The 64,827-nt window shown below is 42.4% G+C and overlaps 3 protein-coding genes across 3 annotated transcripts in view; 1 reads left to right on the top strand and 2 right to left on the bottom strand.

Moving 5' to 3' along the window:
- Nucleotides 1-4,553: 4,553 nt before the first annotated feature.
- RHOU (ras homolog family member U) lies at nt 4,554-16,852 on the bottom strand. The gene is made up of 3 exons (XM_042474781.1): nt 16,346-16,852; nt 11,845-11,903; nt 4,554-7,527 (listed from the first exon to the last, which is right to left on the bottom strand). The coding sequence occupies exons 1-3, from the start codon at nt 16,647-16,649 to the stop codon at nt 7,072-7,074; spliced, it is 819 nt and encodes a 272-aa protein (XP_042330715.1). The 5' UTR covers nt 16,650-16,852; the 3' UTR covers nt 4,554-7,071.
- A 35,232-nt stretch (nt 16,853-52,084) lies between these two features.
- EXOC8 (exocyst complex component 8) lies at nt 52,085-60,581 on the bottom strand. Its single transcript, XM_042469142.1, has 2 exons — nt 58,933-60,581; nt 52,085-56,379 (listed from the first exon to the last, which is right to left on the bottom strand). Exons 1-2 carry the CDS (start codon nt 60,499-60,501, stop codon nt 55,771-55,773), a joined length of 2,178 nt encoding a protein of 725 aa, XP_042325076.1. The 5' UTR covers nt 60,502-60,581; the 3' UTR covers nt 52,085-55,770.
- Nucleotides 60,582-60,899: 318 nt separating this feature from the next.
- SPRTN (SprT-like N-terminal domain) overlaps nt 60,900-64,827 on the top strand; it is a 6,647-nt gene continuing 2,719 nt past the window's right edge. Inside the window, 4 exon segments of the mRNA XM_042469156.1 lie at nt 60,900-61,321; nt 61,768-61,867; nt 63,691-63,819; nt 64,669-64,827. The exon segment at nt 64,669-64,827 is cut by the window's right edge and continues 100 nt beyond it. Of these exon segments, the coding sequence (XP_042325090.1) occupies nt 61,041-61,321; nt 61,768-61,867; nt 63,691-63,819; nt 64,669-64,827 (669 nt within the window). The 5' untranslated portion in view covers nt 60,900-61,040.

Raw genomic sequence — 64,827 nt, 5'->3', positions numbered from 1 at the left:
CATCTTGAGGGGGAGAGAGGCCTTGCAATTTTTTTGTTTTGTATTGCAATTTTACTGTACACCACTATGATCATCGCGGAATAGCGGTCTATAAATAAAAATTATTATTATTATTATTAATCCCGTAAGGTCAACCATCTAAGTGAAGGAAACTCTAAACAAACCTACGACCCAAGGACCTTGCCACCACCGTCCAAGCTTGCTAGGCCACAGCAGACAAACCTTTGGTTTAAAGGGTGAGGCCAGTTCTGTGCAGACTGTGCTCCACCAGATAAATCCATTGCACAGGCTCGATTTATATTACTATGGTGAGGAACAGAGAGCCAGCATATCATAATGATTTGAGTGTTGGACTACAACTCTGGAGACTAGGGTTCAATTCTTGCTGAACCATGAAACCCACTGGGTGACCTTGGGCAAGTCATACACTCTCAGCCTCAGGAAAAAGCAATTGCAAACCTCCTTTGAACAAATCTTGCCAAGAAACCCCATGATAGGGTTGCCTTAGGATTGCCATAAGTCAGAGACAACTTGAAGGCACACACACATACACATGATGAGGAATTCAAAGGGGTAAAATTGCCTTAGGAATGGTATTTGGACCAAATGTGGCTGCTCATGGAAAACCAGAACCTTATTTAAGAACCTCCTCCTGAGATGACAGAGGTGGTCCGTTGACTCTTAAGGTATCACTTGTGTGCGAAAGGCTTGCCCTCTTGACACAGCTCTCTGTGTGTACGTGCCATCAAGTCACCTGTCAACTTACTTAAGTGGTTAAAGTCACCTATCAACTTATGGTGACCCTTGAATTTCATTAGGGTTTCTTAGATTTCAGAGGTGGTTTTGCCAGTTTCTTCCTCTGAAATATAGCCTACAGCTAAAGGATGGAGCAATTTAAAGCAGGAATGATCTCTGGAGAAGAACCATTTGATGGTGACACAACTTTTTAAAAAGAAACAGAGCAAAGGAGACACTTTCCTTTTAATGGACCAACTGTTCTAAATAAAAAAGGCAGGAAAAAACAGGAAATACACATTTCTAGTTTTATGGATCTCTTTTCAGGTTTACATGTTCAGATCAAAGAGGAAATAGATGTTGCATTGCCAAGGTGATGCATAGATATCACTTTTGTACCTTCTGATGTTTGGCCAGGATATGAGGGAAAGACCATGGCTGAATGGCTGATGATTCACCTTCAGACATTTAATGTCAAAATAAGTTAAGTATGTGAGGGAGGTATTTGCAAACCCCATGCTGTTCCTCACAGTTTTCTGTCATTCTATCCATGGAGAGTAATTTTCTGAATGGGAGAACCTGTATCCATGGAGTTTGTTCATACAGTCTAAAACACTTAGACTTTTACATACAAAAGAAGTATTTCATTTGTACTTCATTATTTTCCAGTTGTTTCACTGGGAGATAATGTATTACAAGTAATGTCATTACCTGGAACCAGTTTTTTTTAGTATGACAAGGATTTAACTGCCAGAATCCTGAATCACCTTTTACTTAATGTGACTTTATGTATACTTAGCTAAGTAGTAGAGGTTCTAAGAAACCCTGTTAGTGAATTGTACAGATGCATATTGAGATAGTGGCAAATGTACCCTATGGACCACTGTGCATCGGTATGCAATGCACATTGGGTATTTTGTCAGCTCTGCTACATAGTAATCTAACAGCAGCCCTCTACTGGATATGGACATCACAAAACTGCCCATTTCTAATTCCTGCATATGTAAATCCTCTTATGTGGATGAAAGACTCCAACAAGATCCTGGCCAGATATGGCCCACCGGATGTTTCTGAATGGCATCTCCCATAATCCCCTAGCAATTGCCTATGCTGGCTAGGGCTGATGGAATTTGCAGGCCAAGAAAAGAAGACCTGTTGTCCACCCTGTTGTAAACAACAGGATTTTGTGCAATAAATACTTTTATCGAGAACGTTGAGGGAAAATTGTAAACATTGTTCATATTCCTGTTTTACAGCTGGGAAACTGGTGCTAAAAAATAGCACTTGCTGAAAAGGCTAACATTTTGAGTTTAAGGCCGAGGTAAATTTGGATTCCCATCCTTCAGAGCTTATACCAAGTGTTAAAATTAAGTGGGCTATACCAGGATTCAGATATCAGAGGACTGTTTTGAAGCAGACAGATTACCAGACTTAGATTTTGAGGGAACTACACCCGTCCCCATTTCAATAAGCACTAGAACCAGCAATGTAATCTGTAGGCCTATTTTAGGATTGTGAGATGAGGAAATAGTGTGCAATTTAAGCACCAACAATGAAACTGACAGCAGCATTCAAAATGCACCCCTCAGGACATGCAAGTAGCCTCATGCTGGCTGAGGGTTATGTAAGTAGAGATCACCAGACAGTGGGGCAGGGGAAGAGCTTTTGGTAAAACAGGTAGACCAAACAGGAAAAAAAAATCAAAATTTATTTGGAGGAAGAAAAATAGTTTGCATCATTCTCACAGAAAGCTTCTATTTTAAAGTATGGGTTATACTTTGAAAACAAAAATTTCATAAGGCACACTGGACTGTAAATTGTAGGGGTTATCTCCTATTTGAACTTGCAAAGCTACTAGTAAAAACTCTAAAAGGAAAATCCCTTCTAAATCTAGAAAAGATACTGTGAAGTGTAGAGTATATGGAAATCCACATTGGTCCCAAACACACGGCAAAAATAATCCAGTTTGCGACCCCCTTAACTGCACTGGTTCAGTGCTAGGGAAATGTAGTTTATAGTGGCACCAGAGCTCCCTGACAAAGAAGGCTAAGTGTCTCAAAACTAATTTCCAGAATACCCTAACAGTGAGCCAGTGCAGTTAAAGCAGTCTCAAACTGGATTATTTCTGCAGTGTGTTTTGGACCATTGTTATCAAATTGCTTCATTTCTGTTTTACGCATTTTCTTTTATTTTTAAAAACAAAACAGTTGCAAGAGACATTTAAAAACAATGTTTTTAAAAATTTTAGGAAACAGGTTACCAGTTTATGTGATCTACCACACCAAGTCTTGATTTTTGTGCTCTCATGAGTCAATCACGATAGGGAAAGATTCCATTCCCATTCTAGCAATCACTGTTCTCGTTTTCAACTTTTGATTTAAAATATTGTCTGCTCTGAATCCAACTGCTAGTCTCAAATACTGAAGACCCTTCGAGCCCAAGTTGCTAAATGGTAAATTGCTTATATAAATCCCACTGATTCAGTGAATGTATTGTAATTAGGATTAGTAATTTGCATGAGTCCTCCATCTTTTATTCTCATTTTACAAAGGAATAAAAAATTATGGGGAGAGAGGTGGAATTAGACCTTATATTCAAATCAATGTCTGTACAAGCCAGAACACTGTATACAGGAATTTGGGGGAGGGGGGATATTAACTTCTAACCATTATGCATTTATAGGGGACCAAATGCAACCAAGTTAGTATATAACATTGGGGTGCAATGGGAAACTGATTTCCCAGGCTGTGGCATTGCAGATGGCAATATATTATGTTCATATGAACCCATTAACATCCCCACTACAATCTGAAGCTTTTAGCAGATATTGTTCCTAAGTTTCATACATTCCAAAATGTAGCTCTATGTCAAGATTTTTTTTAACTAAAAGTCAGAAGACAGACTGTGGCTCATTTTATCAAAGGCTCTGAATAACTATCTTCCCTATGCTGGTACCTCTGCCTAATGTGGTCAGTAGAAAAAGGCTTAATTTGGTCACAAGTCTGGAAAAATATCTTAGTGCTATCTTTCAGAAAACCTTTATTGTCACACTATCATATCTCTCAATAGGTAAAATAGTATGTGCATTCTAGGTTAGGCTCCCAAATAAAAACCATGTTCTCAGATGGCTGTTTTCTGTATTCCATACATCTCTGGTTTCCCCAGCAGACCAATAGCAGAGGAGGCTAGTGTTTCAAAGAAGTGTTATCTTCTACAGCTACTTCCCTGATCCCAGATCTTGGAAAGTTTTTTTTTTGGGGGGGGACTACAGCTCCTAGAATGCCCCCAGACACCCTAACCATTGGATAATCTGGGTGGAGGATTTGACGATGTGTAGGGAAAAAATTACCTGAATTCTCCCTACCTTTAACTGAAAAGTGAAATGATGTGAGCCACTTGTGACTCTGCTGCATCTCATGTATTTTGATCCTCCATACTATATAGAATAGTGTCAGTAAATCAGAAAAGGAGAACATTCCTAATGGCTGAGGCTTCATTAATGATATTACTGCCACTGATGGAAGGAACCATGCATAAGCATGGTAACACAGATGTAACGAGTGCTTTAGGAACAAACAACAATGAAATAAGCAATGTATCAGACTGCAAGGTTTCCTCCTTATCCTTGATTTTCCTCTATAATTAATCTTACCCATATTCTCTTCCCCCCTCTTTTTTCTATATTTTTGTAATCTACAATAGGTAGGTTTTGGAATATCTTGATTAGGGAGTACCTTAATATAATGAGTAAGGTCCTAATCATATGAATCAAAGACACATCTCTCACCATTTCCATTTTAAAGGAATTGTGTGCACTGTGAATTATTATTTCTTTATTATTCATTTTTAAATGATACATTTACTGTATGCATTAAAGGTAAAAATTTAACATTTCTATTTTATTTGGGCAGGACAGGAGTGAGTCAATTCAAAGCTACATTAAAAACAGAAAATACATTTTTAGATCACACCCGCACCCAAAATTGAACCTGGCCCCCTGCTAAAGAAAGAACCATGGGAAGCCTTGAACCCACAACCAACCCCTTCTGCATTTACACACAGCAGGGTGAATAGTGGAAACATCCACTTCCGTTTTTAAACAAACCAGTTCCATGTGATGTCTAAACTTAAACAATTATGATTTGTTTATAGAGTTAACTGTAATTAGAACTAACAAGCTACCATGGTTTAAACTAGAGTTTAAACAAACCACCCTCCTCTGAATTCAGACACCACAGGGAACTATAGTTAGTTCTAAAATGAAACCAGATGCTTCTGTTCTCTTGCTCCTAGCACATAAAAGAGGGGGGAAACCAGGGGAGCATGTGAATTCCAGGCTCTCCATGTCTTGTTCATAATGCCAACAAGAAACAATTGTTTCCTGTAACATCTGAACTAAGATCAAGTTTCAGCATAAAACAATCACTGAACAAATTTGAAGGCCACTTTAAAGTCAAAGATGAGAAAAACAAATAATACAAAAAAGAAAAGAGGAGACGAAAAGTAAAGCTTTTGTATCCACACTGTAGACATCATGATTCTAAAATAGCCCATTTGGTCTACATGTGTCTTGAGGTTTTGTAACTCAGAATTTTACATTACTGTTATTAGAACAGGAATTCACATAGGTAGATATTTGGGCAAATAATATTCTACAATATTTTGGATTCTTTTCCATTCAATCTATTATGAAAAGAAGCCATTCTGCTGTTTTCTTTGAATGGTCTGAAAAGGGATTTAAGTCACCCAAATATCTTCCATGTCAACCACTGTTCATTTTGACCAAAGTGACATGGCAAACCATACAAAACTTGAACAAAGCTTATAGTCTAAGCAGTTACCTCCTCTGGCAGCCTGCAATTTTCATCACTTTTAAAACATTTTAATTACTATGTGAGAATTGGCAGAAAAGGCTTCAAGTACATTATGAATCAGGGCCAACTGACATGACCATGTAATTAGACACTCCAATGCCCTACACATTTGCTTGCAAGAAATTTCCATCACCTTCAGTGAGTGGTATTTTTAGGCTTAAATCCAACTGCTAGTCTCAACTGAATAGATTCCCTGAATCAACTACTGAATGATAAATCAAGGTTTATGTAAACTTCATGGATTCCACATGTTTCTTCTAATTGGGACCTACAATTGGATTTAGGACCTAATACATGGAATGGGGCAAATCTATCACCTTTTCCCACATTGAAATTTTTAAATCTTGATCAAAAATTAATTGAAACAAAATTCTCGTCCATCCCTATTTTAGTATTTAGGGCTGTTAACCATTTCACATTCCATTCTGCCTTATACTGAAATAACTCTGTTTGAGGTGCAGAATTGTGTTGGTACCTGACTTTGGGAATAAAGCTAATGTTATTAGTTGGGATTACCGTATGGAAAAACTAGGATGACATGTACCAGCCTTCTACAACCTGGTGAATGCTAAATGTTTTGGATTACAACTACCATCATCACTGACCACTTACTATAATGGCTGAAGCTGATGGGCACCAGGTTGGGGTAGGCGGGTTTTACTCAGAGATCTGGAGCATTCTTTAAGGGGAGGGGAAAATGAATATCCTTTATATATTCATTAAAAAGTGAACTATTGTAAAACCTCTATAAAATGAAAAGTAGTCCCACTGCTATTCAAAATATTATTTTATTTTCTGCAAAGTCACCAGGCATGCACTTTATGTCATATAAGAGGGATCAGTCAATTGGGGATCCATCAAGATACAGCTCAGTAGACTAAGACATCCCTAAACTGCATATGAAATAGGCACATCACCGTAAGAGTAATATGTTGACTTTGCGTACAGATTCTGCTCATTCATCAATACTATAGATGTTTCTGGAATGCATTGTATCATTTCTGAAGACCACAAGATGCGGGAAAAAGCAAGTTTGCAAACCAAGTCTCATATGAGGCACACATTTTCTAAAATCCACCTGCAGAGCTCCATCCTTCTAGAGTCCTTCACCGCTTCCATGTAGCCTCCTTAACAGAGACCTCTCTTCTGGCTCATCTCTCTTATACAAACAGCCTATGCATTTATACAGCTTTGAGCTTCCCAAGAGAGTGAACTAGTTGTCCTTGACAAGAGGAAACTCGACCTCTGGTAGTGAAAACTCCTTTGTCTGACAAACACCACAGGTCTTGCCCCCAGTCCTCAAAGAAAACTGATGGCTTTAGCAGCAGGTAGGGTTGCAGAATGTCATCTCTGCACTCTGGAATAGAGAGATTTTTTTGCTAATGTAGCTTGAAACCACTCTTGGTATGAGACTGCCATATTTTAAGATATTATTTTCCTTTAGTGGCCTCTGTAAAATGTACTATACAAAACAGCAGTACTTTTTCCACCAAGATTTAGAAAGGTTTTTCATTTTGTCCGGAGTCCTGCTTTTTGATTTCTTTGGCTGTTGTTGACTATCCGAATACTGAATGCCAGTAACAATGGCAGCATCAAAGACTTCTTTGAGGTTTTTCTGAGTCAGAGCTGAGCACTCGATATAAGAGGTGGCTTTTATTTCTTCAGCACAGAGCCTGCCAGCCTCCTCTGCCACAGGCTTCTCTTTGCACTTGTCTAGCTCAATGAGGACTTTGACATCCTCCCGGAGGTCTGACTGTGTCCCCACAAGAATAATCGGTGCTTTGGGGCAGTGGCATCGGATTTCAGGAACCCACTTTTCGCTCACATTCTGGAAAGAGGAAGGGCTTACAACACTGAAGCATAGCAAAAAGATGTCTGTGTTGGTGTAGCAGAGTGGCCGGAGTTTGTCAAATTCATCCTGCACAAAAGGAAAAGAAACATGAATTCAGAGAGACAGTTTCTTCAGTAACAAGAGTGCCATCAAACTACACAACACAGAAAATGGGAGGAAAATTCCAGCTCTTCAGATTTGAAGGAATTATCTTTCTGACTTAGAGACTCTTGCTTTCCACAAAGGAAAGGATTCTAAACCAGTGCTCACAAATACATGAGATACCTTTTTTTAGGTAGCAAGCTGACAACCCCACCTATTCCTACACAACAATCCCAGATGTGAACTTTCCTCCCTGGCAGGAAATTTTAAAGGCAAGAGGGATCCTGAAATGAAACATTATTCAATCATGGGACCTGCCTCCTGAATGATTGGCACAATCCAAGGACAGTCCCTCATGATTCTGCCAGACATACAGCTTGGCCATACAGAAAAGATGATGTAATAAAGGCAGAGTATGGCAAACCTTCTCTGAACAAATCTTGCCAAGAAAACCCCATTAAAACCTCAGCCTTAGGGGTGCCATAAGTAGGAAATGGCTTGATGGTTCACAACAATGACAAACAAACACAGGTCATTAGCTGATAAGCACAAACAGGAAATGGAACTGGTTCAAAGAAAGGACTTTGGCAAAATGTAACTTGCATAGTGGGAATCTTCATAGATTACTATTGGGTTTAAGTTAATTTAGTATTTTCATTAGTGGTTCTGGAAAGGAAGTGCAAGTGTTTTGATGTGATACAAAAACTTAGGAAACAGTGTAAATACCTAAAGGATTGAGAAACCATGTAGTATGAATTGTATAATGTTGTGAACTGAAATACGACAAGATCCTGCATATTGGCCACAATCCAGCGAAGTCAGGATACCAGTGACATAAGCTGGGTGATGAGTCATTTTAATACCTTTCACATTTTGCCCAATATAATATAATTAAAAATATAATTGGAGGAATTCTGTTCTCAGGCAGACTAATTTGTGTGATTTCTTTGAGAGGACCACAGGGAGGGGAAGAGAGCAAGCATTTTTTGGATCTCAAGTCAGATAGCTGGAACAACAACAGAAGAATGGAGAGAAAAGGTATTGTGGTATAGGGGGGCACTCTGTAGGAGATATGGATATGGAAAATTGGCCCCAATGGCCACACAGTTGCCCATCTCAAAGGAAACAAAGTACTAGTGTTGGACTGCACGTCAGAAGGCTGACAAATTTGAAGTGACAGTCTCTTCAGCAACGACCCAGATAGTTCAAAAGTGCTGGTGACTATGGCCCCATACAGACAGGCCAAAATAAAGCAGCTTTGGGTCACTTTGGAGGTGTGCTGTTTAAATGATACTTGCGTCCCAAGAGTCTGGAAGCTGCGCCAAAGTTGCGCTCCAGTCCTTAGGACTAGATCGTGGCTTTGGCATGGCTTCCGGACTCTTAGGATGTATGGATCATTTAAACAGCATACCTCCAAAGTGACCCGAAGCAGCTTTATTTTGGCCTGTCTGTATGGGGCCAATGTTAATCTTTAAAGTATTTCTAGCTGTTTTTGTCTCTGCTAGGTTCTCTACAAGAAAAGGTAGAGCCACTCCCCAAAACTTCAGAATACAACAGGAATAGCACATAATAATATCTCACTGCTCTGCAAATCCATTTCATTTCCATCTACCATGAGGACTGTAGCTAAACTGAGAGATAACAGGTGAGTGGGTGGCAAATGATGACATAATCCTTGATATATTAAAAAGTCCCTGCAAGACCTAGTTCCCCATCACCACTGCTGTCAAGTAAGGAGAAAGCTGGTCTAGACCATCTTTACATCATCTTTAATTTCACTTTGTGGCCTGGAACGCTTGTTTATTCTCTGCTCTTTTGGACATCTGCTGACTGCTTGTTGTTCCTGGAGTCCTGTGACATCATGCTGACCTGTGATGGACTGAACGGATGGCTTGTTTTCAACAGGGGCAGGAATACTGATCTACAGTGCCTTTTGATCTCCTTTGCTCTAGCCAGGGCAGCTGAATACTTGTTATCAATATGGCTTGTTGACATTACGGGTGCAAAAAGGTCATGTGCTTTTGGATTGCTGAGGGATGCAGATAATCGAGACAAGCATCAATGGAAGTTTTATACTAAATCCAGACAAACCCTGAAAAAAAGCAAGTAAAGGGGGAAATCTAGCATAAAGCATTAGTAGCCAATTAACAGTGTTGGAAGAAATCAAGATTAATATAGTCCTTCTGAGGTTTGTAGTTTTAATTTCACATCACATTGAGTGGCATGAATAAAGGACTCTTTATGTTCCCATTGCCCCCTGTGCTGCCTCTTCACCATTCAACTGCCCTATGCTAAAGGTGCACTGATAACCCACCCCCTTGTTTGTGGATTTAACTTACTATTTCAGGAAAGAAGACTATCTAATGACAACAAGGAAATCTGCCACACAGCAACTAAAGATCATGAGAAATTTCCAAGAACTGCAGGTGAGGAAAGAGAATGGAAGCAAAGATTAACACCTTGCATTTATGCTGACAGCAGGATCAAAACACAGCAACTGCAGCCTCAGAAAAAAAAGCAGATTTGTTTCTGCTATTGTGGCATTTTAATTAAAATTCAGCATGTTTCTCAGAGGGTCTTAAATTAACAGGGATAAAGAGCAAACACAATCAGAAATGTCCCTTCTAGTGCCAATGCTTTGTTGCCAAACTAGCATTTGTGTGTCAATTTGTGGTAAGGGGTCTGAGGTTCTGATTTGAAAGCTTCTGGACAGACAGCTCTTCTGCACACACATTTCAAGAAATCACTAGCAGCTCTCTTTCCACTTGAACAAATTTCTTTTCAGGGGCACTTGCAAAGGAAGAAACAGGTTTATAAAAGACAAGAGTCAGAAAAAGCAGGCTTCATTAGTTCAGTTGTTTTACAGCCTTAAGACCCTCAGGAAGCAAGCAAGAGCCAAAGATTACTGGGCAAGAAGGCAGAGCTGGAACTGAAGCATGCTGTGCCACACTGCAGCTGTGTATTTCTACAAGGTCTGGCATTACAAATATTTGCACAATTAAGAGCATGCATTCCCACAGTGCAAAGTAAAGGCTGTTGGTAGAATTGATGATGTCATGCCACTTGAAACTGGAATGATTTTTTGTCAAGGACAAGATACAGAAGTAAGAGGTGCATTAGACTAATGAATGTCTCTATCAAGATCAGGAGTGGTCATCTTTTCAGGGTTGCAGGACTCTACTGGACACTGATACTATATCACTGCTGCACCTTGGTATTGTAACCAAATCTGCCATCACTATAGTCACCACAAAATTCACCAGCAACGGTAGCAGCTCCCTATAGATTTACACACCTCTCTATGCTACATTAGGGAGCCAGAGTGTCCACTTGCATCACAGAGTCCTAAGAGAGCACAGGGCAGAGTGTATTTTCCCTCTCCAAAGGGAAAGCAAGGAAGGAGTGCCCTGAATTTTGGATAATGCTTGCATTACTTTGGTAACAAAAGAGCTTTTGCCACACTGCTCCTTTCCTTGCCTTTCAGTTATCTAACAAACTGCACAGGGTAAGACCATGCAGCAGCAGAAGCAGAAGCCACTGCCTTTCCCATTACAAGTAGGCCCACCATGAAAAAGTGGTTTATAGAAAACATGAGCAGGAGCTATAAGAGGGAGTCCTGCTAAAATGCTCCTGGGTTTCTCATATCACTCTGGGGGATGGCCCAGGAAGGAGAAGTGCGGGCTCAGGTGTAGTTCCAGAAGAAAAAGCCAGGCCCCTTTCTAAAAGTGATCAATTGTCAATGTCCAATACCATGGGAAACTTGCAAGGGGCAAAAAGAAAGAAAATTGATCAGACAAAGCCACAGATCACAGGACACCTCTTTTCAGAGAGCTGAGAAGTCCCAGGGACGCAAGAAAAATAAAATGCTGTTTAAACCTGCAGCCACCTCCAGCTGTGCTGGATTGGAGCCACAGCAAGCACACACCATAACCCTGATCTGGTCTTTCCAAGGTGCAAAAAGGAACCGCAAAAAGCAGCTGTTTTTTGCACCCTGAAAAGGGTGAGATAGCCGTGGCACCGTGGCTTTAAGGTACTCCTTTGGCCCTGTGTCGTGTGCCATGTGGAGCAGTGTGCAGCATCATGCCACCCTGGGGGTGGAGTCAGGGCATGCATCATGTGGACGCCACACCCCGACTCCACCCCCAGGCTGGCCTTTATGGCCAGTGTGCAAAACCCCTAAGTCTTCTTCACAGGACTTCAAACATTACTTTTTATCACAGCTTGTGCCGCCAACACCAGAGAGACCACATTAATTTAAATAGGAGATTGAAATGTTTAAATTAAACAAGTAGTTATACTAACCTGGCCAGCTGTGTCACAGAGCTGGAGCCTCACAGGTCGTCCATCTACTGACACAACAGCTGAAATGGAAGAAGGGGGAGAAACAATGAAACATTTAGCCATTCATGAAGCATAGAAATAGCAAGTACATTTCTACACCACTTATCAGTGCACTTAAGCACTCCCTAAATGGTTTACAATGTGTAAGCTAACTGCCACCAAAAAGCTCGGTACTCATTTTAGTGACCTCAGAAGGATGTAAGCCTGACTCGACCCTGAGCCCCTGGCTGTATTGAACTCACAACCTTGTGATTTGTGAGTGAGTGGCTGCAGTACAGGCATTTAACCACTGTGCCACCAGGGCTCCAGAACTGTTTTTCCTCCATCATTTTTCTAATATATCTTTGAACCAACTTCGATTTCACAGCCTATGGAACTTAAATCAGCCTCCCTCTCTGCCATCCCTTCGGGGTCCCCCCCCCCTTTAATTCATTTCACTCCAAATGATGAGTAGCAAATTGCTGAAAGAGGCACAAAAAACAGTCCCAAACACCCAAGCTTAGTCAAAGATTGATTTTCTTGTCACGTCTGTGTTTTCAAAGCCCTGGCACAAAGGAAACCTTGTAACCTCTTCTTGTTTTAAATCACACAGAAGACAATGCAAATATTTACATGCTTTCCCTGGGGGAGCTCCTCTTTTTCCCCTCACTCCTTTTCAATTCTGACTAGAGAATTTATCATTTCAGGCAAGAAAGAAAGAAAGAAAGAAAGAAAACAGCTGGATGCGTAACCGCATGCAAAAGTACTTGGTGCCAACAAGTCTGTTGTTAAGGTCTCTTCATTATTTAAGGGTACATTTGGGGATTTGGTTCAGTTCAGTGTTTTTTCTTTCTTTCTGTATTTGGTTTAGACTTTTCCCTGGCAAGACTGTGGATGCCTGGTTTCCTGAGCTCTGCTGTACCAATTTGCTATACTGCAGTAAACCTTTGCCCGCCAGCTATTTAAAAACAGCAACATTCAACTGTAAAACCACCCCCCTTGCAGTTTAAGAGGCAGCAATAATCTGCCCTAGGAAAAACAAATAAAGTCTCAAGAACTCTACTACAAAGCCAAGCATTCAGTAATAACCACAACTTCTAGAACACATCCAGGTTCTCCAACCAATGCACACTAAGGAGTAAATTACACAGTGTTCAGTGGAATTTACTTCCACATATTACACAGACAAGATTAGGTTTTACACTATAGAGATGTGAGGTAATTTAAATGAGAGGCAGGTCACCTCAAATCCAGTGTGGTATAGTGGTTTGAGTGTTGGACTAGGACTCTGGAGACCACAGTTCAGATCCACAGCTCAGTCATGGAATCCAATTGGGTGGCCCTGAGCAAGTAACAGTCTCTTGGAGGAACACAGCAACAACAAATACTACTTCAGGTAATGCGAGGATTAAAGACCTTTCTGTCCCTCAAAGACAAATTCTTTATTACTGGGGGCCACATTTGACATTATAACAAATAAGAAGCCCTTGCATCTCTTCAGCTCAACTGGGTATTTTTGGTAATGCCTGTGGGACATTGTATATCTGAAAACACACATATGTACACAAGCACAGCAAAGAATGGAGGCGCCCAGTTCCAGGCAGCATTTAACTGTTCACCAAGTGTTTGGGGGCAAACAAGTACCCTTTAACTGTTGCAGGAAAAAAGACATAACCAATGTTTTCTGCAAAATGTGAAGTGGTGCTGAAATCCCTAGCCCAAAAAGTGAAGACGGGAATGATGATCTAGCAGCTTCCTCCTTAACACTCAGCACCCTTCTTTAAAAAATTGCAGAGACTGACAGGAGTGATTTAATTACAATCATTCAGGAGGCAAACTGCAGAAAGCCATCTATCCACACTGGTTTTCTCTTTAAAAAAAAAAAAAATCAATGGCGAGCTAAACAAATGGAAGATGGCAGAAGGAGGGGGGATAGGACTGGGCAAGGGGCTTAGTTTTCACCCTTCTAAACCCAACTAAAGGGATAAGGATTATAAGAGAGCCAAGAGGATTTTCAAGATGAGAGGAAAGTGTGACAGTTCTGGAGAAAATAAGGCCTTGAGTTATCCAAGGGCACACACAACACACACAAGATCGCTCCTCTCTGATCCTGGGATAAATCCAACCTGCTACAAGCCCTTTGCCATTCAAAAATATACTTTGTAAGTTACACTAGAGATCATAAAACTTCTGCCACTGAAATGGACATGTGCAAGACATAACTCAGTACAGTTCTCAATCTCACCACACAACTAACTAGAATTCTGAAGATCCTAGAGATAGACTTCTTAACAGTGGAATACACTCCCTTGTTGGAGTCTGCTTCTTTGGAGGTTTATAAATAGAGGCTGGATGGCCATCTGTTAGGGGTGCTTTGATTGTGTCTCCTGCATGGCAGAAGGTTGGACTGGATGGCCCTTGGGGTCCCTTCCAACTCTTTCTAACCAACTCATCCTTAGAAGCAGCTGGGAAAATATTGTGACAATAAGAGGGCGGAGGAGTGGATGTTCCAAAAAATTGTGAGGGAAGCAAAATGGACAGAAAGGTGACCATGCTACCGCACCCTTTACCAGAGTGTAACTCTCACATTTGAACCCTTGTGGGATTTCCCCATAAAAGTGCAGCGAAATGCCCTGCACCTTTGTTTCAAAATGCCATTTAAGAGCTGGTGAAGGCTTTTAACCTTGTGTAAAATAAATGTGGCCAGTATGGCTTAGTGGTTTGAAGATTGGACCAGGACAGTGGGAAACCAAAGTTCGAATCTTGGCTTGGCCATGGAAACCCACTGCGATGACTTTGGGCAATTCACACTCTCTCAGGCTCAGAGGAAGGCAATGGAAAACCCCTTCTGAAGGAACTTGCCAAGAAAACCCTATGATAGGATCACCATGAGTTGGCAATGACTTAAAGGCACACGGCAGCAACAACAAAATAAGCAGATCCCAATATCACCAATGCTTTGTGCCTGTAATGTACTACTGGTGACCCAAAGTAGGTGTGTCACAGGAAGACCTCCACTTTTAGCCTTCCTTCCTAACCTTCAAGTGCCTCATGAGGAGACATGGAAGAGCCAGACTGTGTGGATTTCACAGTCGTTCCCACTCTCCATTCAGAAGAATAAAACACAGCCAAAAGCCTGGAGCTGTTGCTGTCTAATCTCTGGTCCAAAACACACTGCAAAAATAATCCATTTTGAGACTGCTTTAACAGCCCTGGCTGAGTGCTAGGGAATCCTAGCAGCTGCAGTTTTGTGAGACATTAAGCCTTCTCTCTGAGAGCTCTGGGGCCAAGACAAACTGCAGGGCCCAGGATTCCCTAGCACTCAGCCAGGGCAGCTCATGCAGTCTCAAAGTGGATGATCTTTGCAGTGTGTTGACACACACAAACCCAGGCCCAAGAAAGAAATCCAGTCCCCCGTCTTTTCTATGTTTTTTTAAACTAAATAAGAAACAAACTTCATTTTACATCTTTTTTTCTTCATACTCATGTTGTTATCTATACATATTTTCCATTCCTTTGTCTGTAGTAAATCTGTCTCATGCGTATATTTCTAACACTTTTACAGTGAGACAAAACTGTGTCAGAATTATCTGAGGACCTGTACTTTCTGTCTAATAAACTATCTGAATCTTCTTTCTCTGATTCGTTATTGAAAGCTTCACATACGTCATATTACTGTAAACTGATCATATGTTCTGTTTCATCTTTGGTATTATTTGGTGTTTTTTCTCTTCTTTTCTGTTTCTGAGATGGACAAAAGCCCTTGCTGGGATGTGAGAGAAGCCTCCAGTCCTGATCCCAACCTGGTCCAACTTTTCCTTGGCACCACCAGCCTCTTCTCCCTCACTTGGGAATAAATGTATAATTCAAAGATATAGCCGTGTTAGACTATGGAATCAGCATGGAGAGAGATCGATCTTGTAGCACCTCCGAGGCTCACGGAAAGAAAGAAGTTGGCAGCATGAGTTTTCCTAGACGTAAGTCTACTTCCTCAGATGCATTTGGGAATAAAAAGTCTAGGAAAGCTCATGCTGCCAAGGGCCCTTCGAGAGGAAGTGAAGGAGAGACCTTGGTCGCCGGAGCTTTCCTAGACTTGAGCCTACTCCCCTCAGATGCATGCTCCGCTCCGTAGGCTCAAGTCTAGGAAAGCTCCGGCGACCAACGTCTCTCCTTCACTTCCTCTCGAAGGGCTCTCTCTCTAAGGCACCATTACCTTCCAAGGTCCACAACCAACTGCACACTGAGGGGGGGGGGGGAGTCTCCCCTTTTTAAAGAATTGGAACAGTCTAAGAGCCCAGAATTTGAGGGGGGGTCCTCTTTGGGACCCTTTCCCTTTTCCCGCCCATTGAGACACAAAAGGCGGGCGGTGGTCCCTGGGAAAGGACACAAAAAGCCCCCCTTCCTCCCTTCCGCCACGTGGAGAGGGTTCAGGAAAAGCCTTCCCCCCCCCCCCCCCCAAATAAATCAGGTGGTTCCCTCTCACCTGAGAAGTTGTCGAAGGCGGTGGGGACGTACTCGGTGGGGTAGCCATTGGTGGTGTAGCTGACCACCAGGCTGGTCTTGCCCACCGCCCCGTCGCCCACCAGGACGCACTTCAGGCTCCGGCGGGGCTCCGAAGAGCCGGCCCGGCAACGGCTCCCTAAAGCTGCCGCCAAAGTGCTCCGGACCCTCCTGGGAGGCACCGGAGGGACTTCGCTCCCGTGGCTGCCGCCGCCGCCACCCCCTCCTCCTGCGGCCAAGGGCTTGCTAATGTAGCCGCCACTCTCGCCTTCCTGCTGCGGAGGCATTGGGGACCCCACCGGAGGAGGAGGAGGAGGAGGAGGAAGGGGGACCGGGCTGCGAGAGAGCCAGGCGGGGAAGCGGGGGAAAGGAGCACCGGGGCCCCCCTTCTTGGTCTGCTCCAGGTCCCCGCCGCAGAGAAGCGAAGGTGGCTATCCTCCTGGCTGCTGCTGCTGCGGCTGCTGCGGCTGCAGCTGCTTCTGCAGCCCCTGCTGCTCTTGCTGCAAATGAGGAGCAGCCTCTCTGCCGCTGGATGACATAAGAGCGCAGGCGGCGGCGGCGGCGGAGGAGGAGGGAGGGAGGGAGGGAGGGAGGGGGAGGGGGGGGGGGGGGGGGAGGGGGCGGGGGGGGCCAGGGGGGGGGCGCTCCTCCCTCGGCCACCGAGAGAGAGAGAGAGAGGCCACTGGCCAGACACACCCACAGAGTGACCACCCCCGAAGTGGCCAGCCATGGCCTCCTCCTCCTTTCCCAGGACCTTCCGTCTGCCATTTGCACCTGCTCTCCACAAGGTTAACTTCCAAAGGTCCTCTTCCAGTTTGGAGCCCAAGAAGCATGGGTTTGTATTTCTACATGAGTAGAATTCAAAGGTCTAGCCGCCTTCCTCTGTGAAATCAGGACGCAGAGAGAGAGAGAGAGAGATGGCTAATGGAGCAGCTTTGGAACTCACTGGAAGAAAGACATTGGCAGCCTGAGAGTTTCTAGACTTCAGTCTACTTCCTCAGGTGCATTTGGTGGAGTGGAAAGCCAGGGACACACAGATATATGTGCCATTGGTATATAGATATATGTGCTTGTGTGTGTGTTCCTGTTTTCCACTCTACCAAATGCATCTGAGGAAGTATTATTCTCATTGTTATGCTTTATTTCTATAGTGCTGTAGAGTAGCGCTAAGTAGACCAAAGTCTAGGAAAGCTCATGCTGCCAATGTCTTTCTTTCAGTGAGTCTCAAAAGTGCTGCAAGATATTTCTATGGGCCTTTTTTTAGTTTTTATTATAATTTTTTTATTTAAAATAAAAATTTTACATGTTTTTCTTGGAGGTCCTACTTTTTGTGGTGCCTTGTCCTCCCTCGCATTCAGGACATTGGTCACCTTGGGCTGAGGCTGAGGCTGCACAGCATTAGGTCACAGCCTCACTCAAGTCCTCTTCTCTTTCGCTACTGCTGCTTTGAATCCCACTTTGGGAGAAAGGAGGGATATAAATCCCATAAATAAATGGATTATTATTAATATTATATACTTATAAAATGCTGTAAATTTACACAGCATTGTACATACGCTCAATTAAAATAGATAAAAATAAATCTGCCAATGGCATACATTCCAGGAAAATAATTAAACATTATACATATTAATACATCTTAGCATTCAAACAATAAAAATAATAGCAGACGACAAATTAAAATAGCATTGGATAACAACCAAGTAATGTCTGAGAACGCTTCCCTGAACAATATTGTCTTTAGCTTCAATAACTGAGATCCAAAACACACTGCAGAAAGAATCCAGTGTGAGACCGCTTTTTCACTGCCCTGGCTCTGTGCTAGGGGATCCTGGGAACTGTAGTTTGTTGTGGCACCAAAGCTCTCTGAGAGAGAAAGCTCAAAGTCTCACAAAACTACAGTTCCCAAAAAACCCTAGCATTGAGCCAGGGCAGTTACAGTGGTTTCAAACTGGATTATTTCTGCAGTATGTTTTGGACCTGAGTTATCTAACTGATGACAAGTTGTTTCAGACTTATGGCAACCCCAAGGCAACCTTCTCTTAAGGTTTCTTGGCAAGTTTCTTCGGAGGGGGGTTTGCCATGGCCATCCTCTGAGGCTGAGAGAGTGTGACTTGCTCAAGGTCAGCCAGTGGGTCTCCAGGGCTAAACTGGGATTCAAACCCTGATTCCAGAGTCATATGCTCAAACCACTACACCATGCTGGTTCTCCTTCATAGCCTAAGCAGTCTCCTATTTATTGGCTTGTTGTTGTTGTGTGCCTTCAAGTCATTTCTGACTTATGGTGACCTTATGGCGAACCTCTCTTAGGGGTTTCTTGGCATGTTTCTTCAGAGGGGGGGTTGCCATGACCATCCTTTGAGGCTGAGAGAGTGTGACTTCAGCCAAGCTCTTTCAGCGAGTTTCATGGCTGAGCAGAGAATCCAATCCTGGTCTCCAGAGTCCTAGTCCATCACTCAAACCACTATGCTGATACTAGAGCTAACTTATACTAGAGCTTACGAAATGTCTTGATGCACCTTAATAACAAACCAACCCGTTTTATGCGGCATAAATTTGCCTTGATAACAACTGCACTTGGAAGAAGCTATTAACTAATAAACTAGTTATCTGTAATAATTTCCCCCTTTTGCTATTATTATTGGGAAAAGGGAGATAATTACACTTAACGTATTTGTATCCCACTTTTCTCACAAAAGGGGGACTCAAAGTAATTTACAATGTAAAAGAACAATTCTGTACAATTAGAAACATGGGAAAGTGAACATTAAAATTAAATTAAATTATTCACAGTATTAGAACAATTTCAACCTCCAATTAAAAGAATAAAATTCAATTCTGAAAGATAAGAAGCTATTTAAAACAGTCCAATTTAAAGCAACACAGCACCCCCTAGCCTGTGTTTTAAGAACTTCCTGTTTTAAAAGCCTGTAGTGGTTAGAGTGCTGGACTACGACTCTTGAGATCAGGGTTTGATTTCCTTATCGAGCATAAAAACTCAGTCATCCTCTCTCAGCCTCAGAGGATGGCAATGGCAAACACATTCTGAAGAAATTTGCCAAGAAACCCCCATGATAGGATAACCTTAGGGTCACCATAAGTCAAATGACTTGGAGACACGCAACAACAACAGGAATAAAAAAAAGTTTTGCTTGTCCAGGGAAGGAAAACAAGGAGGATGCCATTCTGGCCCTCCTGGGAAAGTAATTCCAGAGTCACAGGGGCAGCCACCACAAGAGACCTCTCTTGCATCCCTGACAGCCATGCTTGTGATGGTGATAAGACTGAGAAGAAAATCTTTCCTGATGATCTCAGGGCCAAAGGCTAGTTCACACAGGGAGATACAGGGCTGGTACAGATGGTCCTAAAGGGGTAGCTTGATGCCATCCCTTTGATCAGGGCTGTGATCACAACCACATGCCACAGCCCTGATCCGGCATTTTTCCTGCCCAAAAACAAGCGGCAAAATGCCGCTCCTTTTGGGGACAGAAAAAGGGTGGTTTTCCATTGCAGCACTGGCTTTTTGGCACTTCTGCGACATGTAGTGTATACACACTGCATCACTAGAGCACTGCAACACTGCCCACTGTCTGGTTGAGCAGGCAGCATGACACTGGCTTGAGGAAAGCATCAGGACGTGTCATCTAAATGCCACGCCACCACCAAGCCAGTGTATTGTGCCAGTGTGTTCAGGCTCTCAATCTGCCAGATAGGCAGAACCTATCATCATCAACACTTTGAATTGTGCCCAGAAACAAACTGACAGCCAGTGGAGCTGTTTCAACAGGGGTGTGGTCTCTGTAACCAGCCCCAGTTAACAGCCTGGCTGCAGCTCTTTGAACCAGCTGAAATTTCTAAACATGCTTCAAAGGCAGCCCCACATAGAGCACGCTACAGTAGTCCAGACAGAAATGTAACCAAGGCATGTACCACCTAGGCCAAATCTGACTTCTCCAGGAAAAAGTGGAGTTGGCACACAAGCTTTAAAAGCACTCTTGGCCACTACAGAAATCTGGCCTTCCAGGTTTCAGTCCAGGAGTACTCCCAAACTGTGAACCTGCATCTTCAGGGGGACTGTAACCCCATCCAACACACAGGCTGAATCCCTATTCCTGACTTGCATTTTGACTGACCAGGAGCATCTCTGTTTTCTCTGGATTAAGTTTCGATTTCTTTGCGCTTTGCGCTAGAACCAACATGGCCCCCAATAACTAAAGATACAATGAAATCACAGTACAGTTCTAACTTGGCAGTGGATGCCTGTGCTCCTTTTGAGTGCAACAATAAGTTTTTAGTTATGATTCTGTTTAAAGGTGTGTGGCCTCACTGCGTGCTGGAGGAGGAATATCACCTGATTCAGGTGCTGGCTCTTGCTGTGTCCTGTGTTGAGGTAGCTTAGCAGAATGTAAAAGTTCCACAAGCAGAACTACACCATGCTGAGCCATTTATTCCCCCCCACCCCTCCTAACCTACCATAATATTGCTGAAGTCCCCTGCCAGTTACCATTACTAAGTTTTGTTGTTGTTAATTGCTGTCAAGTCAACTTTGACTTATGGTGGCCCTATGAATGAGAAACTTCCAAGCCACCCTGTCATCAGCCAGCCTACTCGGGTCTTGCAGATTCAGGGCCACAAAACCTGTCTTTTCATGATATGGCCAAAGTATGACAGCCTCACTTCAGTCATCTTGGTTTAATTTGCTCTAGGACTCGTTTATTGGTCTTTTTAGCAGTCCACAGTATCCATAGAACTCTTCTTCATCCAGCACCACATTCCAAATGAATTCATTTGTGTGTTTTTTTCCTATCAACTTTCTTCATTGTCCAATTTTCACAACCATACATAGAAATGGGAAAGACAATTACTGAGTTATAATAGTCTAAGTCCAACCTATGCTATCCTCATTCCTAACCCACTTTTTTGTTGTTGCAGAGCTTGGAATTCTTTCCTGACCACACAAGGTCCCAAATCCTCCCCAACCCCGCTTTTTAAGCAATGCAGCCTCTACAGAGCCATTTCCAAGTTATTTGAGAGTTCGGGAGACTGGATCAGTGCAGATCTCTCAGTCTTGGGGAAAATGTGGTTTTATATTCAAGGAGCCTGAGACTGAACATGCTGCAACTATGGTGCAGTACAGACTGCCAAAATGCGGTGTGCTGGCACCAATTCTAGGGTTAGGGACTGCATGGCAACCACACGACCCCTAACCCTAGAATGTGACCACGCCATCCTCATGGCGGCCTCCCGTCCACACAGGGGCTGCCATGATGCCACCGGCACCACACAGTGACTATATGTCACACACAGGAAGTGGCGCCATAAGGACACCACTTCCTGGTTGCGGCACCACAAAGAAGGAGCTGCTCAAGGCAACTCCTTTTCAGTGTGCGCATCATTCCCACAGCAACCAAATGGCTGTGGGAATGATGCCGAGGAGAAAGGGGCTGGGCAGCCCCTTTCTCTCATGGCTGTGGCTCCCGGGGTGTCCGGAGGCATGAAGCCCCAAGGACACCCCTTTTCCGGACTTTGGGGAAGCGGCAGTTTGCCACTTCTCCATGGTCCAGAAAAACTCTGGATTGGGGTTGCGGGGCTGCCAGTGATGCTGCCCTGCCCCCAATCTGGTGCAGAAAGGGGTGGGTGCAGGCCGCCTCTGAAGGGGCAGTCTACCGCGCCTATGTCATCTGCAGGGAGCTTCCAAAGACACCAGAGATCCCTATACATGCCTTTTATACCATGTAGCTATATGCTGGACAGGTTTCCTAATGTAGGGTCTCAGCTATTGTGTAAGAAGTAGTGTCCACTGTAGTTATTAGCAAGTTATTGGTTACGTTATAGGGAACTGAGATATTCTAAAATAAAGATTAAGGAGTCACTATTGCAGGAAGAGTGAACTGGTTGCTCTCCCTCATCCTGATGTGTCCATGCCTAGTGTGCTTGTGGATTTCTGCGCAAAATGTGCTGCTACATTTCTGTCTCATCTTCTCTTTTCCCCACCCCCACTCCTCAAGAGTTAGATGTAAACCTGTCTAATCTTATCAAAGCTCAGCCTGTTTCACAGAAGGAAAGCCCGTTTCACATACGGAGGAAAGGAAGATCACTGTGGTTTTATGTTCATTCCTGTGTTTTTGCCTCTCCATTTCAGGAAACCATTGGAGACTTGGAATTGCTATTAGCTGAACCTGAACTGTGTCACCTAAAGTATACAATTACACATTCAGAATGTGGAGATATTTATTACAAGTGGCTTCTGAGCAGAAGGGGAACAGCCATTACAGTTTCATATCTGCTCTCTGAAAGCTTGGGACAACACAGACATCTCACTACCAAATACAAATACAGTATTTGTTTATTGTTAACAGAAAGGCATGTTACCCTGCACACACATTCTAGTCTGTACAGCAAGGATGGGGAACCTCTTTCAACCCAAAAAGCCAAATTCAGTTTCAAAACTATTCTTAAGGCAATGTATTTCGGTGTTGCTTAGGACTAAAGGCAAAAAGGGTATATATATCAACATATTTTAGTTTAACACTGTTTTTGCCAATAAGCTAAGGTTCCTTTCACAGTAAACAGTTATAGCACTGTGATTCTACTTTAACTGCCATGGCTGCATTGTATGGAATCCTGGGATTTGTAGTTTGGTGATGCACTGGAGAGCCTGGCTGACAATTCTAAATGATCCGTCCTAAATTGCAAACCCCAAAGTTCAATATGATGGAAATATGACAGCTAAAGTGGATTCTTATTCTAATTCTTACTCTTTTCCCAGATTTCGATTACCTGTATAGACATCTTTTCAAAGATAAAGGTAGTCTCTTGACACAAATGTCTAGTTGTAATCAACTGTAGGGGGCAGTGATCATCTCCGTTACTAAGCCAAAGAGCCAGAGCTGTCTGAAGACAACTCGGTTGGTCATTTGGCCAGCATGGCTGCACCAAATGCTGTTAGTTTCCCACTGAGAAGTCCCTAATTATCTACTTGCATTTGCATGCTTTTGAACTGCTAGGTTGGCAGAAACTGGGACTAGTGATGGGAGCTCACCCCATATTGTAGCATTTGGGCCTCAAACTGCCAACCTTCCAATCTTCCAATCATCAGAATTGGCATTTTAACCACTAAGCCACAGCATCCCTTACTACAATCTTACAACAGATTAAAAAACACAGTTAAAATTCACAAAATACAAAAGTTAAAAGATGATTTTAAAAATATCAAAAAAAATTAAAGCCAGTTTAAGGGCCTATACAGACCGGCACTTTGTGTTGACCTCTGAGCAGAGCCACGGCACAGCGTCCGCATGCTGGACTTTCTAGCCCTGCCACAGGATGCCATTTTGGTGTGCACTGGTCTACACAATGTGTGCATCATGGCACAACTCCAGCGCTTCATCTAGACGATGCAGTGCCAAAGGGGCATCATAAAGCCATGCCGCTGCAGCTATGGCACTGCTTGGAGAGCACAAAAAGGAGATTGATTTCAGTGGCTTTGCTCTAAGTACTGTATGTTTATGTTTAGATCTATCCCATTGCTTTCAATGGGCTTGCTTAATCATACATGGCATTGTCCACATTGTTTATGATGCCTCCAGCACAATACCAAATATCCTGAGTTCAGTGAAGCACCCTGTTTGATTAATGTGCCTAGGATTTTAAACTGAGGCTGCAATTCTAAATATTCTTGTTTGGGAGTAAGATCCACTGAACACAATGGGCCTAACATAGGATTCCATTGTGAGTTAATGTGTTAGTTAAAGGAGGCAAAGGAACTGACCAAATATGTAGATAATTAAACCTTGAAAAAATCAGTATGTTGCAGAAACACTAGACAAAGAAGAATTTATTAAAACCCTTATAAAGAATTATGGAATCAAGGAGAGGAAACAATAGAAGCTAAATTTAAGGAGTGGGAGAAGGAAGTGAGAAGAGCAAGGATAGGCCAGAAGTTCAATGTTTGATTTAATTTGAGACAGGGAAAAGACACTCAAGATTAAATATCAACTAGATGGTGTCATTAACTGAAGAAAACGTGAGGGGGAATATAGCTGAAGGTTGTCAAGATAAAAATGGTAACACATTAAATTAAGTGATAGGCTAGCATTCTGTTGGAGCATTACACTGGTGTGTAAGGAGGTCTCCAATACCGCCGACCAAAGCAATCTTCCATTTTCCTGCAGTGCAATATAACAGGCCCAAAGGCTGGCTAGTGCACAGGAACAGCTCTGTCTCCTTTCTGTGGAGGTGTCTGCATGGCATAAATAAAATGGTCTCCCCCTGTCCTCTCAGCGGGGAGCCCGGATGATGCAGGCCCCAATCCCTGAGTGTGATGTGAACAGTCTGGATGTCATCTTGTCCATTCAGCACCAAACCTGGGGACTAGAAAATGAACTAAAAAAGTAACCAGTAACTTTCTGGAATATCCGGAGACTTCTATTCCGAGGTTTGGCGGCTGTTTAAAACACATCCCGCTGTGCTGCCCAGTGCAGTTGTTGCGTATCACTCCCTTTGAGTTCAGAATGAGGCACCAGGCCATGATACCAACTCTGGGTGCCACATTCTGACCTTAGACCAAGCAATGTGCAACAGTGGCCACCATGCTGGCTGGCACAGCAGAACGCAAGTGTGAAAAGCCACCCAGCTTCAGAACGGAAGGCCACAGATAACAGGGAAGGTTAGAGCAGCTCCAGGGCCAGGATAATCCAGGCTGCTTCTGGAGTATCCTCATCCATCTTCATCACCTAAAATAGAAACTTAGATGTTGCCACTGCCCCTCAGCCATGATAATTGTATGAGGAAAGAGCACAGGTCAAAATCCAATTATACATTCCTTCTAGAGTAGACCTATTGAATCAAAGGGAGTTTGGTAAGTCACCACTTGACTTTTTTTTTTTTTAGAGGCATTTAGTAATGTAAGGATAGGCTGTGTTGAACACCTAAGAGAAGAAGCCAGATTGAAAGAAATTAATGTGAAAATTTTAAAAAGTTCTTAATTGGATGACAACGACTGCATTGATGATTGAAAAATTGATATGTTAGATCGGAGCATATGTGAAGCAGTGAAGGATTATATCAAATTTGAATGAGATGAAATAATACCTGCAAGCAATTTTTCAAAAATAAAGCCTAACTACTGAGCTAATAAATAACAAAAAAGGACAAAAACGTAACTATTAACTCCATAGATTAAGGATCTAATATAATCAAAGGTGTACAGTATTGTATTTTGTTGTTGTGTGCCTTCAAGTTGTTTCCAATTTATGGTGGCCTGTATACAAACATTAATTTTCATAATATTTTAACCTTTTTGTGAAGTCCTTCATTTCTTTTTGATTCCTTATATATTTGTTGATAAATAAAAAATGCTTTTTATCCCACAGCTTCTATCCCTGTGCTGCCCACTCCCACGGTTACAATCCAGGAAGAAAGGAATAAAATTAACCAAACAATTAAAATCTTTAATAAGCAATTAATCACTAGCAGCAATAAAAAAAAACCCAGCCCAAGCAGCAGGCAGATTAACAAAGAAGAAGGGCAGCCTGAGTTGGCATGTGTTTCCATGAAACACACACCTAAACTTCAACAACAACAAAAGTACTGGCCTACTGCCAGAGGTTGGTAAATCATTTGTAAACTGAGTCTCCCAGGGCAGTGAACAGGAATTACAGAAGGAAAGAAGGGAGACACAAAGGACTTGGGAATTTGAGATAAAAAAGGAAGAAAGGAATAAACTGTCTAGGCAGAAAAGGTGGAGTATAAGCTGATATAAATTAAATAAATAAATAAATGCTAAGAAATTTATTTGAGCGCAACAGTAAACTGAAAGAAGCAGGGTAGAAAATGATTAAAACATGAAATGACAGAGACCAGGGTAAAGTTGAGGGCACTCTAGGGAAGAAGGAGGCATAAGAACAAAAAAGACAAAGGACCTTTTCACAAAGCAGAATTATAACACTATGATTTCACTGCCATGGCTGCATCATGTGGAAATTTGGGATTTGTAGTTTGGTGAGACACTAGAGGCTGAGGATTCTAAATAGTATTCCCTAACCTGCAGATCCCAGATTTACTTCGAATGGAACCATAATAGTTAAAGCAGAATAATAGCAATATAATTGGGTAGTGTGGAAAGATCCATAGTGATGAGGAGCAGAGAGGAAACAGAAGAAGAAGAAATAAAATCAGCTGAAACAAGCAAAAATAGGCACCAGCACAGGAATAAAATAAGAAATAAAATCCAGTGATGAAACATCAGAAAAGGAAATATAATCAAAAGGGAAATTTGAAGGAGTGTGATTAAAACAGAATAAAATTTGAGGATGTGGTGATATCACATCAAAGAGGAGGAGAAACAGAACAATGTCTAAGAGATCAAAAAGAATGATAAGGAGTTCTGAAATGAAACCTGTGCATTAAGCAGGATGGGAGAGAACACATCCCACAGAGATGAACAGAGAAAGGCCAGCTTCACCCATAATGATGGTTGCATCCACACTGTGGAAATAATCTGGTTTGACACAACTTTAAAAGCCATGGCTCAGTGCTATGGGATTCTGGGGACTGTAATTTGTTGTAGCACCAAAGCGAAGCCACAATAAAGTACAGTCCCCAGAATTCTATAGCAGTGAGCCATGGCAGTTAAAATGGCATCAAGCCAGATTCTTCCCACCGTGCAGATGCAGCCTTTGATACAAAAAGAGGAAACAGAGTAGCTTAGTAGGACTCTCATTCAGACAGGTGGGAAGAAATATTGTGAGGCAGCTGATACCTGGCTGCGAGATTTGTAAATAGGAGAAAGAGGAACAACAAGAAAAGGAGTTGATAAGTGGTGAGATTACAAAGATCAAGATCCTTGCCAAGAGTTTAGGAAGCATGGGGAGGGGGAGGCCTGGTGGGAAACCCACTGGTTGAACAGAATGGGGGCGTCCCCACTTGCAATTTAAAACGAATTCAAATACAGCGGTTCATTTTAAAGTGATTCAAAATAAAGCGAGTGTTATCCCGCTTTTCAAATCGCTTTATTTGTATCGTTCCCATTTACGTAACGTTTTATTTTAATTCACTGTAATTGACCCTGTTTCGTTCCCATTCAAGGATGAATCGGTGTATATTTAAACCAGTTTGGTTACTTTTTCGTTCACATTCACTTGTTTTGGCTGTCAATCAAAGCGACGTCATCATGATGTCACATTAATTCGGAGTAACATACACCGATGTAGCCTGTACCTGCGTTCGCACTACCTGGCCATTTTTAATTCGTTATAAATTTTGCGTTTTTTTAAAAAGAGCCAATCAGGAGGCGCTTATTCATCCTCTTCTGTGTCTCCCCATATTAACTGCCATAACTCAGTGCTAGGGAATCCTGGGAATGGTAGTTTATTATGGCACCAGCACTCTCTGGCAGAGGAGGATAAATGTCTCACAAACACAACCATCCCATAGTTCCTCTGGAAAGAGCCTCGGTAGCCCCAAATTCGCTTTCGCCGCCGCATGGGGAGAGAATCTTTGGGGAAGATTGCTCCCTGGGCTGTCTTGGGAGCCATCCCATAGTTCCTCTGGAAAGAGCCTCGGTTCCCCAAATTCGCTTTGCCTGCCCCATTGATCTCTGGGCTGTCTTCCAAAGCCCATCTGGTGCTCAGCCAGAGGTGAAAAAGAAAAAAAGAATAGTTAAAAATGGTGTTCAATGGCTCTCCTCACACATCAGTCTACGAAAGAGGAGCAGAGAGGAGGTTGCAATCCACCGGAAGAAAGGCTATTATGCGAATGGAAGAAAATGGCGCCGGCAATGCAGAAAGAAACCAAAGAGGGTGACACCCCCAGGCCAGCCCCTTGAGCGCTGATCCTCTCATCCTGTGGAACCCGAATCAGACGACGAAACATTCCCATTTAAATACAGCGTTTCCTATCTCGGATCAAGGGATAGTACTAGGGTAGACCCTAGTATTTTTTTACGCTGGTTTATAGGCTTCTAATCCGGGTTAAATGTTACGATTCGAATCAGATTCTAATCGCAGTGGGAATGATTGCGGGTTAATCTAGAACTGTTCTAGAGTTAATTCGAGATTGAGTGGGAACGATACACCTTGGATTCTATTTGTAAACTGGTGTATAAGCGAGTGGGAACAACCCCAACGAAGACAATCCATTTTTAAAAAGCCAGCTAGGCAGTGAGGGAGAAAAAAAGCAAGGTCTTCATAAAGAATGGTAGTTTGGATAGCCAAACCAAAGAAGTTTGATGACTGCTCTCCCAAAAAAGAACACAGCATAGAAGAGACTTACTGAAAAGAAAAAGAAAAGACAACAGATCATAAAAGAAGAGTGAGCAATAACATAAAGAATGGTTGGCAAAAGGAGAAAGAAATAAAACTGGCCCGAAGTACAAGGAGGAGAGGAATGAAAAGAGGAAATGCAAGGAAGAGCAACTATATTGTATTAGCATGTCAAGAGAAAATCAGAGTTAAACTTAGGAATTCATTAGCTAGGCCAGGGTTCCTACCAAAAAATTACAGGTTGCGGCAAGAGCATTGCAATCCTTAAAGCTGGATGGTGTAGCTTGATAAAATTATTGTTTGGAATACTACTCCCAGAATCCCTCAGCCAGAATGGCCATTGGCCATGCTGGCTTGTCGATTCTGGGAACTGTTGTCCAAAAATATCAGTTGATTCTGGGGATTCAGGTATTGGAGTCTACCTTTCTTGATCTGACAAAGCAGTGGTGTCCCTCAGCCCAGTTGAAACTGCCTCTTCATCTGTTTTCTTGGTTTTATAGGAGCCTTTCCACATCTGGAGGACCAATGCACTCCTGCTGAAGCTGTATCATCACTGTAATCCTGATTCTTACTGTACTGAAGGCATCAGATCCCATCTGATCTTGGAACGTAAGCACGGTTAACCCGGGTTAGTACCGGGATGGGAGACTGCCAATGAATATCAGATGCTGTAGGTTATATTTCAGAGGGGAAAAACTGGCAAAACCACCTCTGAGTATTTCTTGCCTATGAAATTCATGGGCTCACCATAAGTCAACATCACACTGTATTGATATTGATTTCCTGTAAGGCCTCTGGCTGCTGTGGAAGCTTATCTTTATAACAATCACTGATTATTTTTCTGTTGTGAACACAGATTCTGGGATTTTGATGCCAGTGCTAGGAAATTGTACTAATGGCACACTGTATATATTGCACTGTGTTCAGTGGTTAAGTGACCCACATCAATCCCTCATTAATGCTGTTATGACACATTATCATCGAGGGGGGAATAAACTCACCAAAATAGACAATACAATTAATAGAGAAAAGAAGGTTTGACCCTGGGGATAGATAGATTATGACAACAATGCTTTTGGGTGGAATAAAAACAAAAGCAAAAGTAAAATAATGAAATTGTAGCAGATTCTCTGCCTTATGTAATTTTTTAAAAAACTCTGTACTTTTGTGTAAGAAGTATAAATATTTGAAAGATTCTTATGACTTCAGGGCTGGATTATAAAAACTCATCCCTTCATGGTTGTGTTGAATGGCTGTGTTTAATTGTTTTGGTTGTGTATGGGACTGAACACACTAGTTTTTTGTTGATCAAAATGATCAAGCTGGTTGTTGTGCAAAGTTCCTCCCCCTACCCAGTTAGTATAACAGTTTGTACTGTGAGGGAAAATCAAAGAGAATTTGTTGGTGACAAAACATTCCACTATTGCTAAAGGCCAGTTTATGTGTAAGATCTATAGAACTGGCTTGAGAAGCTTCTTGAATACAATGGACCCTTCCTGTTAGTGGGGGTTCAGTTCTACGAGCCCTACAGATGGTGAAAACTGTGGAGAGTCACACCCTATATTATTCAGTGGTGGCTACATGCATATGTCTGTTGTCAGGGTGTCTGCATGTATGCCCTGCCATCAAATAATATGGGATGTGGCAATGCGCAGGCATTCAAATCCACATTTTGCCAATCCACTGGTATGAACTCTTCATTAAACTATTTGAATGAAAAATTTGTTGTTGTCATTTATTGTTAACTGCCCTCAAGTCGATCTCGACCCATGGCAACCCTGTGGATGAGACATCTGCGTGGCAGGAGGTTGGACTGGATGGCCCTTGTGGTCTCTTCCAACTCTACGATTCTATGATTCTATTATTCCTGTCTTCCACTGTTCTGCTTAGTTCCTGCAAAGTCATACCCATGACCTCCGTAATAGAATCCATCCATCTAGCATATGGCCTCGCTCTCTTTCTACTACCCTCCACCTTTCCTAGCATTATTGTTTTTTCCAATGAATTGTGCCATCTCATGGTGTGTCCAAAGTACAATAGCCTCAGTTTTGTCATCTTGGCTTCCAGTGAGATTTCTGGCTTGATCTGCTCTAGGAACCATTTGTTTGTCTTTTTGGCAGTCCACAGAATCATCAGCTCTCATATCTCAAGTGAATTGATTTTCTTCAATCCTATCCTTCTTTCTTAACTGTCCAGCTCTCACATCCATACACGGTACAGAGAATACAATGGCTTGTATTAGTCTTAACTTTTGTGCCCAGTTCTATATCTTTGCATTTTAGGATATTTTCTAGTTCTTTTATAGCTGCTGTTGGCTGTGTTTCTCTTCTTGAGCAGTAATTTCCAAGTTGTCTAATAGTTAACCATGCACTGCACAAAAAAGTCATCTGAGAGTGATAACCTGAAAAACATCTCTAAGGGCCTTTCCACAGCACACAATTATAGGACTTTGATCCCACTTTAACTGCCATGGCTCCATCCTATGGAATCCTGGGGCTTGTTGATTTTTGTGACGTTTAGAATTCTCTGCCAGAGAGCCATGATGCAGCCATGGCAGTTAATATGGAATCATAGCACTATGATTGTTAGTGTGAATAGTCCCCACATCAACAAATAAGACTGTGTGAGTATGCTCCTCCTCCTTGTTTTTTTTTACTGTGTTTTATTTTCCTGCATTCTATATCAGAGTCCTAAAGACAAAATGAGAAGATGAAAGCCTGATTTTGAAAGATTGTTAACATCAATAAAATTCAGCCAATTCCTGAGGTCCCTGCTACTTTGATAGCACTAGCTGCTGGCGCTTTGTGATATCACTAGCTCTTTTCTGTGTCTCTGACCAATTTTATCCAACGGCTAACAACAGCTTGCTCACTTGGTAATAACAACCTGCAAAGGAAGAAATTTAACACCAACAAGAGGCAGCTGATACTAAAGGGCCCATTTATCAACAGAAAATATAGGAGGGATGGAAATAAAGTTAAACCATTGAGGCATGCAAGGAGAAAGAAAAAGGAGAAATCAGGAAAAATATCTATCAACATAATCAAGGGTTCCGGGTATCTGATTTGTATAGCATCTGTAACCAATTCCCTTGTGTGTCTGCATTCTGGGAAATTCTTGAATTTGTAGTCCAAAACAGTAACGTTTCCAAGCTCTGCCACATACATAACATTCAGTCAGTGTGTTGGGAAATTATATAGAAGAGGTAAACTTTGAAATAAAGGAAATGCAGTTGAAAATGTATGATTTAGTGAAAGAATTTATTTTGGTTTTGCGCAGTGTGCTGCTGATGAAAATGGCAGACACATCTGAACACATATTGCTTATTGGTGAATGCAGAACCCCAGGGAGCAAAGGTCAGCAAATAATGAGAAAAACAGATATGCCATATCGCTTACCTATGATGTAACACATACCAGCCTGATGAACTTCACATATACGAATTCCAACTCAGGTTCCTGTTAACCTGCTGTAATCCTGCCATTCTTTACTATAAGAGTCCTCTCCACTAAGAAATATGATCACTTATTCCCAGTTGTTGCTGCCTCGCTCTAATGTGGAAGCCTGCTTTGTTTTGACTGGCACAATAGCAAAAGAAAAACACTTCTGAATTCTTTTCATCCTTATTAGATTAATAGCCTATTAACTTCACCCATGACAAAAAAAAAACCCACACTACATATAAGCCACTTCCGTGTAGCAATTGATGTTCCATATGCAGATTGTCACATGGGATGATCTCATATGTGTGCTTTTTCAAAGATCACACGAAACATAAAACAAATTCAGAGCTAGATTTTTTTTATATAAACAGAGTCTGTGGAATTTTTTGGGAGTGTGGGAAAAATTATAGAAAGGGAGTGGAAAACACAATTTAACAGCAAACAGACCTTCATTTCACTTCCCGTGAATTTGTAAACTGGGAAATACACCTCCCAACTTGATTGATGATCATCTACCCTTTTTCTTGTTGGGTTGGATTTTCATTTTGCTTTCCCTCTTTTTGTTGGTTCTGAAAATGTTCCTTTTGGGACCATAACTCCCAGAATCCTAGGGGCTATGTTGGCTGAGAGATTCTGGAAGTTGTAGCCCAAATCAGTAACATTTCCAGGCATGGGCATCACTTGGTGGGGGGGGGGGGGGGAGGTTAGACCACCTCAGAAGGAATTGTAGCTCAGTACGCTGGTGGGAAGGTTTACCTTCTGGATCTAGTGGCTCTGTTGGGCAAGGGGTAGAGAGAATAGCCTCTCATGGCCACTCACCCAGCAGCTCCATCAGAGCCAGAAAGGCTGCAGGGCAGCTGGAGCATCCCACTGGACTGAACTGCCTTCCAGTTCTGCTGGCCAGGTGGGAAAGTAAGTTGCCTCCCTTTCCCACCTGGCCAGAAGCTCTGCCATACCCAGAAAAGGCTGTTGAAGCCTGGGATATACTGTATTTAAAATTATCTGCACCAGGTGTCAAATATAGTAGGTATGGAATGCGTCCAGAAGAGGGCAATCAAAAGATGAAAGGTCTGAAAGCCATGCCCTATGCAGAGTGGCTTAGGGAACTGAAAATGTTTAGCCTGATTAAAGAAAGCTTAAGAGGAAACATGATAGTCATGTTTAAATATTTGAAGGGATGTCATATCAAAGAGGGAACAGGCTTGTTTTCCATGGCTCCAGAGGATAAGACAAGGATCAATGGATTCAACCTACAGAAAAAGAGATACTATCTAAATCTCAGGAGCAACTTGCTGACTGTCAGAGCTGTTTAACACTGGACTATGCTGCTTGGAGTGTGGTGGACTCTCCTTCTTTGGAGGTCTTTAAACAGGCTAGATGGCCATCTGCTGGGTGTTCCTGCATGGCAGGAAGTTGGACTGGATAGCCCTTGAGGTCTCTTCCAATTCTATGAATCTGTGATTCTATGGAGGATATCACACGACTGAAATTGGAAGGATAATCCAGTGTCATTCTGAACGCAATCATGCGTATTCACGTTATTGTGCAAAAGGTTACCACATGCGATCGGTGGCAGTCCGAATGCACTCTGAACACAATCACATGTCAATCCACAGTTAAGCAAATTCGATGAACTAGTGAAGTCACAAACCCTATTCCTAGGCAACTTCATACTCAGTGCGCTGTTGTTTGGTGTGATGTGCATGTCTCCTTTGGTCCTGGTTTCCCCCCCCCAAAAAAAATCTGGAAGGGGGGTTCCCATGAGGTCATGCTGCAATTCCGCTTCAATTTTGCTTCCGCTTGTCCTTAAGCATTGCTGAAGAGGGGCTGCTGCCTGCTAATTAATAGACATGGAGCAGGAACTATTGAATAACCATTATATTCACATTTTAACATGACAAGAGTGAATATATGCTAATTTTAACGTGAATAGAGCATGTTCTTTCAACCATTCTTCTTGCCCCCCCCCAACCTCTTTTGTAAATTGTGGGTTTCCTTGGTTCCTCTCTCTCACTCGCCTAAATGTGCTATGCTCCAGTCATCTGGAGTCTCACTGAGCATGCGCAAGGTGCCAATTCGCAGTTAAGAACCCACCGATGTGATGGCTTACTTTCCACAGAATCTGGGTCACGTTCAGGGAGGGCGTTACAGCGAATTTAAGGTGTGATAAGTAATCACGTGATTGTGTGAATTTTCAAATTGACCTCGCTATCTTCTCTTTCGAAACTGAGAGCCTCCCGTCCCGTGTGATAAACTCCTATGCCATTGTTTCCAGGCTCTGAGATAAGTGCCCATAAAGGCTAGCAACTAACAAGTGATAGTCTACATTTGCTGGTGTGTATTTCTGGATATTCATAACATGCAACTGAGATTGCCAACATTCAGTTTCTGGACACTGGCTGATATACAATGCACATTTACATACTGACAATAATTTGACTATTTCAATAATGCTAATGCAAACTTATCTCAAATTGATCTCTAGTGCTGTTTGACTAAAATCTGAGGTATATGTTGATTTGATATTATTTGGAAGGTGTATGATGCAGTAGCCATCTTACTACAGCTCTTCATGTTTGTTCTATCTTGTTACAACTAATCATATTTGGGATAATCAGGGACTGAATAGGAGACCACCTGGGAATCAGGCCCAGTCTTTCCATTAGGCAAAATAATCCAATGGCATCAGGCAGCAAATGCTGGGGCACAGGTGACAGCTCTCCAACCATTTCATCCTGAGTTCCCTGGCAATTTGCCTCTTGGAGATCTAGGACTGCATGTTCTCACGCTTGGTTAATGTGGTGCACCAGTAATCCACGCCCCCAGTATCCTAGAGACTGTGACCATCTTTGTGTCCATTGGCTACCATTTTTTCCCTTCCCTGGAGACTTGTCCAGAAGTGGCAGCTGATGGCTCACTCATGGACCCCTTTCAGTAGCACTGTCTGAAGCTAAGCTACGCTGTGTAAATTTACAGCGCTTCATAAATAAAGGTTAATAATAATAATAATATGTCCCTTGTGTGAGATGAAGGATGCTGTCTTTTCATTGCCAACACTGAAGTAAACTTTAACTGCTGATCTGGTCAAGATGTGTACATAGAAAGTCCTTTGTTTCAGGCACCATAATGTCTTGGGTTATCCCTGCTGGGAAATCTGTGTGTACCACCTTGAGAAACAAAGATGTTAAACTGATATAAATAATAACAATTAACATGATTGTCTAGAAACAGGTTTGCAATTTTAAGGTGGTCTCTTTTGGATTCTCTAATGGATAAGCAAATATTATTGCTCTGCCTTTAATTGCCTTTCTGATTCCTAGAGAGCCCAGGGGCTGTGGTCAGATTAGCCTTTGAGAATCCACAGACTCTTCTTCTCAAACCACCAGAGACTAGTGGCCCTGACACTATCATTTCCTTCTTCCTTTCTCCTGCATTCTTTCTGGAAACAACTTTGGCTGATAAAGACACTCTTTGTTTCAAAACCACACGGAGAAAAAAATTGGTGCCTTTGAGGTTGGCCCAAGAAAGGCATTACACAGTATAGACTTGGGAATTTTATCTATGTTCAGTAGCGATTTTAGGCTGCATCAATAAAAGTATAGTGTCTAGATCAAGGGAAGTAATAGTGCCACTCTATTGTGCTCTGGTCAGGCCCCACCTGAAATATTGTGTTCAGTTTTGAGCACCACAATTTTAAAAGGATGTTGAAAAACTGGAGCGTGCCCAAAGGAGGGTGACTAAAATGGTGAAGGGTCTGGAAACCATGTCCTATGAGGAACGACTAAGGGAGCTGGGGATGTTTAGCCTGGAGAAGAGAAGGTTAAGGGGTGATATGATACTTGAAGAGATGTCATATTGAGGAGGGAGCAAGCTTATTTTCTGCTGCTCCAGAGACTAGGACCTGGAGCAATGGATGCAAGCTACAGCAAAAGAGATTCCACCTCAACATTAGGAAGAACTTCCTGAGAGTAAGTCCTGTTCGACAGTGGAACAAACTCCCTCAGAATGTAGTGGAGTCTCCTTCCTTAAAGGTCTTTAAACAGAGGCTGGATGGACATCTGTCGGGGATGCTTTGATTTAAATTTCCTGCATGGCAGGGGGTTGGACTGGATGGCCCTTGCAGTCTCTTCCAACTCTGTGATGTATCATCTTGCTAACACTGTGTATCATTCAAGCTATAAATCAAAGAAAGATTCACAGAAATTGTTCTGATTCCAAAATCTATTCAAGATGAAGAAAGTGCCAAGAATCCACTGCAGCTATCTTGCGGTTGTTTCCAGTATGCCCAGCAGGCAGTTACGAAGTAGTTACTTGTATAAGGCCAACAAGACAAGGCCATGTCCAGCTGCCTCTAGGCAAGAGCAGATTGAAACTTCTGCAAGGATACAGCTATGTTCCCTGTGGAAACCTTATGGAAAAGGCAGTGAAATGGTTGGGAAGAAAACTCTCATCACAACCTTCAAGGAATATTAATCTAATTGTAGCAGAAGGCAAGAAAGAATATTAAGCAGAAATTCAAGAGCAAAATCTCAACTAATGTTTTCTCTCTCTGGTTTTTACAGTGTCAATATTTTCACATAAGATGACTGCTTAAAATTCCTCATAAAGGGGCTTCCAAAAGTACAAATGATGGTTTATTTTATTTTACTCTGTGGTGTTATGCTTGCATGAACAGCCCTTGGTTTATTGCCAGCACAGAAAATATGGACCATTAAAGTGGTTCAGACTACAGCTGTGATAATTACCCCACCATCTAGTCTGATTTTCTAGGAAATGGGACTCAGGGGGAAAGAAGGCACTTGGCTTTAAGGATAATAAGGATCCCTCTATGATTTCTCATTCTCTCTCTCTCTCTCTCTCCCTCCCTCTCCCTAATCCCCATCCCCTTACCCCCCAAAACAGCCTGTCCTACTTATGTCCCTGAGCATCATGTATAGTGTCCATGTGTATGCTCAGTCTAAAATCATGCTAATGAACAGGATGAGAAAAGATAGAGCCTATCCTTCACCAGCAACACCACCCTGTTTATGTAAATGACAGCACTGAAACATTAAAGAGCATGAGTGGGGTTTCCAGGTCAGAACTATCCCAGGCTCACCAGGCTGATGACATTAAACATCATACCATAAGCATCAACTACAACTGCATAGAATACACCATTTAAATAAAAAAAAAGCCAATCATATTAGGAATATGCACCATCATCTAGATATTCTGGATAAATGAGAAATGTCCCAGGCAGAAGGCTGAGGACCAGAAAGGAAGAGCTATGTCCAGAAATCCTGGGACCTTAACAGTTGATTGGTTTGAAGAACTCTCAATAAATCATTATCACCAATTGTATTCTGTAACTGATGGTATATTTTATACTTACATGCACAATTATTATTCTTTTTTACTTATATCCCACCTTTCTCCCAATTTAGGGACTCAAGCACCTACATTTAAAATTTCTGATAATGTGAATCTCAAGTATCCTACATTCTTGGTTATTTGGGCCAGAGCTTTGAAGGGATATCTTTTTGGACTGCAGTGCCTAGAAAAAAACCCAGCTCACTATTCTGGGAATATGACCCAAAAAGTAGATTTTCCAAGCCCTGTGTTTTCTTGGTGCATCTTCATCAGTGTGATTATACAGCAACAACATATCTGTTTGTAGAAACGTCTGATTCCCTCATCTAGATACTAGTTCTTCTGGATAAATAAGAAACATCCCAGGCAGAAATGTGCTAGAAAAGTAGAACATTCAAACATTTTTTAAAAACAGAACTAAGGGCCCAAACAAACAGGCCAAAAATAAAGCTGCTTCGGGTCACTTTGGAGGCATGCTGTTTAAATGCTGCATGCATCCTAATAGGATGGAAGCTGCGCCAAAGCCACCCTCCAGTCCTAAGGACTGGAATGCAGCTTTGGCGCAGCTTCTGGCCTCTTAAGATGTGTGTGTCAAGTGGGTTATTTTGAGAGACTCCCACAGGAAACAGTTTAAATTGAATTGATTCATTCATCAATGTGAACCACAAGTGGGTTATTTTACTTTATTTTACAGCAAGAAAATGTGATCAGGGAAAATGCAATGTGAACTACGCTTCGCTGCCAAACCGATCTATTGATTCAGATCACAAAGCAATTTATTTGTATGTGAGAATGAGGGCAGGAAATCCTGCTTATTTCTTGAAATGTTCAGGGTTGGGAGGTGGGCATGATATATCAGCTGCCATGGCACTTCCTGCCCCACTCAGTTCCTTCTTTCATCTCTTCACTGCCTTCTTTTCTTGTATGCTGTGGCCATCATAATAGCGAGGATGATAAATCCAGATAGTTGAGGGCTTGGCTCAGATCCTGAACAGATGGAAATCTGGCAACCAAGAAGCAGGAAAGTTTTAAAGGAAACCATGCTGTTTGAGTCTTCCTTGAGAGAGGCTCATACTCTCTCCTAAATTCTTGATCAGTTTTACATCTCTGCCCTAGGATGTCTCTTTAGCAGTAGAGTACAAATGGTGGTTCACTATGGTCTGGTACACATGGGCCAAATACTAGGGTTCGGGAGTACACAGCAACCCCATGGTCCCAAATCCTAGTATGTATGGACACCAGTATCATGGTGGCCTCCCATCCATACAGGGGCCACCATGATGCCGCCACTGTACAGCAAGATGTCGCTAGCAGGAAATGGTTTCATGATGGTACCCCTTCCTGCTTCCGGCGTTGCAAAAAAGAAGCTGCTCTAGGCGGCTCTTTTTTTTGCAGCACATCTGTGCTGCATCATGGGGATGCTGCAGCACAGACACGGGGCAAAGATGGGTAGCACGGAGCCATCCATCTGTGCTGCCCCTAAATTCCCTTGTCTCAGAGCTTGAAAAAGTTACTTTGAGGGGATGACTTCTCCTAGAAACTTTGTTGATGGTTTCTGAGAGCTGTAGCCCACAAAGTTACCTTTTCCAAGCTGTGGCCCCCAAAATTCTTCCAGATTGGTCTGTCTTTCCTGAAAACTGAGTAAAAAGCCAGAATGTTCACTTCTGGTGCAGTTGACTCAATAGTTTGAACCCAAGGACAAAAGTGAAGCACAGGTGTCCCCCGCATCTGTGCCAGCAGATAAAAAATTGGCAACCATGACTGCTTTTCTCTTTCTCCCCACCCGCACCCTGACCCCACACTTTTTCTGCAACACTGCTATGCAGCTGGATATCCTCCAGCTGTCCTGTTTGGCAGAAACAGTCCTGATTAATCCTCTGTTTTCCCAGTTTTTCAACTGCTTTTAAAATATTCCAAATTCGCTCTCCTCCTTCCACTTTCCTTCTTTGTACTCAGCTCACTTCAATTGCTACAAACTAAGTTTAAAATGCAGAAGTAATCTGATCTCAATTAATTTAACAGAGGGGAAAGGAGAGGGCAGAATCTTGTCCTTCCCAGTAGGCCCAGGCAAAAATAATCCACTACGGCCTCTCCCCCCCTTGTGTGTTCTTCCTCAGTAATAACATTTGCCATCTTGACCCTACTCTGATGTTGCTTGGCCACATGTTTCCCAGCTTTCACCTGTGCAATGTTGAAGAGTATGGAACCACTTGATTAGGCTGCTGCTATTCAATTTGAAACTACATGATCAATTTGCAAGAGTGTGGCCTTACATCTGCAGGAAAACCTATGACCTGCTTTCCACATTCGTAATTGCCTTTTATCTTTGTACTGAGGCAAGATAAACTGTATTAATGTAGAACTAGCTTAAAAACCAAAGCCTCACTAAATAAAGCATATTTTGTACACCAAAATCCAATAGTTGATAAGGCTTTTGTGTGTGTGACGTTTGTGGCAAACCACCTTCCGCTACAGCTGATAAAATGTCAACAGTGAATGATACAATAAGCAAGCACCAATAAGGGTATAACAATATTTCCCTGGCTTATGATACTTTCCCAATTAATCACCATTATTTAAGTTTTAATCGCCCTTTCCTTCACTACCTATCGTTGCTCACTCATTGACCAGGAACTGAGTGCACTGAATAGTACTTAATGGATTTAATTTTAATGTTGTCTATTTGCCCAAATGGCTTCCATTTCTATCCCGCCATGGCATATGTCATTACATGCCTTTTAAGAGTCAGAGATCAAAGAGGGAGATATTGCTGGTCATCTCTTATTCACATACACATTGGTCCTGATTAACCAGCTAGTGCTGCACCCTGTGTTCCCATGTAACTCATCACTAGTGAATATCCTCCAGAAAGACTGATCAGTGGTCACCATTAAAGGTCCCAAATAGAATTCCCATCCCTTAACATCTTAACTAAAAGCTAGCTTTATTAAAGTCAATTGTAAACCTAATATGTTTACAAAAGAAGTCAATTCTAACAAATCCTATGTGACTTAAATATGAGTAAGACTAGAGTAGAGAGCCAGCATGGTGTAGTTGTTTGAGTGCTGGACAGATCCCTTCTGAAATCCACTGGGGAAGCAGTTAAGGAAGTAGACTTAAATTTACAAAAGCTTATGGTATCAGCTTCTTTCTTTCTATCAGTTAATATCAAAGGTGCTACAAGATCTCTGTGTATGTGAAAACCCAATGGTGGTCTTGGGCAAGCCATGCTCTCTCACCCTCAAAGGAAGGCAATGGCAAAACCCCTCTGAACAAACCATGCCAAGAAAAGCCCATGATAGGTTTATCTTAGGGTTGCCGTAAGTTGCAAACAACTTGAAGGCACATCACACACAGACACAGACACAGACACAGACACACACACACACACACACACACACAAAACTGGATTATATCAGTGAAGTGAGTGGATGGCCTGTCACAAAACAAACTCATAGCAAAACAAAAACATTTCAGATTTTGATCCAAATTAAATAGAGGGAAGCTGGCATCTTTGTTAATAACTCACCTATAGTCTCCTAACTAAAAGGCTGAAGTAATAATGTAGAAAACAACCAGGTGTGCCAGAAAAATTGTTAAAGAAAGCCCCTGAGTGCATCATTGCAAGTGTCCTTCAGTATCAACCAAAGAAGGACTGGAGCTCAGTAGGAGAGTCAAGGGTTGCATGTAAAAGCTCCTAGGTTCAACTTCTGACATTTCCAAGGAGAGCTGGGAAAGCCCCTGTCAGAAATCCTGGGAGAGCCACTCTACCATAGAACAGGAGCACTTCCATACAACATAATTATAGCACTATGATACCACTATCACTGCCATGGCTGAATCCTATGGAATTTTGGAGTCTGCTGTTTGGGAAAGAGCATATCCATTTTTTTCCCAGACAACTCTAGAGCAGAGGTGAGCAAAGTGTAGGCTGTAAGCAGCATGTGGCCAATTGACCCTTTTATGGTCCTTGAAGCTCACTCACCAGTCCCTGAAAGCATCCCAATTTTTTTTCAAAAAATCCCCCCCCCAACCATGCAGGAAGCCCCACAAAATGCATGAAAACTCATGAAAATTTGCCCCATACCACCAGCTTCCCATTATATATAAAATAGCTGTTTTCCTCTGCAGTCCTTCTCAAAATGGCAACAAGAATGGCAATATGTAATTTTCTGTCACCATTTTGAGAAAAATTAAAGAGAAAAAGATGGTATTTGGATGTGTGAAACTGGCTCTTGGCCCCCAAACAGTTCCTAACCCCTGCTCTAGAGTCATAGAATCATAGAGTTGGAAGAGACCACAAGGGCCATCCAGTCCAATCCCCTGCCATGCAGGAACTCTCAATCAAAGCATCCCCGACAGATGTCCATCCAGTCTCTGCTTAAAGACCTCCAAGGAGGGAGTGTGTTCTACTGTTAGATAGCCCTTACTGTCAGGAAGTTCCTCCTAATGTTTAAGTGGAATCTCTTTTCTTGGAGCTTGCAAACATTGTTCCAGATCCTGTTCTCTGGAGCAGCAGAAAACAAGCTTGCTCCCTCCTCAGTATGACATCCCTTCAAATATTTAAACAGGGCTATCATATCACCTCTTAACCTTCTCTTCTCATAGGGCATGGTTTCCTCCTTTGGATGCGCTCCAGTTTCTCAATGTCCTTTTTGAATTGAATATTTCTGAATATTCCACGTGGGGCCTGACCAAAGCAGAATACAGAGGGACTATTACTTCTCTTGATCTAGACACTATACTTTTATTGATGCAGCCTAAAATTGCATTGGCCTTTTTAGCTGCCACATGCACACATCACACTATTGGCTCATATGCAACTTGTGGTCTACTTGGGCTCCTAGATCCCTTTCACATGTAGTTTCATTCAGCCAGGTGTCCCCCATCCTATATCTGCATTTCATTTTTCCTCCCTAAGTGCAGTACTCTACATTTCTCTGTGTTGAATTTCATTTTGTTAGCTTTGGCCCAGCTTTCTAGTCTATTCAGGTCATTTTGAATTTTGATCCTGTCCTCTGGGGTATTAGCTACTCCTCCTAGTTTGGTGTCATCTGCAAATTTGATAAGTATGCCCCCCAATTCTGTCATCCAAGTCATTGATAAAGATGTTGAATAGCACTGGGCCCAGGACAGAGCCCTGTGGAACCCCACTGGTCACTTCTCTCCAGGATGAAAAGGAGCCATTGTTGAGCACCCTTTGGGTTCTGCCAGTCAACCAATTACAAATCCATGTAACAGTTTCCTTGTCTAGCTCACATTTTACAAGCTTGTTTGCAAGAATGTCATGGGGAACCCTGTCAAAGGCCTTACTGAAATCAAGATATACTATATCCACAGCATTCCCTTCATCTACCAAGTTGGTAATTTTATCAAAGAAAGAGAATAGATTTGTCTGGCATGACTTGTTTCTCTGAAACCTGTTTTGACTTTTTGTGATTATGGCATTGCCTTCTAGATGTTCACAGACTCTCTGTTTAATGATCTGCTCTAGATAAAACCTTTCCTGGTATTGATGTCAGACTAACTGGACGATAATTGTTGAGTCACCAAACTGCATACCCAAGGATTCCATAGGTTATAGATATGGCAGTTAATGTGGGATCATAATTATGTAGTGTGAAAGAGTGTCAGAAAGGAAACCCCACCTATGAGATTCCCAATCCAGTCTGTAAAGGGCCTGGAGAATTGTATGTCCATTTCTTCTTCTGCTCCCTGTCCTCAGGGAGATTAGCCTAAATCCTCCATACTGATTAGAGAAAATAGTATCATTCTCCTGTGCCTTTCCAAACTGAGAGGGCAAATGGCATGCGGAGAATCCCATGCATCACTTGTCTTCTTATTGGCAGAAGCACGCAGCTCATCGCAGGATCTTGTTATCGCTTGTCAGCAAAGTATTGTGGGTAGGGTATCCACCTCCTCATTTGTGATTCCCTATCCTGTCTGATCTTGGAAGCTAAGTAGGGTCAGCTCCGATTAGTACTTGGGTGGGAGACTGCCAACAAATACCTGATGCTGTAGACTATCTTTCAGAGGAAGGAACTGGCAAAACCACCTCTGCCTACGAAAACCCTATTCCTAAGAAAACCCTATGAAACTAATGGGATTGCCATAAGGTGACAGGTGGCTTGAAGGTACAAGCACACACACATTGTTATATTTAGGCATTACTAGATGGGTCAAAGGTTTGCTTCAGTATAAAGCTGCTTCCTGTGCTCTTACTAGGGTATCTGCATACCCATTTCTACCCACATTCCATCAGGGCCAAATCTTTTCAATTAGACACCAGTTTATATCACAGCTTGGGAAAGTTACTTTCCAACTACAACACTCAGAAGCCTGACAGGGTTCTTTTCATGTCATACGTTGATCAACTGAATCACCACAGTTTGGATCTGATCCTTCAAAGGCGACAAGCCCAGCTTAATCTAGCACACTTCAGGTTGACTGGTATGGGGTGATTTTTTTTTTAAAAAAAGGATGAAGTCACATCTTTCAGTGTCCAGATGGGCCCATTATGAAAGCACATGGTACTAAGCAGAACACCTGCTACCCGTTAGGCACTTGGCACAAACACATCATAGATCCCAAATCTTTCAGTCGACTATGACAACCAATAGATATTTGAATTTATTGCTTTCTCAATAGAATGACCAAATCCTTTCATACCCACCAGAAACTATACTTCAGACAAATCCACTAGTACCCATTTCCATTCTCAGGAGTTTATCACATGAAGGAGATTGGGAGTTTATCCCATGAATATCCCAGAAAAATCGTGTAATTACAAAAAATGATTTCCCACAATGTTGCACAAAACCTGCCATTAAAGTGGTCACAAATAAGCATTAATGCACATCTTTTTACTTTCAGGATTTCAGCGACAATGCATTTCCGATATCACTTTATTTGTGCAATTGTATATGATCAGATGCACAATTACTTGCCATTTCCGCTTTATTTGTAGGATGCTTTAAATACACTTTAATCTCTCTTTAATGCCAAAATTAAGTGATAAATAAATTCCATCTGTACAGTTGCCCTTGAATCAATTAGAGCTGGGGCCAAGCCCTGTCCACAAACATCAAAAGATGCTACACCGCAACAAATAGTTGCCATTGTATTGCTTTTCTGTTATTTCAGGTCAACAGTTTGCATGGCCTCTGAGGGAGGGGGGAAAAGCAGCCAGGCACCATGCCATTGTGCCTTGGCCCTAACCACTGCTAAGAGACCCTCCATCCATCCCAACTGCCACTGCTATGGCTTCTGAGGGAGAAAAGAGCAGCCAACATCTAGATTTAATTCCCTCCACTCACTATCCTCCTCTTTCCCTTCTGTGTCATTTTTTTAGACTGTAAGGTTGAGGGTAGGGAACTGTCCAATTCATTACTTGTCAGCCTTTCAGGAGTGTTTTTGTTGTGTATTTCTGCATGGCAAAGGTTAGACTATATAGACTTTGCTGTCTTCTAAGGCTGCATCTGCACTTCAGAATTAATGCAGTTTGACATGGTTTTAACAGCCATGGTGCAATACTATGGAATACTGGGATTTGTGGTTTTGTGAGATATTTAGCCTTCTCTATCTAAGAGCTCTGGTGCCACAACAAACTACAAATCCCAAGATTCCATAGGATGGAGCTGTGACAATTAAAGCAGTGTCAGACTGCATTAATTCTGCTGTCTAGACACAGCCTAAGATTGTACTATTCTAAGCTACCCTGGGAACTTTTTAAGCTAAAGATCAGGGTATAAATATGTTGAATAAACAAACAAAACGTGTGACTCACCAAACCTGATGAAGTCCATTAGCCATGCAGTGCAATGGAGCAAGAGCTTGATATAAAGAGCAGAATATAAAGGGACCAGTGGGGGGTAGAGCTGTAGTAAAGCCAGGGTTTTCAGGGGCAAAGTATATGAATGTTTTGATTACTAGGCATGATGGCATCATCTTATCATCTGCTCATTTTCCTGAATTACCTGTTTCCTCTGAGATTAGCTGAAACTTTCACAACAGCCAGAAAAAATCAATATCTTCCTATAAGCTAGTTCTGTTGCAATACAAAGCATTTAGTCTTAAACTGGCAGTTAGGATCAGTTAGCTTTACAAAAGACTGGCTCCCAGTGGAAATACGTCCCCTATTAGGAGAAAGACGGGATATAAATTAATGAAATAAATAGAAATAAATGAAAACTGCTAGAACTGTACACGTAATTGCCTACATTAGCAGGCTCTTTCTGGGAGTGTGACTGTCAGGACTATCATGATGACCACCTATATATCAAAAATGATCACCCCACAACTACAGAAGAGCATTGCCAAGGAATTAGCTAGCGGTTGCATGTCTGAAGATACACAATATGTGCCAGCCTGCATTATTCAGGTGACTATGTGTGAGTTCTAATTCTGCTCACTTGAAGCAAATGCTGTAGAATTATTCCAAGAAGGAGTGACTAAATGTGTGAAGTATCAGGTGGGAAAGGGAGATCTGCGAAGGTGAGGGTTGGACTTCAGCCAGCATTTAGCAAGAAGAGTTTTGCAACACCCATGTGTGTGTGTGGGGGGGGGGGGGGGAATGAATCCTGTCCTAGGGGTGGAGAATCTTTGCTCTCCATATGGACCCACAATCCATTATTATTATTAGCCATCTGGGCAGGGCTGATAGAAATTCTAGGCCAAAACATCTAGAAGGCAAAATTTTGTCCCCCAGTTGTCCTATTTATTCTATGACTTTTCAAATGTCTTCAGCAACTTTTAAAGGGATTTGACTAGTAAGCAAATGCCCTATTAAAACAAATTAGGAATTTCCTCATTGCAGCATTAAAGGTGCTGCTATTAAAGAGAATCCAGTAATTTCTTGGCCATGTTTACAATACTCCCCTTGTGTTATATGTGAGAATGATCAGCACCCCAGGCATCCTCTTGGTTTTCATTAACCATTTCATTAATGAGGCTACCAATTTGTGCTCGTTACCAATAGGCAATGCTGCCACCTGCTGTACAAACTGTACTACTGCAGTTGTTTCAGCAGAGTCTCCTGTCAGGTGTGTCTTGATCACTATTTTTGAAAAATGGGGAGATACTCTGAAAGTGTGCTGTCAAAAATGAAAGGGGTGAAGAGTAAACATTATAAAGTAAGGCTCTTGTGTGTAGCCTCATGCCAAGGCTCTGCCCAGAATTTTTCAAAGAAGTAGCCAAAAAGGAGAAAGGGATGGAGCAGCACCTTTAAGATTAATTGGATTTTATTTTTGCATGAGCTTTCATGGATATAAACCCACTTCTTTGGATTCAGTACAGACTGATATTAAATGCTCAGGTATAAAGCAGATTTACACAATTGTGGGAGTGGGATGGAGTGTAATAGGATCCAGAAGTATCCAAATCATGATCCTTGCAGTAAATTTTCAAAGGTCTGCAGAAGGCGATAGAGGTCTTTCAGATGTTTACAATGGTCAGTTAGTTCTGATGTGTGAAACAATAAATCTGTTTACCAAAAATAAACTTCCTTAAGTTGAAAATCTCCTCTGAGAAGGTTCCTTTTGTTACAAGAGCAAGGATTCTTGTATTAATATTTGTAGTGTGCCATGAAGTCATTGAGGGCTGTTGTTGTTTGTTGGTGTTAACTTGGACCACTGGTGCTTTTTGCTCCATATGTGGTAAAGGCCTTTTTAGAATTCTGAGCATCACTTTGCTTGCACGGAAATTAACACACATTTCCTATGGTTACTGCAATTCCTGGTGTTCCCTTTCATGGGGATTGGAATGTATATTAAATGTTTCCAACCTGTGGGCCATTGTTTTATTTTCCATATTTGTTGACAGATTTTAGTTAGAACTAGAGTAGATTCTGTAGATTGAAGAAGCTCTATTGGTATGTCATATGTTTTTGGAGATTTATTTCTCCCAAGTGCCTGAGGGCAGGTTCCACTTTACTTTCTCAAATTGTAGGTTAATATTCAAACAGCTCCTCTTTAAATTAATCTGTCATCCTTTCATCTTTTTTATACACTTCTTCAGCGTATTGTTTCGATCAGCTTGGTGAGCACCCTTTGGGTTTGATCAGTCAACTGATTACAAAACCACCTAACAGTTTCATTGTCTAGCCTACATTTTACTTGTTTGCAAGAAGACAGTTGGCCCGCTGTATCCACTGATTCTTTATCCATGGATTTCAAGCACCCATGGTTTGAAAATATTCAAAAAAAATATAAATTCCAAAAAGCAAAAAATTGATTTTACCATTTTATATGTGGGATACTATTTTACTATGCCATTGTATTTAATGGGACTTGATCATTTACAGATTGGTATCCACGGGGCGTTCTGGAACCAAATCCCAGCAGATACAAAGGCTCCAATATAATATAATACAACACACATTATTTGGGAACCTGCCCCCCCCAAAAAAATTAATGTAGCAAAATATTTGTGGGGGGGGGGAGGTTTGTAATGACCAGTGCAACATATTCCAGCTGTCATTCTGTTAGTGAATTATAATTGCCTAAGTCCAACCTGTGCTGTCATAGCCCAGGTTTTTGAACATTGAGGATCTTAGTATCCACATGGGGTCCTGGAACCATACCCCCTCCGATACCAAGGATCCACTGTATTATGGGGGACCTTGTCAGAGGCCTTACTGAAATAAGATATGCTACATCCACAGGATTGCCTTTATCTACCAAGCTTGTAACTCTATAAAAAAAAAAAAGAGCTCAGATTAGTTCCAGTATGGCTTTTAATGATCAAGGCATTCCATTCTAAGTGCTTATAGACTATCTGTAGTAGATCCTCACCACGACTTGGAGAGGGCTAGTTCTTTACCAAAGATCTACTTTATCACAGTACATAGGCCAAATGTTGCTTTTTATTTGGCAGTGTCAAACGTTTTTCATTATTACCAGGACAAGTTGGAAAACCTTACTTCCTAACATGCCTATTCATGTATATGTCTAGAAATTTTGGTCAAAGGATGACCCCAAAACCCTGAGTTGATTTATAAGTGTAAGCACTCTACTTTTACTCTTATTCCAGTCTTGCAACAGTTATGCAACCATTTGAAACTAAATCCCACATTAATGCTAATAGAGTAGAGCCATCAAAATGAATGAAACTAGATCAAGTCAAATTTTATTGATTCCAATGAGTCACCTTTAAGTAAGGTGTATATATATGCCAACAGATATAGGTGTGTAGGGTAATCATCCACAAATCATGTATCTGGGCATATCAAAGGTTGGCACGAACAAGAATTCTGAAGTGTAACATGTGGTCAAGGACAGGGCAGTGTATGTATGTGGAATCCTGGATCTAGGACAATGGTTGAAAGGTGTAAAGGACTTATGCTAGCATTCTGAATGCAACAAAGTAAAGTGCGCCCGCATATGTGGCTTTCAGCATACACTGAAAGTCACAATGGAAGAAGCAGTGCCATGCGCCAGAAATAGTAATTGCACACGCACGCCGCCACACCACTGTGGGCATGAGCTCCATTGCTTTTAATGGGGCTCAAGCATACGCAGAATTTCCCTTACGCCGCAGGGTCTGGAATGGGAAGGGCCCACTGTATTTGGCCAAAATACTAGAAAGGATTAAGCCAGGGGTTATTCAGACAGTGAAAATATCCCAGGTAGAATCTGGGTTGAATCTTGTCCACATGCATTTCAAATGCATCTGATTATGTTGGGAAGGGGGACTGCCAAAAACCACAGTTAAACCAGGATAATAAATGTTGGGTCTTTTTCCAAGTTTTTCTAAAAGATTTGCATTGCCTGTTGTGTGAATAACCAATGCAAATAGACCCGGGATAAACTGGGATATAACTGCATGGCTTGAACGTACTTTGAATACATTCGTATCATCAGCTCCATCTTTATTTGAGTGCTGGCATGTGTGAGCAACCAAACTTGCAGAGATGTGGTTCTCTAATGTGATCAACAAAACCAGAAAGCATGAGTGGGATTATCTGCATCATCACACTAAAAAAAACCCAATGTCTGAATAACCCCTTATCTACACATCCAACTCACCACAAACTGAATCAAACTACAGATAAATTTTGAACTAGACTTCATCCATTACCATTATCAGTGATGGCTTTTCATTTGGGGAGTAAGGAATGGACCATTTGGTATAAAAAGAATTTGTGTTCTCCATGGAGAATATCAGCAATATTCAGAAATGGTTTTGAAAAAATCTGCAGGGTTTTTATCCATTTCTCATTCAAAAATGGAAAAACAAAACAAAAAATCACTTGCTTTTCAGAGCTGTCAGAAATATTAGAATGAATGCCCTGCCCTGCAGCAAATTATTCAGCAAGCATCTCTTCCTTGGAAGAGAAGGCAAATACATGTCTCATTCCAATTAACCATTCCTCTAAGCAATTATGCTGATCAAATAAATGAGTAAGTGATAGACACATAAATGATAGGCAAAGCTAATTTCATTCAGCTGGAGGAGATAGCACTACTTCTATGAGCACTTAATGTGTCATTTCAAGCTTCAATAAGAAACATAAACACAGTTAATAGAGTAACAAGGAAGACATGTGCACATAAAATATGGCTGTTACACTTATCATTTGACAATTGCAATAATGAAGGTCTTTGCTTCTGTCTTGTAAAGCCATATTGGTACTGGTTGTTCTTTCCCCTCTCTCCAGTCTTTGTGCCATTACTTTAGCTCTCATAGGTCTAAAACACACTGCAGAAACAATCCAGTTTGAGACCGCTTTAAATGCACTGGCTCAATGCTAGGGAATTCTGGGAACTGTAGTTTTCTGAAACATGCAGCCTTCTCTGTCAGAGAGCTCTGGGGCCACAACAAACTACAATTCCCAGGATTCCCTATGTCAGAACTCCAAAGCCAATTACTAATCAATATTCACATCCACTTTAGTTACTGCTCATATTGCTGTGTAATTGCTTTAGCTGTAGTTCTGCCTGCTTTTAATGGGGGGAGGGGGTGCTAGCTGGTGCTTGGGAATGATTGCAGTCATGGTTTGGAATGCACTGTTTAATTAGCTGGAGACATCTGTGAGGCTTGTCCAAGGTCAGGTTGGCTTCTCAGGCCTAGCTGGCCTGGGAAGCAAGGGGGGAGGAATAGGACTGGCTACAGGAAAAAAGGGTGGGGGCTGAGTGCTTTTAACTTAGTGTTTGAGGCTTGGCTGTTAGATTTCGCTGAAAAGTCTGTCTAGCCACATCTGCTTGTATTTCAATAAAACTTCACTGCTTTTAAGCAAGTTGCTGTTGTGGATTTCTGGTGGAGGTTGCTGGATCTTACACCCTAGCACTGAGCCAGGGCAATTAAAGAGGTCTCAAACAGGATTATTTCTGCAGTGTGTTTTGGACCATAATCTCCATCCCAAGACTCAGATTCCTAAGAATGTATGGATTTCTTTGCCTTGGATATATCATGAGGCCAATGGAAAAAATACTACTACTGGGGAAAGTGAAAAGCAGTAGGGAAAAAGGAAGACCACACTGCAGCTGAATTGATTCAGTAAGAGAAGCCATGGCCCTGAGTTTGTAACAACTAATGTGTTGTATGTTTTGTGTGCCTTCACGTCATTTCTGACTTATGGTGCCTCTAAGGTGAATCTATCTTGAAGTTTTCCTGGCAAGATTTATTCAGAAGATGTTTGTCATTCTCTTCCCTTTAGGCTGAGAGCATGTGACTTGTCCAAGATCACCCACTGAGTTTCATGGCCAAGCAGGAATCAAACCCTGGTTTCATCATGGTCCCACTACCCTGCTAGAGCTAAGCAAAGCTGTTAATATTTGGGGATCTTGGCGATCTCTCATTCATAGGGTAGCCATTAGAAAACCTGATGGCAAATGACAGATTCATCTTTCCAAATATTGCATTAGACACTGCAGTTTAGCAATGGGGACACATGGCCTTTAAGCCATTCTGTCGCTGTATGCTTTTGCAGCTTTCTAGAACCACCCCCCCCCCCCCCCCCCCAAAAAAAAAGAAATGTTGTTCCTGGACAGGCACTTTCATGCCTTGTTTTGCACCCAGATAGGACTTTTAGGAATTTATAGCAAGATGTAGTGGTTTGAGCATTGGACTAGGTTACTGGGAGATCAAGGTTGAAATACCTGCTCGGCCACAGAAACCGACTTAGATGAGCTTTGGCAAGTCACACACTCAGCCTCAGAGGAAGGCAAGGGCAAACCCGCTCTGACCAAATTCTGCCAAGAAAACCCTGTGATAGGGTTGACGTAAGTCAGAAATGACTTGAAAGTACACAACAAGAAGTAATTTTACAGAACCAGAAGTTGACTTTGGATTCATTTTGATGAGGCACAACTCACACTGAATCCCAGGGGTTAGGGCACTACTCAGTGAATCCCAGGGGAACAGGACCTAGCTAAACATTGTCTCCAACCCACTTTATGGAAACTGAAGTCATGGGGAACAAATATACAGTTATTGTATTGTTTACCTGCAGTGTGCATTATTTAGAGGCATAGGACTTCTGGACCAAGAGATTTCATTTAGCTGTCAGTGAATAGCAACTGGTAGACTTGGCCTTGCGAAGTCATAGACATATTGATGGAGGCTATCTAAGCTAATGGAATCACCACCTAATATAAAAGGAGTGGGGTGGGGAGGCCAAGATACTCTGTTGGAGTGCAAAGGGAAAAAAGCGAAGAGCCTTGGGGATGCAATAAAGACTTGTGTATTTTATTTGGCATAAGATTTCACAGGCCCCAGCCCACTGATAATTACAAATAGAACTTGTTAAATCTTTAGGCCAGGTCAAGCACTGGTATGGTGATAAACTGATGAAACACAGACCTTTATGATAGTAACACTAACAAAAGTCCAAAAATGAAAGAGGCAGTGTTGTAGTTTTCATCAGCACTAGGAGTAGGATTTGTGTTTAAAATACACTGAATTGCAACAGGACTAGCTTATAACAATGCATTGCTGAGAGTCCAAGGGGCATGGCAGATGCTGTCATAGTCTGCTAGTCAAAATTCCTAGGGCTTTCAATCTGCAAGCCTTGGCTCTACTAAACCACTGGTCACAAGACTCATTTTAACTTAATCCAGATCAAAATCCTATTTCAGCCATCATCCTGATGTACGGATCTCCTGCCTCTGGATATGGTAGGCACAAACAGACTGCACAGCCTCCATGCAGGAATGAATCATTCTCAACCTACAGAACCTCAACATTGTTAATTATATTGAAATAGTTATATAGCATCCTAAATTGCTGGTCTCCTGTTCTCAGTAGCATAGCCAGGCTGATAAGGGATAATGGAAGCAGTAGTTCAGCATCTAAAGAGCCATCAGTTGGGGATTCTGCAGGTACCCCACCCTTACTACAGGGGATTTGATTCGTTTAGGCAACTTTAGATGATTCTGTGGTCTTACCAAATATTGTACCAACTGCTGTTAGTTCATATAGAACAAGTGAATGCATACAAACTACCTCCTGGCACATTACAGCAAAGACAGAACCCAAGATCTTGTACAAATCACTGCTTTGGAAACCCCAGCTATGCTCCCCACTTACCAATTCCAATAAAGATGAGACTGTATTTTGTATGAAGCAGTGGAACTGAAGGCTCAAATCATTACATCCAATATCCCAAAAATGGTGCTAGAAACTTTTGGTACCATTTTATTTAGAAAGCCCTGGTGGTGCAGTGCTTAAATGCTGCTACTGCAGCCACAACGTTGTGAGTTCAATCCCACGACTCCAAGGAAGAATCAGCTTTCCATCCTTTCATAGGCCAGTAAAATGAGTATCCAGCATGCTGGGGGCAATTGCCTTACCCACTGTAAACTGCTTAGAGAGTGCTGAGTTTACTAGGAACCAGTATAGAAATGTAAATGCTATTGCTATTAAGTGATAAGTCCCTAATTTGGGAGGGAAAGCTGGGGTGTAAAGAGATGATGATGGTAATGATTTTAATGTTCAGAACCTTTCAGGCTTATCTCTCTTACACTTAAATACATACAAGAAAACTGGCAAGTTTAAGTATATATCACTGCTCTCTTTCATAAAGAATTTGACCTCCATATACTCTTGGATGTGGCATAAACAGAATAATAAATGATTAAAGACCAAGATTATTCAGGGTTGTGCAATACTCATAACTGTTCTATAAACAAAGATAATCAGGGACATCTTCAAACATCTGATCACTAGATGAGATTCTTGTCTTTGAATGAAATGTCAATTTCTTGGATCTGCTAAGATTACAGGATGGAGTGTACTGGCAAGAAGATGGTTGTATTTAAGCGATACAATCACTAGAGACCAAAAAACTGCTTCTGTATTATTCTTTCCTGCTCTAGTCAATAAAGTGATAAATTCTTATCTAATCTCCTTTGGTGTAAATGCATGTGTCACCATGGTACTCTAGAGTGAATACTGTCTACCACATTCTCTAGTCTATACCTTTTTGGAGAGAAAAAAGAAGCTGAAGAAATTTAGCTACACATGAACCATAGTCAGGTAAGTATTCCTGCCATAAGAACTGCTAGCAGCAACAGACAAGAGACTTCCCTCAACTGTTTGAACCAAGCTTTTGTGGGTAAGAAAGAGGTAATGTCTACATCTCTTCTCTCTGGGCAATTATGTTTTATTTCCAATAGTTTTGACAGTGATGCCAGCCCTCCCTACCAAAGGCACAAAATCTCCACTGTGTAGATCTAAAGATCACAATAGTGAATTAGAAGGTTTAATACTTTCATCATACAACCCAGACATTGCATTTCACTTTGCTGAAGACTGACTGTAAGGCTCATTTTATAGCCAGTTGGAATATGTCCTTTTTGTGCTATTAATTCTGGTTGAACAGAGAACACAGGAAATGAGGGGGGTGGGGTGGCTCACCATAGAGATCAGCATTTCCCAAATTGATTTCCAGATATGTTATGTTACAACCCTAATCTTCTACCAGCCAACACGGAGATGATGTGAGTGGCATATCAGCACATCTGGAAGGCATCATGCTGGGGAATGCTACAGTAGACAGCATTAGATTTGGAGAGAATCCCATATGCTCTTGAAAAGAAAAAAACCAGCCTGCACATTTTATACACAATACCACTTGCACAGACCTACAGATGAAATTGCTATCATTAGGCCTCAGCTACAGTCCTTAGAGGTTTTTGCTCCCTCATTTCATGCATGACTCCACCCCAATTTCCACTTGCAATAATCTAAAAGCTTCTTGCTACCTACATATGGTTAGTCCCATTGCACCCTTCAGCACCTGATTGCAAATTGATGATTTGTACCCCATCATGAAATTTCCATAGGTCCCAGTATTAAGGTAATCTGGAAAGTTTCATTTATATTTTCAGCCATAATTCTTCTATGCTACATAAACAGAGAATCAGCTTGGTCATGGTTTATATACCTCTCCTTCAGTTAACAGCACTAGTGACAATCCAGAGATGTATGGCACAAAGAAACACTGTGCGCTATCTGCAGACATGTATGTATAGGTACAAGGGAATTGCAGTACTTTCTCTGCAGTTTCCAACACATCTAATTAAAAATGTAGAGTGATTTTTAAAAGTTAAATAAACAGATTTGGTGCTTGGATTGCAAAAACACTAGCAAAACTGCAGGAAAATCCAACCATTTGCTTGTTTTCTTTGTGCACATAGCTCCTTGGGATGTCTCTTTGGCACTAGCACTTTACTTATTCCTTTATCATCTGCTACAAATCAACCAGACACATATTTGACCTCTTTACAATTACTGTAATATTTACTGCTGCCAAGTTTCATGATGTACACTGGAAATGAACTTCAAAAGACTTTGAATTCTACTGTCATGTCAAGTTTTCGGTTTCATAGGAATTTTAAGCTAAATCTTTTTGAAATAAAGTATGCACTAAATTTTTTACCATTTTTTTCTCAAATTCTCTAAGAGGGAATTATGTATGTATGTATTTTGTTTCCCAAATAGGTTATTTTTCTTCTTCTGAAACCCAATATAATAAAATTGCTAGGTGTATCCTATATCAGTTATGCTCCTACAAAACAAATGAATATTCATTAGCAATTATTTTTTATCATATTCTAATTAGTATAATTATATCTATATTAACTTGTTAGGTTCTGGACCAAAACATTTTATGTCACCAGGTAATCTCCTTTACCTAAAATGCCACAACCAGACCTTTGGAGGGAATGTGGCTTTCCAACTACAGTATTTACTTTAAGTTTTCCATTTTCTTTCCTTTCCATTTTATTTGCAATACATTACCCACTAAAGGGAGCCTTCTTAGATTTGGCTACTGTTAGGGGATTGAAAAAAAGGTTATGTGTATACATGTATATACAAAATTTATATGAAAAGGATTGAGGCATTACATTTCACACCACAGAGGTAGTACTTTCAGGATTAACACGCATCAGTCTTGAAGCATTCCTGAGATCCTGTAACTGCTTAGCTGGCTTCCCAACTCCTTCCTCAAACCGCTTCTCCACCACTGGAAGAACAGTTTCGTAGAGGAACGATGCATTCTGCCTAATGAATGTCTTCCTCTCAGGGTCCTGTTCGCAGCGTAAACTGTAATCAACATGTTGGACAGCCACAAGGATGACCTCCAGCAGACTTTCCAGCAGAACCATGTGCAGCTCTGGGAAGTACAGTTTGAGGGCTTCCTCCAAGAAAGCCATTGTCTGTTTTGTGAAAGCCACAACTGTGTAACTTAGGTTCACCCAGCAGTCGTCACCAGTGTATTGGTCAAAACTGGTGATACCACAGCTCCTCATTTCTTCTCTAAGCTTTCCTAAAGCTTCTGGTGTCATTAGGTTCATTCTCCTCCACATCTCTTCAGAGTTGCGATGCTTTGTGGCCTCAATGATGATGTCTTTGTAGCTCTGCAAAGCGCCTTTGATATCCTTCACTAACAGGGCATGAATGATGAAAGTCAGGTCCAACCCAATCTCACTGAGCTGCTTGCAGTGTTCCTTCGCCACCTTCAAAAACAAGTCACATTACTAGTTTTTCTACACATTCACTGATCACACAACAAATACCAAAACATTCCAAGGTACTGTATATAGTTATTTCAATACAAAGGGTACGAAAACATAATGAATATCAAAGCAGACTTTTAAAAGAAACTAGTTTGTTAGTGCTTCTTTATAAATACTCACTGCAAACATTCAAGAACTTATGAAGGTCTACAACAAACTTTAATTGTGTCTAATTCTTTTGAAAAGAACAGATAATTGTGGAAATGTCTATCAATATTAGGAATTGCTAACGCTTCATGGTTGTTTAGGGAATAATATCTACTTTTGAGGATTTTTTAAATTTAATTTTCAAAATATAATATAACAATCTCTATTGCAAAAATCCATTCTATATTACACACATACAATTACATCCATACCTAACACACCCACCTCACCCTCTTCCCTTCCCTTTTCTTCCTCTTCTCTATTTCTTTTAATAATCCTTTCTATCTTCCCTACTCCCTCAAATATCTTTTCTAAGTTCCTTTCCCTTCCATCTCTTCCCTACCTTCTCTTCTGACCCTCTCTACTCATCTTACATATTATTTGCTACTCTGCCCTTCTTCTTCACACCATCCTCATCCCCTAACCCCTTTCACCTCTAAAACCCTCCACACATAGTCTAACCATCTTTTTTATTCATTCCACCTTCTCTACCTATATGACTCTTGAAAATTACCATTCTCTCTATTTTATATTCACCTATACTAAGTTATTCATTTGTGATTTCCTTCTTCCCCATATTTAAGTAATTCAACCTGTATCACTTTTGTCCAACCTTATTAACCTTTGTTATCTGTACTCTTACTATTTGTACTCTGCTGTTCTAAACTCTGTTTTTCTTCTACCTCTAGATATTTGTCCTTACTACCTTTACTAAGTTCTCTTTGTTAATATATTTTCCTTTACATTATTTAGTTATTCTTACTTTCTTATTTTCTATTATAACAATATTATATTCTTCCATTGTTCCTTCATATATTCTACCACTAAAAACCAATCTTTATCCATTTCATTTGTTGGTCTATTTCTTAATAATTGCATTAGTTTATCCATTTCTACAGTTTCAACCAATTTAAACACCCAATCTTCCCTACTCAGAATATCCTTAATTTTCTACTTTTGCGCTAATAAAATTCTAGCCATTGATGTCATGTAAAATAATATTCTTCCATATTTTATTTTACATGAGCCCTGCATTTTGTCACATGTTAATGCCTGAAATATGCAGTAATTGTCCCTAGCAAAGCATCCAAATGGAAAACTTCCTCTGTCATTAGAAGGGGGGAAAGGAAGCAAAATATGTAGCATCTGGTCTCATTTAGCATTAAAGAACTATGCAGGTCTTCAACAAACTTTAGTTGTATCTAATTCTCTTGAAAAGAAGAGAACAAGACAGCTATGACTAAATGTATTTAAAAGCAATAGGTCTTAGGTCAGTTCCAACTAAGTTTCTGCATCAATCTCAAAAGGACATAGTCATAATTAATTCTGAGTCATATCAGAGCCATAAATCTTTATGCTTGTTTGAAAATAAAAACTTGCCAGGACGGTAAACAGCATGACTTTACATTTATCCCCATCTCTGCCACCATTCTAGCCACTTGAAAAAGACATGTGTATAACCCACTGCAAAGTGCAGAAAATGGAAGGAGAAAGGGTGGGGTTGAAACGCAATTCCATCCAACCCATCTTTCCCAGATGCAGCTATCAATTGCTCAAAACCTCTCATCATCACTGCAGATTGCTCTGATAGCACTACAGTTCCTGGCAAGTTTAGTCTCTATCATCACTGCTACTTGTGCACAGTAAACATAGGTACTAAATTCTTTTCCTATAATTCATTTCTCAGAACATACTGGTTTTTCTTGGCAGTCAAAGCAAGGAGCAACATCAGGAAGTGTGACAATCACACCCTCCCTCCTGTGTAGGAACAGTGCATTTTCTAGATAAAGCCAAGGGGCAGAGAGAGCTTGCATAACTGGTCCTCCCTATTCTACTTAGTGGTAAGAGGGCAGGGTTTGTAAATGCTAGAACAGCAAGAAAGACAGGAGTTACCCTCTCTTGGAATATAGCAATAAGCCTATAAACAATACAAAAGTGCCAGTATGTCTGAGTAGGACTTGAGCGACGGTGCAAATGAAGCATATGCAGCCACACACCCCATAAATAACTGTTTATACACAGAATATCCTGTCTCAGAACAGGAGGCTGGGCTAGATGACTCAACAGTTTCCTTCCATGTTGCTTCTATATTCAGTTATGCTATCTGGAAAACTAAAAAACTAAGGGCTGTGGCTATCTACAGCAGTGGTCCCCAAACTGTTCTCTTTAAAGGGTTTTGGACTTCAGCTCTCAGAATCCCAGACTACTGGCCAACATGGCTGAGGCTTCTGGAAAATGAAGTCCAAAATCTCTTAAAGGGCACAGTTTGGGGACCACTGATCTTTAATTATATGTAACTAAGCACAGCACACAGCTCCTCCTCCTCCCTTGACTTTGGGCCCTTACCTTTACACACTCAGCAGCAGTAGATAAGCTCTCCTTACTGTCAAACACCTGCTTGCTGAATGCATCCACAAACATCCTCATAGCGGATCGGGCCCACACAACAAAAGCCGAATAGCAGCCGCTGTTGCCAGCAAAGTCCGTCTCAAACTCCTTCGCAGTCTCTAGCAAACTGGTGAAGAAGACATGGCAGAGCTTGTGAATGTACAGCAGAGTGGCACCTTCAATGCGCAACTGCCGGATGGCCGTGTGAACAGCAGCTTCCCTGTTCCGCAGGAAAAGTTCACACGCCTTGGTCGACTGGCCCAACCGGATGAGCTGAGAAACGGCGCGGCGGGTCGCCCTGGGCCCACCTCGCAGCGACCGATCTGGAGAGAGCTCAAACACAAGCACATCCGTGAGCTGCCTGACTCTTTCGTCCACTTTTGCTCGTAACTCCCTGACTGGCTGGGTCACAGGCTTGTCCCCTAGATACTCATTCAGCTTATCCAGCAAGTCGACCGCCCCTTCAAAGTCTCTCTGGGCGATGCAGACATCCAGGTCTTCTGGCAACTCCTGGATCCACTCCAGGGAGAGATCTACCGCTTCTTCTTCCTCTTCGGGTGTCCCCCTTTCCTCCTCCTCATCCTCCTCAAAAGGGTTGGTGGTCTCTGGGGGGGTCTGCGGAGGGGCCCTTGCCGGGATTTCTTGTTCCAGCCTCCGCTTCTCGCTCAGGACGCGGCTCCTCTTGGTCTCCTCCAGCACTTCCAGCCACTCTTTCTTGATCTTGGCATTCTCAGCTTGGAAGATGCGGCTCTCTGGGAACATGAGGAGCTTGAACATGTCCTTCATGGGTGGGTTGTCCTTGACGTTGACGACGGCCAGCCCGTCCAGAGGGTAGAGGGCGTCGTAGCGGTAGGTGCCCCGCCGGTTGGGCAGCCAGGCGGCTACCAGCAGGCAGTCGTTCATGAGGAAGGCGTGCACCTTCTGGACCTGGACCATGTGGTCGGCGTCGTACTCCACCAGGTCCCCATTGTAGACCAGGTACTTGCCGGGGCTCTCTGGGAGCAGGTCGCGGCAGCCCTCCACCTTCTCCAGCAGAGTGGTCAGGGTCCGGCGGCGTCCCTCCTCGCTGGCGGAGGCCTCCTTGGCCGAGAGGGGCAGGAAGGGGTTGGCATGGGGGTCCGAGGAAGCCCCCGCGGCCGCGGCGGCTCTGCGTGCGCTGGCCATGGCGGGGTCGTCGCGCTCGGCCTGGAGGAGCAGGGCCTGGGTGACGGCCTCCAGGATGCCCTTCTGCTCGGTGAGGATGTGGCTGAGCTGGTACATCTCGCTCTCCAGGTAGCTGATCTCGCGCGCCGTCTCGATGAACTGCCGGTAGTTCTGGTAGACGTTGCGCTTCAGGCTCTGCGCCGTCTCCTCGCTCAGGGCCTGGATGCGCTGGCGGTGCTCCTGCAGGTCCCGGTCACCATCCGACTGCTGAGAGAGCTGCTTCACGTACTCCTCGGCCGCGTAGCTCCCGGACTCCAGCTGCCGCCTCAGCCGGCTCACTCCTCCGCCTGACCCCGCGCCCACCTCGCCCACAGACATCGCCATGGCCCAGACGGAGAAGCAGCCGCACGGCACGCACCCACCGCCGCCACACAGGAAGACGCGGAAGGGACGTCACTGCGCCCGCGCCGGAAGCGGTCACTGCGCTTGCGCCGGAAGTGTCGTAGCCCCGCCCGGCGCATGCGTCTTTCAAAGGATGGAGGCGCGTCAGGCGAGGGACTTTTCCTGCTACAAAAGAGGGAGATGATAAACCCCGCGTAGTGATTGGTTAGTTGACTGATTGACTCGGGGGCCGGATCAGCCAAAGGCCAACCTCCACAGAGGAAGAGCATGCAAAACAGGCGTGAAACGTCATGGCGCTGGGGGAAGCGCGTGACGTCATCGCGTCATAGCCACCGCCCAGCGCATGCGCCTTACGAAAGCCGTGAACCGTTGACGTAAGAGGCACGGGGGGAAAAGGAAGAGAGAGCGGGAGCATTGAAGGCTGTGCGGCGGCGGCGGTAGCGGAGGGGAGGTGGGCGCATACATACACACACTTTCCATCTGCGCGTGCGCGGGAATTCGAACGCCGCGCGCGAGACCGGATGGAGAGCGACTTCTTGCTGGCGCTGCGGCTGCAGGAGGAGTGGGAGGCCGAGGCCCTGGAGGAAGGCGCTTACGCGGGGGAGAGGGCTTCCTCCTCCTCGGCCGCCACCGCCGCCGCCGCCAAGGCTTTTCCCTCGCGGCCGCTGTCGGTGGTGGACGAATCCTGGGAGCTGCTGGACCCCAACCCGGACGCCAGGGGCCTCTTCATGCACTTCAACGAGACCCTCTTCGAGGGCCAGCTGGCGGCCGTGGAAGTGAAGTGGAGCCCCCGCATGACGCTGTACGGAGGGGACCCTGAGGGAGGGAAGCCTCCACCAGCCCCAGCAGGCCACTGGGGAGCCAGGGGGGTTAAAGTGGAAGCATGCTGCTGTTGTGATTGGTTCACGTGGGATGTATAACTATTAGTAGTAGCAGCAGCGTTGTGGGTTTCTTTTCCTTAGAGAGACCCAGGAGCCATGTTTGCAAAGGACTGGAGAAATAGCCCGCTCTGGCCCCCTTTAACCGCCCTGGCTCAAGGCTGTGGAATTCTGGGAGCCGCTCTGTGAGGCTTTGGGGCTGCAGGAGGGGTATGAATAGATACCATGTCGCGCATGCAGAGAGGCCGAGTGGTTGTGGGAAACTACCTTGCCTAAGAACTATAGAAGCCTATAGGGAAACATAGAAGTGTGACGCTAACTTGAAGTGTAGGAAACAGGCGTTCATGGCTGGCGCTTCGTTGCCTTCCAGGTGTGCAGGGATGTGCTGCTACGAAGGCCGTGGGGGGATGTGCTCCATCCGACTCAGCGAACCCCTTCTGAAACTGAGGCCAAGGAAGGACCTTGTGGAGGTATTGCAGGGCCAGACGAGGACATTTCTCAGCCCTTCAAAGGTGTCAAGTAGTTTCCCGCTTCCTTGCGTGAACATCACTTTTGGTGTCCTGTTCAACTTGAGCTGGGTTGCCCTCAGGGCAGGAACAGACCATGCCTCTTTGGGGCTGGTCACCTGCATTGACGTTTAGCCTTGTGAAGCCACAGGGCTTCTGTAGGGGTTTTGATACAAGGAAAGGAAAACAAGGTAAGTGGGTACAGTCAGCCCTCCTTATCCAGAGATTCAAGTACCCACGGCTTGAAAAGATCTTAAAATATATATACATTCTAAAAAGCAAACCTTGATTTTTCCTTTGTAAACAAGGGACACTATTTTACTATCTGTTATATTTAATGGAACTTGAACATCCACGAACTTTGGTATCCATGGGGGGGGGGGGTCCTGGACCAAACCCTAGTGAATACTAAAGGCTCATTGATCTCGCTGCAAAAGTTGCCTTCTGTTACAACTACTGCTGCAAAGGTAGAGGAAGTAGGAACCTTTTTGCAAGCAGCGAGGAGCCTTTTTGACTTGGTGTCCTCTTCCTGGCTTGTAGAACGTTGCACTTTCCCCACATCTTTCTTCACCATTGCTTTTTTGTGTAATGTGAAATGACCATACGCAGTAGTGTCTTTCTTCCAAGAGAACAGACACCTCTGAACGTTCACATTTCCTCTCCTCCATGCTGCATACATTGCTCCTGACGGATGGAGACCCTCAGGATTTAGGTGGTGTTTGAGAAATGTGCAGAAAATGGACAGTGTATCAGCATACATACATTTCTGTAACATTCAGTTTAGCCCGGTAGTGGGAAAACAACGCATTGACACATGTAGAGTCAAAACAGGTGAACAATTGTGGCAGGTGTCCGTTCCCCCGCCCCTGGCAGGGAGTGTGACTGCATTTCACAGAAGAGACCATAAGCGTCATCCAGTCTAACCTTCCGCCACACAGGAATGAATTTGGCAGAAAAGTCTATTCTGCATTTTATTTCTGTTTTTTCTTGCTAATATTTGTCAGTTACAATGTGTTTTTGGTGTTGGGGTATTTTGTGGGTAATTTTTTAATCCCCCCTTTTTTAAAATAGTGGGATCTGAGAATATGAGCAGCTGTCAAACAGGGTGAGATGCATGTAGCCCATTGGATGCACTTTCCCTGTATTTAATTTCAAAGAAATGTTTCACAGATCTCCTATCCTTGAAACACTTGCGAAGAAGGTGATACTACAAAATGAAATATGAATAGTTGGGGGGGGGACTTTATTCTCTTTTGAGGTAATTTATTACATTTAGAATCAACAAAAATATCTGAGATCAAGAAACATCTTCCCTCATGTTTTAGCTTCAAAAAAATCATAGAATCACATTTCTAATCTATCTGGAAACAATTACAGCAACAAAACCCACTGGCCGGAAAAGTCTGAAGAGAGAATCTCTCTATTGTACTGTGTCAAGACAGTCATCCCTGTCACAGATGTGTTCAATCTTGGATGCCCTGTTTTTGGACTTGGGTGAGACAAAAGATCAAATCTGATTTCTTATAAAGTTGAGAGTGAATTTTGAGCACAGACATTCCTCCTTCATTCCTTCCCCTTGTATGTCAGCTTTAGCATGTTGATCTTGGTTAAAGATCAGAGTTATCGTAACTGAACAATCCCAAAGAATGGGGAAAATGGAAGGAAAAGTTTTAAATGTTTAGTTTATACTGGTTCCAACTATCTCTTGTAAGTCAGCTAATTGTAAGTAATCATTTCTGACTGATTAAGAAATAAAATCTTCAACTAATTTGTTATTTGAATTTCAGACTCTTTTACATGAAATGATCCATGCCCTGTTGTTCGTCACTAATAATGACAGAGATCGCGATTCCCATGGCCCAGAATTCTGCAAACACATGCATCGGATAAACAGCTTAACTGGCGCCAATATTACGGTAAACTTTTTCTGTGTGGCATTGCAATTTGTACACTTCTCAATGCTTGAAGTGCAATAGATTAGGCTATATGACATAATGGGAAATTACAGGCTAGTAGTGATAGCGTATTTTAGCAGAGTGGTGTAAGGAATATGTGGATGTATATACAACATTTTAAAAAGCTTGTGGATAACGAATGTGATTCAGTATTATTATTCTTAAAGGTCCTCCAGTTTATACTGCGGCTTTTAACATTGTGACCAGACAAAAGACAGACATTTTAGATTACTTCTCTTAAGAAGCGATGAATTTGATGCAGCTTTTACCACTTGTGAAATCATGATGCTTAGAACACAAGAAAAGCCCTACTTGATCAGGCCAAAGACCTCTCTAGTCCAGAATTCTGTTTACATAGTGGCCAACTAATAGCCCATTAGAAGCTGCCAGCACAGTTCTTCATAAGCTCCCCATGAAGACTGTATGCATGATCCACTACATTACAGCACCAGGGGTTATGGGTCAGTCTGGTGTATTTTGTTAACTTGTGGCCTAAACAGACAGGACAAAAGAAAGATCTAACAAAAGGGCCCGTACAGACAGGCCAAAATAAAGTGGCTTGGGGTCACTTTGGAGGTATGCTGTTTAAATGCTGCATGCGTACTAAGAGGCCGGAAGCCACGCCTAAGCCACACTCCAGTCCTAAGGACTAGAGCACAGCTTTGGCACAGCTTTTGGCTTCTTAAAATGTGTGAGTGTCATTTAAACAGCATACCTCCAAAGTGACCCAAAGCAGCTTTATTTTGGCCTGTTTGTTTGGGCCCTAAGGTTTTTGCCAAGTTCTACAGTAGATGTTTATTTTCATCTTAGATCTATCATGATTTTCATGATGAAGTGGATTCCTATCGCCAGCACTGGTGGCGCTGCAATGGCCCTTGTCAAAATAGAAAGCCGTATTTTGGCTATGTGAAGCGTGCAATGAATAGGGCACCATCTGCAAATGACTTCTGGTGGTCTGAGCACCAAAAT

Source organism: Sceloporus undulatus, chromosome 1 (genome assembly GCF_019175285.1).
Source record: "Sceloporus undulatus isolate JIND9_A2432 ecotype Alabama chromosome 1, SceUnd_v1.1, whole genome shotgun sequence".
Classification (NCBI taxonomy): Eukaryota; Metazoa; Chordata; class Lepidosauria; order Squamata; family Phrynosomatidae; genus Sceloporus; species Sceloporus undulatus.
This window is presented reverse-complemented; position numbering and strand designations above follow the sequence as displayed.

Coding starts and splice junctions, on each gene's coding strand:
- RHOU (XM_042474781.1), bottom strand. CDS start 16,649: ATGCCTCCGCAGCAGGAAGGCGAGAGTGGCGGCTACATTAGCAAGCCC. Junction 11,904..16,345: donor CGCCTTCGACAACTTCTCAG/GTGAGAGGGAAC, acceptor CTTCCATTTCAG/CTGTTGTGTCAGTAGATGGA. Junction 7,528..11,844: donor TCTGTGACACAGCTGGCCAG/GTTAGTATAACT, acceptor CCTTTTGTGCAG/GATGAATTTGACAAACTCCG.
- EXOC8 (XM_042469142.1), bottom strand. CDS start 60,501: ATGGCGATGTCTGTGGGCGAGGTGGGCGCGGGGTCAGGCGGAGGAGTG. Junction 56,380..58,932: donor CTGCTGCTGAGTGTGTAAAG/GTAAGGGCCCAA, acceptor TTGTTTTTGAAG/GTGGCGAAGGAACACTGCAA.